The sequence below is a fragment of the Biomphalaria glabrata genome, chromosome 8 (assembly GCF_947242115.1).
Source record: "Biomphalaria glabrata chromosome 8, xgBioGlab47.1, whole genome shotgun sequence".
NCBI lineage: Eukaryota > Metazoa > Mollusca > Gastropoda > Planorbidae > Biomphalaria > Biomphalaria glabrata.
Window position 1 is genome coordinate 42,839,970 of NC_074718.1, and position 64,729 is coordinate 42,904,698.

A 64,729-nucleotide genomic window follows, 5' to 3' on the forward strand; every position below is an offset into this window, starting at 1 on the left:
ATGAACACTAAATAGGATTCAGTGAACTTTTCTGTCCGATGTTGTTCTCTATCGAGGCAGAAAATACATCCATTATATCGTGATCATTAGACCGTATTTAAACATGAATATAAGTTTTCATGAAGAATTAGTAAATATTTAATAAAACAACAACTTCAAATAAAGTACATATATTCATTTATTTAAATGTAGCAAATTCCTATAAAATTAGTCATTCTGACCTTGACCTTGGTAGCATAAAAAAAAGGTCAAATTTTGAAGACCACATGCTCGCCCTCTCTCGTCTGACAGAAAGATAATGTCACGCTTCATTTATTATCTGGGAGGAATGAAAGTGGGACATTCACCTTAACAACGAATCTTATTCTCTGCGTCTTCTCTAGTTTCTATTTAATCTTATACATAAGAGACGTTACTTCTAAAAGGTGACAATGTTCTTAGCATTTCATGTGTCAATCTAGACGTGCACGTCACGTCTGCTAAGTCATTGGTTTCCCTAGCTGATTCAGGCAACCCATTCCATTCTCTAATCGCTTTAGGGAAGAAGAAGCACTTGCACGAGTTTGTCCCAGCATATGGAATAAGAATTGCGCCTTTATAATATGCTTGGAAACACCCCCTACCCCCCCCCCACACACACACACATACGCACACACACACACACACAAATGTGAACTTAATTAAAACAGAAAGTAATAGTATAATAATAAGATCATATGTGGTATTTGTCCTTCAAAATTTTTGGTTGAGATGTTGAACCTAATGTAAATACACTTTAATGCCCCAGTTCGAGTCTCGTCTAAAGTATCGTACAACCTGATGCTGGACGGTGTGTGTTCAGCTGTTGTCACGTAAATTTACGTCGCGTGATGTCTTTGAATAAAGCACTGGGCAAGATGTCAGACTAACACGTAAAAAAACGCCTGCTGTGACAGTCGAACTGGGTCACTTCTGCTGGGGTGCAGTTTGTAGCAAGTGACTGGATGTCATGTGTTTGTGTTCTTAACTTCTGGTTGGGGGAAAGTGGTTGCCACAGGCGCTCAGGTCATAAAGCTAACCTTTCACCATTTTCTATCAGATCGGTATACTATAAAAAAAAAAGTGCATTGTTGTCTTTTGGTTGTTGGACTGAATGATAGAGAGAGAGGAGAGAGAGGTAGAAGAGTTTAATTCAAAGACAGAAAGACAAAGACAAAAAGACAAAGAGACAAAGACAGAAACACAAAAGATAGAAAGACAAAGACAGAGACAGAGAGACAAAGACAAAAAGACAAAGACAGAAACACAAAAGATAGAAAGACAAAGACAGAGAGACAAAGACAGAAAGACAAAGACAGAGAGACAGAACGATAGAGATTTAAAGATCTAATAGAGATAAAGGAAGAAACAGTGGTAGAAATAGCTCTTTGCTACGTCTAAGATCTGACGTCAGGACCTGTCACGTGGCAACACGCTATTGGTCTAGACTGCCCACAAGTGCCGACGTTGCAGGTCAGTGTTGAGGTCTTCTCTACCGATTGGTCTCAGTTGGCGCAGTGGGGAGGAGAGCAGTGCTGGGAGAGGTACATAGATCTAAACGAAAATTGTGTAAAGAATACATAGGCCTATTAATTTGCTGAACCAACTGCACATTTAATCGATACTTTTCAGACCGCCCTCATATGTAGCACACGCTCTGACAGTGATTACCAAACGTGCTTCTTAGGGAACACTTCGCATATTCTACGGAACACTTTGCTTATTTTGTTTCAAGATTTATTCACGTGCTGGCCTACTAGTTAATTATTCCAGTAGTTCGTCGACCACATGTTCAGGAACACAGTCTGGGAAACACTATAAATATAAACACTTATATAATAGTTTATGCCTTATGCTACAAAAAAAAAAATATTTGTAAATAACAGAATTTTTTTATTTCGTACATTTAAATTATCTCTAAATCCTGTCTTCATTAGTAATTGACTCCTAAGACTATGTCATACAGATAAAATGGCTTAAACAATTCATGTCTATACATAGAACACACAAAGGGATGTGATATAAACTCCCTTTTTGTATTGAAAGCTTAAATTACTTTGAATCTTTGCTTAATGATGGATCCAAGTTTTTCAATGTCTACTACTAAATCTCGCGTTTCTCATCGTCAAAAATTAATAATCATTGTTTCATTTATTTTGAAAACAAATTATCATTTTATCTTTATAAATTCACGCCGCGGGGCCCAATATTTTATCGAAATTTCAGAAAGATCACTTCAGCAAAATTATTTATTTTTTTTTAACTATTAAAGACCTTGGTTCCATCTGTGGGACTCAGGGGAACTATTACATTGTTTTTTGAAATACTTTTTTAAATGTTACTGAGCATCACTAGTATCACTAGTGGGAAGCGTGGTCGAGAGGCCAATTGCGCTTGAACTACCTAGAAGGGGGCTCGAGGTTCGACACCCGACTCGGGCAGAGTTGCGTTTACTGAGCGCCTAAAGGCAGCACGGAAAACCAACTCCTAGATACCCCCCTCCCCCCCCCCCCACCCCAACCGGTTCACAAATGAGATTGGACCAAAAGCGCTCTGAGCATGCTATAAGCATGAAAGTAGCGCTATATAAAAGCTATAATAATAATATTCCATTAACATATAGCCGCACCCTTATGCAAGGGTAAGACAGAGTCTTTCTTTAAGTTTTTAAATGTGTATCACTTGCTAATGCGGTTATGCCCAATCATGGGAAAGGCTTAGGGAGTCAACCCTGAGGAAAACTTTGAATCCTGTGATCTTAGGGAAGTTGAAGCACCCAGAGCCTACGACGCCGCTGACCCCGAACTGTCTATGGGCTTTGAGGAAAAAGGGGTTAAGGAACTGTTGTGTGTGCGACATTGTTCCGAGTGTAGCTAATGTCCAGGCATTCACCTAATTTATATAGGAGAATACATAGTTACTCTTTGACAGAAGGGGGCCAACTTTTTACTTAGACTTAGGTCCTCCCGCGCGTTCGGCGCATTGGGCAGCAAGCTGTCTCCATAAAGATCTGTCGTTGGCAATGTCTGAAGCCTCCTCCCACCTAGTGTCCACAGTTCTGAGGTCCTCCATGAAGGTGTGGCACCAAGTAATACGAGGACGTCCCTGTTTGCGCTTTCCTCGTATTGGCCTCCATGTCATCGCAACTCTTGGTACGCGAAGTTCATTTTGTCGCAGAACATGTCCCGCAAACCTCATGCGACGCTCTGTCACAACTAGACTCACAGCCTCACTTGTTTGAGACCCGATCTGTGTAACTGACTCCTAAAATCTTTTAATACTGCTTTTGTTGAGCCACATTTAGGCCAACTTATGTATCCATATCATGTAACTAATAAGCATGTATAGTATTTAATTTTTTTTTTTCTATTTACACCTTAAAATCATTAGGTCATGGTAGACGCTTTAGTGAGAGGAAGACTTAGATCTAAGGGCAGTGGCTGTCAATATTTTGTTTAATTATTTGAACGTAAAGTAGAAATTAATTTGTTTTTAAAATGTATATCACTTGCTGCTTGATTTTGTGATAGTCTATTTTTAGATGTCCTTGTGACGAGAGAAAATAATTATGAAGTTATGCCTAGAGGCGAATTGGCCTTTTGGGAAGCGAGAACCAAAGAGAGAGAGAGAGAGAGAGAGAGAGAGAGAGAGAGAGGAGAGAGAAAGAGATGGACGAATGTTCTTAAAACTTGTACGATAATGAGAATAACGAGACCATCGTCTGTAAACGGTTTTGAAAACGGTTTGAAATTTTAAGGTCAAATGTAAATGGGGTTAGCTTCCGTCCCCATGTGTCACACGAATTGGTGTTTTTTTTTTTTTGTTTTTGTTTTTTTTTTTTTTTTGCTCTCTGCATCTACAACACATAGTTATGTAATTTAAAAAAAAAATCTTTTAATACCTTGATAATTTAGGAAAGCGTGAGTCTATCTGACGTCATCTCTGACAAGATCACACCGTAGAATGTGAATTTGAAATAAATTGTTATAGTTGTTATCCATTTTGGGCTAGAAAAATGCATACCTGTCTTATTTGTTTATATTAATATTTAATGTCTAGCAATGTGTTTTTTTTTAAATTCATTAGTTCAAATGGTTTTATATTGTGTAAGACAAAACAAAAAAAAATTCACGGTTCTCAACCTTTTAAGCTCGGCGACCCCTTTTTACAATCCCCAACTCTACCGCGGCCCCCCCCCACACACACACACACAGCAATGGAAGAGTACACAAAATACAATCCATATTTTCGATGGTCTTGGGCGACCCCTGACAAATCGTCAATCGACCCCTCAAGGGGTCGCGACCCACAGGTTGAGAATCACGACTGATATCTGATTTTTTTTTTTTTTTTTAGATTAAATTTTTTTATTTTTTTTACATAGTTCATTTTAATATTACCCGCCATGAAACACTATTTTCCAAAAGATACATTGCAAATAAATAAAACAAGATTACAAAGAGAAATTGTGTTAAAGAATTAAAATATGATTAATCCATCCTTAATTCGTAATTGAAATAGTGAATCTACATCAATAGTAGAAAGTTCAAGATCAAAGAAAACAAACAGCCTGAAAATTTAACCTCAGAATTTGCGCTATTCAATTTTAGCTTTGTCATCTTATCTTCTTATCTTATATAATACAGACGTTACTTCAAAAAAGAATATGATTACGTCCTACGCGTCATGCATTTAGTCATGCATATTAACCAATGACTTAAATTCTGCCAAGTCACTGGTTTTCCTGGCGAGCTCAGGCAACCCATTCCATGCTCTAATAGCACTAGGGAAGAAGGAGTATTTGCACAAATGTGTCCTAGCATATGGGACGAGGAATGTGAATATCATAGGAATCCTTGGACCTCCAGCCTCTTTGTGGGATTTTTTTATTTTATCTCTTATTTTTTTTTTTTTTTTTAAAGGAAACCTCAGAATTTGCGCTATTCAGTTTTAGCTTTATCATCATAGAAATCCTTGGGCCTTAGGCCTCTTTTCTTTGCCTTTTTTGGGGGCTTTATGTGCCTCTTATATGGGCCATCTAGCTTCTTTTGTGGGCTTTTCTTTTTTTTTTTTTTAAATCATTAACTATTCCCTTTCTAATAATCAAGCGTTAAAGAATAGGTAAATAAATATATTTTTAAATGAACTCTAAACAGGCTTTAAATATTTGCATAATGTAGTATTACTTGTGCGTAACTTGTTATTCACATGTATAACTCATACACAAATATTGGTTGCAACAACGTGGATTCCGAAGATTTCTGATGCGTGCACTGTTTCACACGACTACGTAAAACCCAGCTGTGACCTGAATATTTTGCTTATCTGATGCAGACAAAACTGTTGTCATTTCCGTTTCCTTTCAGTCTTCTACCTTTACAGAAGAAAAATGAATTTTAAAAATCAAAGTTAGATTTCCTTGAGAATGTGAATTTCTGATACTGTGCAGATGCTTATATTTGTGAGAGGTTTAATTTTGTTGTTGTTGTTGTTGTTTGATATCAAGATGGCCGCCGGAAGATTTGGTTGTTTATATCTCAGTTTCTACTTTCGTTCTACTTAAAGATTGAAGCCAACTAAGAACAGGACACACACCACTATTAAATTACCACCTGAACAAAATAAACTCCACACAACTTCCCTTTTGCAGACATTCAGTTTCTGTTGAAACCGTAAACCATATCCTCTTTGAATGCCCCTCCTTAATCCACCTTAGGCAGACCCTACTTCCTCTCCAGCCCAACATAACCAACACTCTGTACGGCACTGCTGAACAACTGAAGAAAACAGCACACTATTTTTCCTTGGCACAGTCTGCAAAAGAGCTCACAGCTCAGCAGCAATAAAGCTGGCTAGCAGAACTAGAAGAAAAAGAATGAAGCGCCCACTTCATGGCACGTTATTGCAGTTTTAATTGCCAATATCGACCAATCAGAAGATCTACCTAGTAGTTATTACTTTAAACAATGTCTTTCACTAAACGCTATCCACATATATCGGCGCCAAAATATTTGCCATTTATCTTCAGCGTCTCGTTTAGAGTCTCGGCCTTGATCTAGCTATAATGGGCTCTAATTTGATGATGCATCCAACCTAAACCAGCAATTCGGCCAATGGGCACACTGGGATCTATAGCTTTGGTCGGAAACTCGATATAAAACCTGCGGCTATCTGTTGTTCATAGCTGTCTCAGACTTCTGTGCTACTGTGGACTGCATTTAGTTGAAAGAGTTGTATTGGTCTGCGCGAGCCAATTATCACTTTAAAAATACTTTGCGCAGGCTAGAGGCAATGCAGTAATTTATATAACAAACACACACAAAAAATAAAAAAATTTGATACATGCAAAGTATAAGGATTTGTCAATGTGTGATATGCCCTTATACTACAACATATTGTATTGTGAAGGTTGATTGAACAGTAAGGGACATAAGTTTGGGTTAGGGTTAGGGCTAAGGTAAAGGTAAAAAAGAATTAGTGCGGGTCCTATGAAAGTGTGGGGCCCACTGCGGTAGCATAGTAAGCAGTGACCTGAGGCTGGTCCCGCAAAATAGCGGCGTATGCTACGCCGCCGGTCGACTAGCTTATAATAAATCTCTATGCTTCTGGATATAAGTCTATAAGCTACTGTATACTAGTTTAGTCAGTTCTATTAGTAATTGAAAAAGTAGGTTAAAAATTAATTTACCTCAACTTTTAACCAGACTCTTCACCAGCCGCCATTTTACGGCTTAAAGCGTCTAGACAGCGAGTTGTCACTGACTGTCATGTCACAACCTTCCATTAAGCTTGTGGGTGCCAGCAGACGCGAAGCAGATCAATACGAATAAGATCGAATAAGATAATCTGCCAGCTTATAAATATATTCACGTTTGCACGCGCCCTTCTGCCTCACCAGAAAACAATATCTAAAAATAGCTATTTCAAAAATAAAGTTAGTATGAACGCTCTCTCTCTCTCTCTCTCTCTCTCTCTCTCTCTCTCTCTCTCTGAGTCAAATATTGACACTTGAGGTTTACAAGATTATGAAGAATATATTAATAGCTCGTGTTGTTTCGAAATGTGACATTGTCATTGCTACGTAGTCGGTTTAACTCTATGTTGACGTTGTTCTTTTTGTTTATATGAGTTCAGTATAGAACAGCTTTTTTTTTTCGGTCTTCCGAGAGGAGCGTGAACAGCACAGGGAAGTGGTTAACCCCGTTGAGGGGTTGGCTGTTCTCGATGAGCTGTTGGGCTAAACAGATCACATTGGTAGATTTTTGAAACATGACTTCTGTTTTTACCGAGGTTGATAGTTAAACCGAAACTAAGCTTCATATTAAGCCAAATTTGTTTACGCGAAATATTGTGCTCCGACTTTATCTTAAGACTCCGTGACATAATTTTTTAAAAATATTTATAGTAGGCGGCGTGAATGAGACATTTTTATTCTGTTTATATATTTGAATTTTTGCAGCGTAATGTGTGCGCGCGACTGACCCAAAAGGACAAAACCTGGTTTGTGATTAACATAATTTTCCTTTTTTTATTTCTTCAAACTTTGGATTGTATAATCATGTTCGACATTGCTGTATTCTGTTCTTGAGTTCTTTGGATTATTTCGTGTGAATACAAGTATTGTGTTTTCCATTCAATGGATTATTTAGACACTATAATGGACAAATGGAGTTTTACTTTACTGATTTTTTTCGATATCTTGTAGAAAATATTGAGACAATTGGATTACATGAAGCATAAATTTAAGCTATGTCGATACAATTTAGGATACATTGTTCCAGACGCTTTTTGATAGTCTCATGCATAGGGCACTGAAGTATTAGACATAGTGCTCCGATAAATGTTTTGAGTATCTTCTGAAAAGCTTTTCTGACAGCGAAAATTGCGTCAGTCAGCATGTCCATGGTCACAAGGGCTGGAACGGCCCTGGGCCGAAAGACTCGGCGGAAGTCTGGAGGGAATGCTTACCGCTTCGGCACCCGCTACCACCACCACCAGTACAACAACAGGGACCCTAGGAGCCGGCGGGCCTCGGCGCCGATCCTCACCCCACATTACCCACGCTTCGTCAGGGTGCCCAGCCCGATCAGCCGCAGCGCGGAGACGGTGGCGCTGCCCATTCCAAGCCCGTCCTCGCAGGCCAGCCCCAGCAAGAGCGTCAGCTTCAGCACGGAGGTGGAGGAGGTGCTGGTGCCCCGGCCGGACAGCCTGTCCGTGCACATGTCGGTAGGGTGAGCACCTTCCAATCTTGCTGTTGTTACTCACACACACACACCTCCCCCATCTTGTATATTTTCCCACTCACTCTGTTTCCCCCATGTTGTGTTTGTCTTGTTTTTTTTTTCAGCTCGTTAGTTTAGCCTTGAGAGTCTCACTGGAGTGTCTCCAAGAGACATGAGAGTCTCAGTGGAGAGTCTCCAAGAGACCCGAGAGTCTCAGTTGAGAGTCTCCGAGAGACATGATAGTCTCAGTGGACAGTCTCCAAGAGACAGTCTCCGTGGAGAGTCTCCAAGAGACATGACAGTCTCACTGGAGAGTCTCCAAGAGACAGAGTCTCCGTGGAGAGTCTCCAAGAGACATGAGAGTCTCACTGGAGAGTCTCCAAGAGACAGAGTCTCCGTGGAGAGTCTCCAAGAGACATGAGAGTCTCACTGGAGAGTCTCCAAGAGACAGAGTCTCCGTGGAGAGTCTCCAAGAGACCCCAGAGTCTCAGTTGAGAGTCTCCGAGAGACATGATAGTCTCAGTGGAGAGTCTCCAAGAGACCCGAGAGTCTCACTGGAGAGTCTCCGAGAGACATGATAGTCTCTGTGGAGAGTTTCCAAGAGACCTGAGAGACACAGTGGGGAGTTTCCAGGAGACCCGAGGTTATCAGTGGAGTGTCTTCTCTAAAAATGTCCTCTAAGTAATATTAAAAATGTGTTGTTTTCTTTTAAATTATTTGCAGAACTGATTGGGGTAGCACCAGGATTCTCTTTAAAATCTCAGCAAAAGTGGCCTAACAGAAACTTATGTCTGAATCTTCTAGATGTTATCTCGTCTGTTTTGTTCTCCACACAGTCGTTCAGCGTTCTTTGTGCTTTCATCATTTACTCTTACAGCTTGTCTTATTTTCATTCTTACATCGACATTTACATTCATTTTCACTTCCTCATTCCCTATAACAGTGATGCTCAAAATACGGCCCGCGGGCCAGATCCGGCCCGCGACGTGGTTTCATCCGGCCCGCCGAAACGTCGGCACAAAATATAGAAAATCTTCTTTCCCCCCCCCCCCCCAAAAAAAAAAATGTTCAAAACGTTACGTATCTTTACCTTAGTTAGGGTCCTTACTTTGGTCAAAAGGATTATTACCAACGCTTTTAACGTTTGTGCGTTCATGAAATATGACTACAGAATCTACTAGGAAAAGTGAACGGATCTTTACTTTTTGTAGAACATGATACCATTGCTAGCCAAGCCAACATGTTTGTTTTTATAAAGAAAGTCTGAGGCTGTTTTTAAAAACAACAACAAGAACAACACAATATAAACAAAACTTACGCCATTTTTTTGAAGTGTAAAGAGAAAATTCAAATAACCCAATAATTCAATGTAATTACTAGATCCTCGGGTTTAAAATAAAATAATTTCAGGTCAATTTCAATAAGTTCTTATACCTTTTCCATCATGTGGCCCGCGACACCAGTGTTGGAAATTAAAATGGCCCGCAGATTGAATTAGGTTGGGCAACACTGCCCTATAACATTCACTTTTACACTCATTTTACATTCACTTTTACATTCACTTTTAAATTCACTTTTACATCCACTTTTACTTCCACTCCTACTGTATATAAGTAAACTATATTGTTACTATATCCTTTTCCTTTCATTCAATCTCGCCTTATCCTCTATCAGATGGCTACGTGATGGCAATAAAGATACCAGTAGAGTCTTAAGATTTACGCTGTTGATAACTTGAAAAAAATGTTGACACACAGTAACGTTTTACTTTGGGGTTAAAGATTCTCAAGAAACTTACGTCAACACCAACACACAACAACACACACACAAAAACACACACGCACCAACACACACGCACCAACACACACGCACCAACACACACGCACCAACACACACGCACCAACACACACGCACCAACACACACGCACCAACACACACGCACCAACACACACGCACCAACACACATCTATAAGCAGATCAATACACAACAACAAACACACACCAGCACACAAGATCGAAGGCACACCAACACACGTATAAAAGCACACATCAATACATATCAACACAGACATCATCACATTTCCACACTGCCCCCTGCCTGACGTACCGGGAACTTGACGCCCTCCTATGCTGGACTTCTTGTAACCTTCACTGAAGCAACACGTGTAAGCCCGCTGTCAGAAGTAGTTGGGCCCCAGTCTGCTGGGTACGTGGGGGCCCTTCTGCCTTTCCCCAACTCAAAATGACAATGGACCTCATTCACCAACCGTAAACAAACAACATTTAGCCACGTGGTGCTCTATCTCTTCTATATAATTTACGATCTCATGTTTAATTCATGATGGTTGTCACGTGACAGTTTTTTCCCATTGTTTTATCAATAAGATCACGTGACTAAATGTTGTTTGTTTACGATTGGTGAATGAGGTCCATAGCCTTTAAAGACGGTTACAAGAGGCGCACCGCCCTTTTTCCATTCTCTTGATGCCCCTGACTAGTATCCTAGTTGTGCCCCCCCCCACCCACTGATACATGTACTAGAGGTTAAACATAGTAATTAGAAGCCTGTCTTTTACCATAACATAATATACCATATTGTGTTGACCTTGACCTACAAGCTCTTAATGTATTCGGCTTCTATTGTTGTAACTGGAATATTTTTCCATTTTCGATGAAGCGAGATGTCCAGTAGAAGGTCAATGAATTGAACACAGGATCAGTGTTCTTGAAATACAATGAAACAATTATTGAGTTGTTTCTTTTTTTAATTAATGCCAAAATTAATGTGATTGATGAATTACTATGAGTGCGATTAATGCTTTTTTTTATTCACTTTCCAAAAGATTACATTGCAAAGAGCAACAACAAATGTAACAGCTTTGTTCAGAAATTGTTCATAGTTCTTGCGTTCATTTGCTTGTCCTATTTTCCCGCTGTAGACACCTGAAAGTCCGCATACATCTCACATGGGCTTACATCTCACACGAAATGCATGATCTTCGGAGTCTAGAAGGGCAGTGTCTTTATTTACTAGTAAATTTCAAACTTTCAGGGATGGTGTGTTGTCAGTACTCAGTCATTCTCAAACTGTGGGGGAGGCTTGTGTATACAGGCTCTGTCATCTTGTAAATAGTAGCATTGCGAGTGGTCCAAACAAGATCAGTTTTCCAAGTTCATTACAAATTCGAAGATCCAATATTATTCACAGTTTTTTTGTTGCTTTTTTTTTATTTAGGAAACCTCAGAATTCACTATTTTCAATTTTAGCTTTGTCATCATAGAAATCCTTGGGCCCTAGGCCTCTTTTCTTTGCCTCTTTTTGGGGCTTTATATGCTTCTTTTTTGGGCCCTCCAGCCTCCTTTGTGGGCTTTTGATTTATTTATTATATATTTTTAAATTTTATTTTTATTAGTAAGTTCTTTCTCACATTTCACAAATATTAAATCATAAAAGAATTAAAGAGAAAATTTGAAACATGATTAACCTATACTTAATTACTTTACAAAAATATAATAATAGTAATGAAAATATTATTTAATAGCAAAGACATACTGCATAACTATTGAGACTATCAGAGACAGAAAAATGATACAAGGATTAGCATATCAACAACCAAATGATAACAAACCAAAATTAAAAGTAAATACACACCAACACATGCATGACCGCACCCAAATGCTGTTAGGTACTGAAACCATCAGATGTGATGAATTAGATTTGAAGCTTCAGTCATTTTTAAAGAAGCTCTTGGAATATTAAAAAGTGATAATTCGAATTCTAAATTTGATTAATTATAGAATCAAAATAACGTTTAAAAATATGAATTACATTTAACAAGTTATGTAAATTTTACATTATCATTAATTGTAGCATGTTAAATTGTATTGTTACTCTGCGTACACTAGAATTGTAATACCACTTTTCTTTTTAATTCTTAGTAATTCGTTTTACATTTAGTGGACATAACAATTATCTATGAATTGCATCCCTTGCCTCATTAATACGTTTTGTTACATTGCCATATTTTAATATTTACATTTTTAGTTGACTTGAGTTTATTTCTATACACGCCTTGTTGCCTTTACTGGTTTGTTTGAGTTTCAGAGTTAGCTCAAACTTAAGTTTTATCGATTGAAGACCACAACTGTCTTCTCAGCCGCAACGTCACAGAAACGTTCTTAGCCGTAATTATAGTATTTAGTTTACTAAAATTAGCAACTTCACAATTAGATGTCTCGTGTTGCTGTAGGACTAGTGCTAGTCTCAGCGAGGATGTTGAGGACACATTGTGTTAGTGACGATACAGATGTTATAGATTGTTATGTCATTAGTGACAGTGGCAATAAAGATGTCATAGATTGTTATATGGAGTAATGACAGTGTCTATAAAAAATATCACTAGTATCAGTGTTGGTAACGATGGCTAAGACTTGTTATATAGCTAGAGTATGTGTCGGGAAGTCACATGACAACACACATCACATGCATAGTCTCAGGACAACACACATCACATGCATAGTCTCAGGACATCAAACATCACATGCATAGTCCCAGGACAACACACATCACATGCATAGTCCCAGGACAACACACATCACATGCATAGTCCCAAGACAACACACATCACATGCATAGTCCCAGGACAACACACATCACATGCATAGTCCCAGGACAACACACATCACATGCATAGTCCCAGGACAACACACATCACATGCATAGTCCCAGGACAACACACATCACATGCATAGTCCCAGGAAACACACATCACATGCATAGTCCCAGGACAACACACATCACATGCATAGTCCCAGGATAACACACATCACATGCATAGTCCCAGGACAACACACATCACATTCATAGTCTCAGGACATCAAACATCACATGCATAGTCCCAGGACAACACACATCACATGCATAGTCCCAGGACAACACACATCACATGCATAGTCCCAGGACAACACACATCACATGCATAGTCTCAGGACGACACGCATCACATGTCTAGACACATGACAACACACATAACATGTCTAGTCACATCATAGTCACATGACAACACACATCACATTCATAGTCTCAGGACATCAAACATCACATGCATAGTCCCAGGACAACACACATCACATGCATAGTCCCAGGACAACACACATCACATGCATAGTCCCAGGACAACACACATCACATGCATAGTCTCAGGACGACACGCATCACATGTCTAGACACATGACAACACACATCACATGTCTAGTCACATCATAGTCACATGACAACACACATCACATGTCTAAATTAGAGATGGGAATGGAACCCAACTTTTAAAGTTCTGGTTCGGTTCGATCAGATTTAAGTTCGGGCATAGTTCGGGTTCGGTTCGGTCGGGTCTAAAGTTCGGGTTCGGGTTTGGTTCGATGTTAAGAAATTAGGTAATAGCAAAAGCATAATAATGTTTAATTCAATTATGAATGAGATAAAACAGGGATGTGAAACCTTATTCGGCCGGTGGGCCATTTTAATTATCAACACTCGTGTCGCGGGCCACATAACAGAAAAGATACAAAAATTTTAAAAATACAAAATAAAGCACTTTTATTAGAAACCCGTGAATAACATTTTTAAAAATTTCCCTTTCAGACCTTACGATCTATAGGGCAGATGATGTATAAGTCATCTATTTCTGTGGTCCACGTTTAACGAGGGTGTCATGTAACCATCCCAACGACCAATCGCCTTAATTCCCCAACGAACGTCAGGTACCCATTAGAGCTTGGTAGACTTAGAGATGACCTTAATATCCCGAAAATAAAAATCTCAGTCTTCACCAGGAATCAAACCTGGGACCCGTCGAATCTCAAGTCAAGCGCTTTACCAATCAGCCACCACGTGACTATAATATTTACACTTATTCATGGGATGTAGGAAGTTTATCCAAAACCAACTTCTGAAGCTCCCACTGCATTGATGAGACACCAAGCTCAAGCTCTGAATCTAGATGCTCGTCTGTGGGGTGATTAGTCCACATTTGTTTCATCCTTTTCCGCCTCCTAAATGAACTTTTAATAAAGAGTTGCTATTTCCTTTAGAAGGCGCGTATGTCAGCCTGATTCAGCTTCTTGCCACAAAGGTTCCATTCCATCAGCTCGGTCATAGTAAGGACAATTCGTTCGGTTTGTACCTATCAGTTTTAAAGTTCGGGCTCGGTTCGTTTCCCATCTCTAGTCTAAATTCATGTCATTATTTTCTCGACATGTCCATTCTTGTCAACGAATTAAACTTTTTACTTATATCTAGACACAGAGTCATCGTCTGGCTAAATATGTCTGTCTGATTAAAAACAACAACAAAGAACTAACCTTATCTAATGGGAAGAACTCCACATTTACAACCATACATATATATAAGATTTATTTCCCTTTTTTATATAAAAAAAAATAATTAATTCCCAATATTTAATGAAAGAAATGGTTAATTTTTTGTATTCATTCGTTTCTCGTTAGGAAGAACAAATAAATTGAGTTTCTGATCCAAGAATGGGAAGTGAGGAAAATAACGTGTTTAGAATTTGTAGCAGACAGACAGACAGACAAAGTTGACATAAGCTTTGTACAAAGCGACATCTAATGACCACTAGAGCAGCTGAATTTAAAGATATCTTCAGACTAAAAATTTTTGTGTTCCTGATTCTGCTCTCTGGTGTTGCATTGTCCACGGAGAACTGGGAAGAAAGGCTTATTGATTTCCAAGTCTCTTTGTCCGTCACGCGAACCAAAATAACAACAAAAGAATTATTTTTTTTAAAACTTATATTGTTGTTTTTTTCAAAAGGTGACATATTTCTAAGGCTGCTTTCTTTTCTTTACTACACAAATAGTTATAAAAGTTCATTACATAAAAGTGAAGGAGGCCCCGGTGGCTGAGTTGTAAAGCGCCTGGCTTCCGAACCGGAGATCCTGGGTTCGAATCCTGCTGAAGACAAGGATTTCTACTTTTAGGGTCTTTAGGGCGCCTTCGAATTTTTCAAAGTAAAATAAATAAATAAAGAGTACAAGATTATAAGTCTTCTGGTATTTCCGTATTTATTGAAGAGTTGAAAAAAATTCATGTTCAGGAAATATTTGCGCATCCTCGCTCTAGGCCAGCGGTTCTCAACCTTTTAAGCTCGGCGACCCCTTTTTACGATTCCTCACTTTGCAGCGACCCCTCCGGGGCCCCTCCCCCCTTACACACACACAGCAATAGAAGAGTAGACAATAACAATCCATATTTTCGATGGTCTTAGGCGACCCCAGGCAAATCGTCAATCGACCCCCAAAGGGGTCGCGACCCACAGGTTGAGAACCCCTGCTCTAGGCCTAGATCTAAAGGAATATTGGAATATTTTAAAGTGTTATAGATCTATACATTCCTTGAACCAGGATTCTTTCTTTAGGGGAACTAAGTGGAGGGGGTCGGGAGATATGGCATTGTAAAAAAAAATGTTCCATTTTTTTAAATCTAAGATAAAATTAAATCAAAATACAAGTCTTTTTTTATATGCATATATTTTATGTTTTTCTCTTCTCTTATATAATACAGACGTTACTTCAAAAAAAGATGATTACTTCCTACGCGTCATGCATTTAGTCATTCATGTTAACCAATGACCTAAATCCTGCCAAGTCACTTGTTTTCCTGGCTAGCTCAGGCAACCCATTCCATGATCTAATAGCGCTAGGGAAGAAGGAGCATTTGTACAAATTTGTCCTAGCATATGGAACGAGAAATGTGCCTTTATCTTTGTATCTTTCTGAGTATTTTATTCGATTTTGTTTTTGAAGATTATGTTCAGTGTTTTATTCGTTTCAACTTGATCTAGCAAGAGCCTCAAATCAATACTGTTCAAAATGCAACCCATTATCAATCTATCGATCTATCGATTCAATTATTATCTTATTGAATACATCAAAAAAAATAAAACTCAAAACTTGTACTGTGCGGCTGTCGTGTTTTAAAGCAGATATATTCTTATTACATATGCATTGCACAATAATAATAATAAGGCTTGTCTTCGAGTCCGAAGATTTGTGAGGAGTGCAGTATTCCCCGTGGCTGCGCAGCCCCACCTGTGACCTACATATTTTGCCACATCCAGGGCAAGCATAACCATTGTCCGCAAGTGGTCGATTCAGATTTTTCTTTTCGCCTTCTGCGTTTGTCCTCGGCAGCGGATTTTCTTTTGCAAAATAGCTATTATTTATTTATTCGTTACATATTTATTATTGTCCTAAATTCCGAAGAGTAATGGAAAATGAATATTGGGCCCTATTATGACCTGTTGTAAAAAAAAACAACAACAACACCAAACTTAGCTGTATGTCCATATCACGAAGCCCAAGACCTTTCTGCGGGGAACAGTACCAGGGACATGGCAAAAAAACAGAGCGGAGTTAAGAAAGACGGTCGACCGATCGTATGTGGTGCCCCAACGGTCCGAGAGACTAAATTATTTATGGTGAAGATGTTAGTGAAGGTGAAAGCAGTATTTCACATGACTACAGTGTCACATGACTACAGTGTCACATGACAACACTGTCACATGACTACACTGACCTACTTGCGATTGACATTTGCATATGTATAGGTCACAGCTGGGGCTTAGCTATGGGAAATACTGCATCCTTTATTTATCTTCGGACTCAAATACCGAACCCTCCTTGTCGTCAGACGTTATCACGCTGGGTCCAGGCAGTCGCTTCACCTGTTCCTCTGTACCCCAATATATTCTTACTTTAAGTGAGAGATGTGATAGGGCTAAATAGTAGATAGTTTTGCGACCAGTCCTTCTACCCAACTTGGAGACATCGATTTTTGTATTATCTCTAGTCAACATGTACAGGGGGAGGACAGGAGGCTAAAAATAGCCTGCTTTAAGGAGGCGTTGACGAACTTAATTGCGGTTGTTGTCACCGGTCAGGCCCAGGGTGGTGTGTGCGCGTGCGTGTGTGCGTGTGTATTGAAGGTGGTCAGCTTACATAACAATGTAGACGGATGTGCCGATCGACACCGACAGATATGGCTTTGCAGTCGCCACAGGCTACTTGCGCATGGATGTCGGTGCGATATCTGACATTTAATGACGTCACCATGTCAACCTGTCCATCTTGATCGAAGCCGATAACTGTACCCAGATATATGGTTGTAAATGTGGAGTTCTTCCCATTAGATAAGGTTAGTTCTTGTGGAAAGGCTGAACACTGACCTGCAGCGTCACAGACCTGTGGCGTGGCAACAAGCGATTGGCCTAAACTGCCCACAGGTTGTGACGTTGCAGGTCAGTGTCCAGGCCTACTACGACGATTGGTCTCGACTGTACTCACAACACTTAACACGAATCAGTTCTAGGAAGCATCGTAACTCTTTAAAACATGCGCAGACGAAGAGAAAACCAAATAGACCCCCCCCCCCAGCGGACAACGGCTGTGTCTGCATCTGCAGGTGGCGACTGGGTTTGCGTTGTCACGTGACACACTGCACACATCTTAAATTTCGGATTCGGCGAATTTGCCATTACAATGTAATTACCAGGCGCTGTTGCATTTTAACCCTTCTTTCTATTACTGTTATGTATGACATCTGTAATCTGGGACCCTTCCTTTATGCTCGCTCTCCATGTGAATCTATCCAGTGCCACTTTTCCCAGCTGCTAGTGTCGATATTGAAGAGCTTCATGTCGCGTTTGCATACATCCGTATACCGTAAAACTGGGCGACCAGCGGCTCTCCTGCCTTCTGTTAGATCAACATACAGAATATCTTGTGGAAGATTCTTAGCTTTTTTTCAAGTCATGAGCAGTTTGACCATGTTTCACTTTGTATAGCAAAGTGCTCATCACACAGGTCTGGTAGAATAAGGCTTTGGTATTGTTAGTTTTGTCCGACACTCTTTTCTGCAACAGTGACATTTGGCTATCCTATTGTTAATGTCTTTATCCAGTACAGCATCTTATCTTCTTATATAATACAGACGTTACTTCAAAAAAGAAGATGATTACGTCCTACGCGTCATGCATTTAGTCATGCATATTAACCAATGACTTAAATTCTGCCAAGTCACTGGTTTTCCTGGCTAGCTCAGGCAACCCATTCCATGCTCTAATAGCACTAGGGAAGAAAAATTTGTACAAATTTGTCTTAGCATTTGGGATGAGAAATGTGCCTTTATATTTGTGTCTTTCTGAGCATTTTATTAATTTTTTTTATGTATTTGAAGATTATGGTTCAGTGTTTTATGTATAATTGCTACTTTACTTTTGAGTCTTCTGTCCTGAAGGCTTTCTAAATTTAGTGATTTTACTAAAGGCGTCACTCCAGTCAAATGTGAATATTCGTTTGTTATGAATCGCACTGCTCTATTTTGTGTCTGTTCCAGTTTCTTAATGTTTTCTTGAGTTGAGGGGTCCCAAACAGAGGATGCATATTCTATTATTGGCCTAACCAAGGTTAAATAACATTTTAGTTTTATGTTCTTATTTGTTTTATAGAAATTTCTTTTAATAAATCCTAATGCTTTGTTTGATTTTTTGATAGTTTCATCAATATGGGGATTCCATGACAGTTTTTCATTTATTGTAACACCTAGGTATTTTGCGTTTTTAGTCTGTGTTACTGGGTTACCATGAATAAGATAAGTGGAATTAATTTGTTTTAGTTTTTTTGTTACTCTTAATAACTGAAATTTTTCTGGGTGGAAAGACATTCTCCAATTTGATTCCCATTTCTGTAATTCATCTAATTCTCTTTGTAAAATGTCTGTATCTTGTGTTGTTTATCCTGTTGTTAATGTCTTTATCCAGTACAGCATCGCTGGATATCATGGAACCAAGATAGCCATTACTGGTCAGTTTCCAATGGTTGGCCATTAATGTTTACTTGAGGGGCAGTATTTGTGTTCTAAACTAGTATTTTAATATCGCTTTGACTTCTTCTTCTTCTTCCTCGTTTTCATTTGTATGTTGGAGCGTTCAGATGACTAGACCAATACATGAGATGAACTGCGCAGTGGTTTCCAAATCAGGGAGCTCTCCGTATAGTTTTCTTTCTATTTGGGGTGTTTTGGGGCCAGTTCTTTTACGGGCCTCATTGTAAAGAGAATAGTTTTGAAGGACATGGTCAGCATTCTCTGGTGATACTCCACATGGGCAGATTTCACTGGTTCCAATTTTGAGCTTCCGGTACATATGCTGTCTCATTCTGTTGTGTCCTGTCCTGAGTCGAAAGATGAGACGTTGATCTTGTCGGGATAGATTATAATAGGCATCATCTTTCTTGTGATTTGGATGAGAGCTTGTCCATTTCAGATTGATTTTATTCACTATTAGTTTCTTCATTTCTTCTGGATATAGTGCAATGTTTAATTGTGAGTTTGTTCTCCCACTCTTGCTTTGACTAATATTGAAGCCGAACTTCTGGCAAGCAGCAGATAGTTTGTCAACCAGGGTCTGAAGCTGAGTTTTTACTAAAATTTAAACTTAAAACTGTGTTTGCGTAGTCACTTGAAATACTACACGCATCCTTAATCTTTGGCCACGAAGACAATGCTTTATACTTAATCTCCGGACTCGAAGACAATGATTTATAAATTAATCTTTGGACTTGAAGAAAACTCCTTTTACAGATTTCATCCCCGTATTTTTGATTGACGAGGTACATTGCAACCATAAGCGCTACTCAAAGGGTGTCTGGGAAGATCCACGTGATAGTGCGCAAGTGTCGATTTTCTTAACATTTACATGATGATTGAGTTTCACATCTTGAAGTAAATGCAGCGTCTACGAGAAGAGTTGAACAGACGCACAGTTTTTGAAACAAGCGAAAAGTAGGAAGCCCTCCAGGAGGTTACCATCGAAGATCACTTGAAGTTAATGATGACAGTAGAATACATGGAGTTTGTCTGTCTCAAGTTCGCGCGGTAATTTTCGGAAGAAATTTCAAACCATCTAGAAAGTCTTAAAATCTTCACTTGACTTGATCATGTCCAAAATAAGAGGTACAGTCTAGATCTAGATCTATATCCAAGTCAGTTCTAGCACTATCTAAATTAGGATCTAGATCTAAATATAGATAGAAGTTCTGAAGATCTACTCTAGCCTAAATTCTAGAATCTAGATCTAACTAGATAACTAGATATAGATCTAAAATCTAAGTCAGTCCAGCTAATTACTAGAACAGTAGATGTATACCTAGAAGCTAGATTATTCGACAATTTAAAGCATTTAAACATTTAGATATTGTATCTTGGAGGCGCGGTGGCTGAGCGGTAAAGCATTGGCTACCGAACCGGGGTGCGGGGTTCGAATCCTGGTGAAGACTGGTATTTTTAACTTCAGGATCTTCGGGCGCCTCTGAGTCCACCCAGCTCTAATGGGTACCTAACGTTAGTTGGGGAAAAGTAAAGGCGGTTGGTCGTTGTGCTGGCCACATGACACCCTCGTTAACCGTAGGCCACAGAGACAGATGACCTTTACATCTTCTGCCCTATAGACCACAAGGTATATTGTATCTTAAATAAAACTTTAGTTCTTAGACTTACAATTTGAATAAGATCATTCTATCTACTATTCTAATAAACTTTAATTCTAAATCTTTTATTAACACGCTATCTAGAATCTTGACCAAGATCTAGGCCTTGATTAGGGCAGGCATATCAGACATGCAGGGCGGAGCTACGTGTGGTATGCTGGATACCTAGGCAGCGCTAAACTATAACAACACATTCAAAACTATATTATTAAATGTTTGAATACTGTGTTTGAATGTTTGTTGCACAGAGAGGTTATCTAAACCAAAATCTAGAAAAAGTTTGAGAGAATTGATTAAATAAACGTTGGCTTTAATCAAACATTGACAATACATTTTAACAAGCAAAATACAAAAAAAAAATATTATTTTAGACAAAGCTTATATTAGGTGTATCAGTTAGTTTGAATCAGTCATGTAATTAAATTTGTTATAGATTTAGACTAGCAATAATAAATCTGTGCGATTAGAAATATTTTTGTTTTTGTTTAGCGCAATTTCATGCTTTTAGCTTTCTCAACACGCTATGATCCTATCACTTGTCTGGACCTGATAGCAAGTGGTGCGGGAGAAAGAACGGGGTATCTGGGTGATCGCTTTTTTTAATGTAATAAGAAAAAAAAATCAACGTCCTGAATTCGAACTCGTGGGCTAAAGCCTTCTCAGGCTTCTTAAGCCAACACGGTAACCACTCTGCTAGCGAAGAGCGTATGAACATGGATTATTGTATAGGTATCTATTGTTTCTATTTCATGTTGGTGTTCACTAAGCCTTAGATGACTACATATAAAGGGGACTACTTCAGCTTATACCACCACTTCCGTCAAGTACAATTTCTTTCCCTTGTCCGAGATAGCAAACAATATAAATTATTACCAATAGTTAATTAACTCATTTTGTTTAATTCTTTTAAAATTTATTCATGTGTTTTCAAGTAAAAGAAATAATTTTGCCAAATTTCAGCTCGATTGGGTGTGGGAGAAATAACGTGTACAAACTTTTTACCAGACAGACAGACAGACGGAGTGAGTTAATATAAGCCTTGTAAAAATGTAACCTTCACTTTAATGAGGTATGATGAAAATAACTACATGTTATATGTACAATATGTTCCCCTTTTCAGACCTTGCCATCTATTGGGCATATGAATTAAAGCTTATTGATTTGTTTTTTTGACCGATTGTTAACGAGGGTGTCCTTTGACTAGCACGACCAATGGCCTTTTTTCCCCCCATTTATTGCCCGGTACCTATTAGAGTTTGGTGGACTCCGGGCCTGCAAGTATAACTTATACTTTTTCTAACCGCTCTAACCTTTACGTGGAACCTGCCTATTAACTGTATAACGAAAACCAGGAAAATGAGATCAAATTTACTAGAACTCTATTTCTTCTGTCACAAATATGATATTCTTCTAGACTTATGAATATTATAATACTTATGAAAGGCGTTCCTATTGAAGCTTGATGAGGGTTGAGGCCTCCACTAACTAAAAGCCGGCACTGAGTCTAGACATCTTTACGCTTATCCATCGATGAGTATCTTTTAAGGATTTAGACGGAATCGAGTTACGTCCCCTGTTTAAAGAGTTGTCTTTTCTTTTGGCTTGCGTCTAGTTCTGACCCAAAGCCCAAGAATCCCGCAGATACAGGACATTGACGTTGATGAAGAAGAGGATGAACCAGACGAGATCAAGTTCCAGGAGTACGACGTTAAGGAGCCCCATGACTACAGCTCCCACCTCCACGCTGACGACGAGTCGTACTTGCACGTGCCGCACGACGGCCACACGGACCACGTGGACTTTGACTTGGGGACTGACCAGAGCGACTTGATAGGAGAGTTGGCCCATTTGTTTGCCCTGTGTGGTATGTTCGTAGTTAGTTAAGGGTTAAATCCACGCCCTCCCATGTTAGGTAAAGAAGATCTACCTCACCTCTTAGCCTTTGTGTATTATTCTTTTGGAGTTAGGATGTAGGCCCTAGCCTAGTTTGTAGGCAATAGCCTTAGTCCTAGCTTATACTCAACATCCTGGTTAGTAGGCAAAATCTTAGCTTTTAGAAAATATCCTAGCTTGTAGACTATAGCTTAGTATGTATACAATAGCCTAGTTTGTATCCAATAGCTTAGATTTAAGAAAATAACCTAACTTATAAGCTATATACTAGCTTTATAATAACAACATATCTTGTAAGCAATATCCTTGATACTAGGCAATATTCTAGCTTGTAATCAATATCACAGCTAGTAGGTAATATCCAAGCTAGTAGCATAGTATGCAATATCCTAGCGTATAGGTAATATCCAAGCTAGTAGCATAGTATGCAATATCCTAGCGTATAGGTAATATCCAAGCTAGTAGCATAGTATGCAATATCCTAGCGTATAGGTAATATCCAAGCTAGTAGCATAGTATGCAATATCCTAGCGTATAGGTAATATCCTAGCGTATAGGTAATATCCAAGCTAGTAGCATAGTATGCAATATCCTAGCGTATAGGTAATATCCAAGCTAGTAGCATAGTATGCAATATCCTAGCGTATAGGTAATATCCTAGCGTATAGGTAATATCCAAGCTAGTAGCATAGTATGCAATATCCTAGCGTATAGGTAATATCCAAGCTAGTAGCATAGTATGTAATATCCTAGCGTATAGGTAATATCCAAGCTAGTAGCATAGTATGCAATATCCTAGCGTATAGGTAATATCCAAGCTAGTAGCATAGTATGCAATATCCTAGCGTATAGGTAATATCCAAGCTAGTAGCATTGTATGCAATATCCTAGCGTATAGGTAATATCCAAGCTAGTAGCATAGTATGCAATATCCTAGCTTGTTAGCAATATCCTAGCGTATAGGTAATATCCAAGCTAGTAGCATAGTATGCAATATCCTAGCTTGTTAGCAATATCCTAGCGTATAGGTAATATCCAAGCTAGTAGCATAGTATGCAATATCCTAGCTTGTTAGCAATATCCTAGCGTATAGGTAATATCCTAGCGTGTACGCAATATCCTAGCTTGCATGCAGTTTCCTAGCTTGTTAGCAATATCCTAGCTTGTAGACAATATCCTAGCTTGTAAAGCAATATTCTAGCTAGAATGCAAGACCCTAGCTTGTGGGCAATATCCTAGCTTGTGAGCAATGTCCTAGTTTGTAGGCAGTATCCTATCTTGTAGGTAATATCGTATCTTGTAGACAATATCCTAGCTTTTAAGCAATATCACAGCTATCGGGCAAAATCCTAGCTTGTATGCAATATCCTACAGGATTTCGCAAGGTTGTAATTGCCGTGGTAATGGATGTAAGCACTCCACTACCTATAAAATGCTTCCTAATGGCATGCGCCTTCACGTGTGTCTCAGATATTGAGTCCGGCAGAAATGTTCTCACTAACAGTAGAAGGGGCAAAGACGAGTAACTGGCGCCTTAACCAGTAAGCTTCGGGCAGGAGGGGCTCGTTAGCCATGGCTGGCTACCCACCTAGGAGAAAAAAAAACCTCTGAATTCAAACCTCTGTTGCCTTGCAGCTATACCCAATCATGGGAAAGGCTTCAGGAGTCAACCCAGAGGAAAAATCAAGAGCTGGCGACCCTAAGGCAGTTTGCAGCACACATTGCTATCGGCACTGCCGTTCCTTTGGATACATCAGCTGCGTGGAGTGGGGGGAACTGATGTGTGGGCGACATCGTTCCGACCACAGCTAATGCCCAGGCATTCATCTCATTTCCATGAGATGATCCATAGTCTCTTCGCGACATATACAGGATTTGGTGACGTCATCTCCCTCCTCCCTCCTTAACTGGTGTATGAGCTGAGGACAATGAGTTTCTTCATGCTGGAGGGAAGGAAGGGGGGGGGGGGTGACCATTTACAAGTCTTTACCGTTACCCCATCATTCCTCCCACCTCACAATGCCTTTGCTTAATCACGTGACGTATCTCTTTCAGCTCTTCTGATGTATGGCTACACGCTGATTGGCTGCTACATCTTCAGCCCGGGCTTCATCCGCCAACTTGCGTACATCCTGCAGACGATCCGCCTCTCCCTAACTCTGGCGACGCTTCTGCCTTGCGTTACCCACTGGTCAGTCTTACAGCTCGGGGTTTGCTTGTTTAATTAGAACCGCGTTTTTCAGAGTCTTGACAGTGATTCGAAGAAAGGCGAAATAATTATGGTTAGGATAGGAGGGTATTTCTAGAATGGATGCATTCCTGTGGAAAATTACATTACAATTAGATCTGTTGTGCTTTAGTCACTATAAAGCTTGTTTTTCTGTCACACACAAAAATCCTATCCCCCCACCCCCTTTTTTTAAAATAACATTTTAAAAATGTATAAATGGCTGCCTCGTAGTTATACGATTGTCCCTGGTTCGAGCCTTGCCCGCCCCGCAATTCCCCACAGTCGTGTGTGAGGTTTGGGCTAGGATGTAATAGCTCTTCCATTCTAAAGGAACATTAAGCCTTCCCACAATTAAAAATCTGATCTTGTCTTATCGTAGCATATGGATAGCTTTTTAAAAATTGCCATTGTTAGCGACAGAACCATGAGATTAGTGCTAACCGTTCTTAGCTAGCACAATTTTTCGATTGTTTGTTTAAATATCCTAATACCTTAAGCACATTTTTTTTTGTATAGTGCCATGCTTACATCAACTCACTCTGTTTGTCTGTCTGTCTGTCTGTCTGGTACAAATCTTGTTCACGTTACGTATTCCACTCCCTTTTCTTGGTCGAAGTTGAAGCTTTGCACAATTATTCATTGTTGATGAAAAAACATGAATCAATGAAAAACTAAACAATTAGTTAATTAATTAGAAGTAATTAATTAATTATGTAAATGAAGATTAGATAGATAGATAGGTAGATAAATACTTAGATAGATAGATAGATAGATAGATAGATAGATAGATAGATAGATAGATAGATAGATAGATAGATAAATAGATAAATAGATAGATAGATAGATAGATAGATAGATAGATTGTAGATAGATAGATAGATAGATAGATAGATAGATAGATAGATAGATAGATAGATAGATAGATAGATAGATAGATAGATTAGACAGATTAGATACATAGATAGATAGATAGATAGATAGATAGATAGATAGATAGATAGATTAGACAGATTAGACTTGATTAGACAGATTAGACTTGATTAGACAGATTAGGCAGATTAGATAGATAGATAGATAGATAGATAGATAGATAGATAGATAGATAGATAGATAGATAGATAGATAGATAGTAGATAGATAGATTAGAGAAAGCCAGAACCTGCAGCTTGTAGAGTGTGTGAGCTAGAATTAGGAGAGGTTGTAGAGCGAATAGTAGAAAGCTTGTGGAAGTTGGAGTTTTACAGGAAATAGAGTTGAAATTGTATAGTAAAAATATCTGTATACTAAATTTATTGAAACTGCTACAACCTACACTTGTATTATTAAAAAAAAAAAAGAAATCATCAACAGTTAAAAGAACTCGCATCCCATCAGGCTCCCCAGGCGTCTCCTCATATTGTTTCGAAGAGAAATTGAACTAATAAACTACCTTATGTTAAGTACAAGGGTCCCCATATCTCAAATAGCTTAGGGCTTTATCAAGTCTAAATCCAGCCCTGTGGGTTACGTCCCCTTGGGCATCACTGCATATTTACAATATATATATATATATATACGTTACTATTACTTCCCCTTACTTCCAGGCAGGCTTATCAAATCGTCCCGAACATGCAGGATCGGGTTTTCCCGTTCGCTGTCATCGGCCTGTTGGTTGGCAACGTACTTCTCGCCGTGGGTTTTCAGAAGCTGGCCAGATGGTTGATAGACCGCTACAACAATTTCAACTCCAGCTGTAGCTGTAGCGTCAAGCGGCAGACGTGTAAAGCACCCAGATATCATTCCTGCTTTCTGTCAAAATGGTTGAATCTAGGGGCCGAAGACTCTAGGAAGAAATGGCCTTAAACTTGCATTACATACGATAAGGCCCATTATTATTTTTTTTAGGAAATTGAAGAGACAATTTTTTTATCAATTAATATGTATATGTGCTATATATATGTGACTAAACCAAATGTCTTTTTTATGTTATGTTACTTAAGAAAACGGATTACTTTTCTATTACTTTATATCAACTTTTACTCAATCAAGAAATACATTTTTTTTGTTCATTTATATGCAGTCATATTCGGTTAATAGGATCACCGCATAATTGGATCTGTCGCTTAATTGGACCGAATCTTAACGTGCCGAAAATCATGTAACATAAAAAGTTTGTTTAATGAGAACAGCCGGTTATTAGGACCAAAATGATCGTGTCCAGAAGAGATCCGATTAACCGGGAATCTATTGTATTATACGGAATCCAAACCTTTTTTATGAATAAAGTTAAATGTATGAAGTGAAAATAAACAACGAAACAATAATTATGCTTCCGGTTTTGTTTTTATCCAAGTGTCAAGTAATGTAGCTTGTTACGTTGCATATTGAATCCTTCCATATGTTTTAAAGCAGCGGTTCTCAACCTTTTAGGCTCGGCTACCCCTTTTTACACCCCCCCCCAATCTGCCACGACCCCCCCCCCCCTCTGCATACACACACACAGCAATAGAAGAATGGACAAAAACAATTCATTTTTTCGATGGTCTTAGGCGACCCCTGGCAAATCGTCAATCGACCCCCAAAAGGGTCGCGACCCACAGGCTGAGAACCCTTGTTTTAAAGGTATCTCTTAGTGCCAGTTCCGGTTAGGGTTTTCGAAATTATTATTATATTATTTGTGATGAATGCCTATCTGCCTTGGAGTTAGTGGATACCTGTCTGACTTCGACAGAATCACTCTGAAGATGTCTGGGTTTTCTTGTGCGGGTGTAATTACTGTAACTAACCACCAAGACGCAGACACACACACACACACAAGGTAACAAGTGAAGAAGCTAAGTCCAAACCTTTGAACAATTCATGAACAAGATTTAATCCAGCCAAAGGGCCACAGTCGATGTCTATGTCGATAAGATATGAAATCCTATCACCAACTGATTGTCTGTCTCCAAGAAGCCTCTAACCCAACTAAGTCCTATCGTCACTAGTCGCGTTCAAAATCCGTCAATTATTGTGCGTCTCTACATAAACTAAAAATACTAACTAACTGTCTAACAGATTATAGCTTTTATATAGCACTACTTTCATGCTTATAGCATAGAGCGCTATGGTCCAAATATCATTTGTGAATCAGTGTGTGTGTGGGGGGGGGGAGTGTCTGAGAGAAGGTTTTGCGTGCTGCCTTTAGGCGCTCAGTAAACACAACTCTGCTCGAGTCGGGTGTCGAACCTCGAGCCCCCTTCGTAGGTAGCCAAGCCAAGCCAAGTTCAAGCGTACTTAGCCTCTCGACCACGCTGTCAGAAAAATCGAAATTGAAAATATCTGTCTAGGTGGCATGACACAAGTGACTAGTCATGTCTCAACTAATGTCACTTTAAACCGTTTAGGGCAAAGTTGTTGTTTTTTTTGTTTATGCAATGAAACTCAGTATTAAAAATAACCTAGCGTTACTAATTTAAGAATAGATCTAACGTTTAAATGTCCGGTATATAAAAATGTACATCTTTACAATATTATGGCAGTGTATGACACCAGCAAACGCTAGTGTATAAATACCATCTGAATGGAACCATCAAATGTTTGTGTATTATGTGTATAAATACCATCTGACTGGAACTATCATATGCTAGTGTATAAATACCATCTGACTGACACCATCAAATGCTAGTGTATAAATATCATCTGACTGACACCATCACATGCTAGTGTATAAATACCATCAGACTGGCACCATCACATGCTAGTGTATAAATACCATCAGACTGGCACCATCACATGCTAGTGTATAAATACCATCAGACTGGCACCATCACATGCTAGTGTATAAATACCATCAGACTGGCACCATCAAATGCTAGTGTTTAAATACCATCAGACTGGCACCATCGAATTCCAGTGTATAAATACCATCAGACTGGAACCATCATATGCTAGTGTATAAATACAATCTGACTTACAACATCATATGCTAGTGTATAAATACCATCAGTCTGGCACCATCATATGCTAGTGTATAAATACAATCAGACTGGAACCATCAAATGCTAGTGTATAAATACCATCAGACTGGAACCATCAAATCCTAATGTATAAATACAATCTGACTGATATGCTAGTGTATAAATACCATCTGACTGGCACCATCGATTTCTAGTGTATAAATACCATCAGACTGGAACCATCACATGCTTGTGTATAAGTACCATCAGACTGGCACCATCAAAAGCTAGTGTATATGCCATCTAGAAGTAAATAATATTAATGTATTTAGTAGATTGTATAGTGGTGTCTTAGTCATTATATCTTAAAAACCTTTTGACTTAAAGGAATTTAAAAGTTCGGTAACTTCAATCTTATCTTATAAATTATCTTATAAATTAAAGACGTTCCTTCAAAAGAGAAGATAATTACGTCCGACACGCATCCATCTAATAATCTAGTCATGCATGTTAGGTATAGACTTAAACTCTACTGAGTCATTTGTTTTCCTGTCTGATTCAGGCAACTCATTCCATGCTATAATGGCACTAGGGAAAAAAAAAGCATAGGAATTTGTCCTAGCATATGAGATAAAGAAAGTGCCTTACATTTCTGTCTTGTCTGAGAGGTTTGTAATGTTTTTTTTATCTTAAATAGAAGATCTGGACATATTAATTTTCTGTTAGACATTTTGTTTTAGAATTACACAAGAAAATTAAAAAAAAACACAAAAAAAAACCTAGATTTAATTTCAGAACAAGTGATCAATGTATGAGAATAGAGTCAGGACTACTTTCTCTCTATTTACACCCACATTATTGCTTCAGGAAATTGACGGGCCAGGGATCGAGTTTCATAATTGGAAGTAAACATAAAATAAAAATTCGATTTTTTTTTGTAGTGAATCAGATGTAAAGGAAGAAGAAATATTCATAAGCAATGTATTGAAATAAAAATATTTAATAGTTTGTTGTTGGTTGTTTTTTTTTTTCTTTTTGCATTGTTAGCACAACTAAGTCAAATGTCTATTCCATTGTAGCAAAAAAAAAAAAAATTAAAAGGATAGGGTATTATTTTACTGGCTACCGTTATATTTCGATATATTATATTATATATTACAGAAGTTACTTTAAAAAAAAAAAAGATTATTACGTTCTACGCATTTCATGTGTCTATCTAGTCATGGATGTTATTCAATGACTTAAACTCTGCTAAGTCTTTGGTGGCTGATTCAGTGCTCCAACGTCACTAGGAAAGAAGGAGCACTTGTGCACTCTTATTGTATCGTATGTAGTGGGTACTGCCCTTGTCTTATCTTTTTGAGTATTTTTTCCTTTTAGCTTCTATTTTTCTATTTGTAAATATGGTTTAGTGCTTTATGAATTACTGCTACTTTACTTTTTATTCTTCTTTCCTTTAACATACATTCTAAAGGAACTTTTGAAATTAAAAAAAAAAATTTCTCACTGCTAGTTTTGGAATATACAGTATGCATTCGTAAAGATCAGATCCATGTTATTACACACCCCTATTAGATCATTTTCAGAACTATCCTACTTTGATTGTGTCAGAACCAGTGCTAAATGTTTCTATAGATAAAAAAAAATAGTGCGACACTTCAGAAGAAATGGGATGGTTAAGTTATAAGTATACATTGCATTGAACTGATTGAAATGGAAAGCGTTTAACATCAATTAACCAGCTCTTTCGATCTTTAACATCGACTCTTTCTTCGGTGCATAGCCTAGATATAGGCAGGTAAACGTTAACTTTGATTTACTAATTTATCTATTGAAAAGTTGAATCTAGATTCTAGATCTAAATTGTGTAGATTCTTGATTCTAGTCATTCTAGATCATCAACTAGATATCTAGATCTAGAGTCTAGATTAGATCTGGATTCTAGATCTAGATAGAGCCGTGAGATCTAGATAGCATTTCAAATGAATATTCACATTAGACTTGAGCAACAGAGATAGATTAGTAAAATCACTACATTTTGAGACATTCCATGACAGAAGACTAAAGCGTAAAGTAACAATACTATATAACACACTGAACAATAATTGACAAATACAAAAATCACAACCTGATAAAATAATAAAAAGAAAACTTGGTAGAAACTCACAGCTATCTGACATGGAGAAATAGTGGATCTCGGCCTGGTCGTGCCATCGTCTGGATGGTTTCACGTTTGGGCCCCCCATCGTCCCGGAAGTATGGGGCTAGGAATCTAGGATGTAATAATCTTCTATTCGGAAAGAACGCCAGAATCATGGAAAACAATGCATAGCGATGTTGTCTCTTATAGACAACTGGTTTAATGTAGAATACGTGTAATGTGTTTACTGTGTTTACTGATAACTTGTGACACTAGCAATGAAAAACTTTGAACAACGCAAAATAGTCTTTTAACCATTATTTCGTTTAAGTGAACCACTGTTATAAGATCTCATCCTGTCTAATAATAGTATCTGAGTTACCCAACCGTAACTCTAACGACTTGACGAAAGCGTCATTCTTATATTACGAGCCAGGAAATGTTGGTTAATTCTCAACAACTAGCTAGCATTTAAAGAAACCTTATCTGACTAGCGTAGACTAGCAAAGGATCCCTAACAAATTTAGCTAATGACCCCTTTCAAGTCCCTTAGCAATCCTTATTGGGCTCTATTTCTATTACCCTTTCAGACCATGTTAAGGTCATCTGTTTCTTTGCCCAACGGTTTAAGAGCAGGGTGTTATGTGGCCAGCACAGCGAACTGTGGCAACAGTGGCGCACATCTTGCAAGAGTGTCCGCAGCTCGAGAACTGCGGGGGGGGGGGGGGGGGGGTCCGCAGAGTCACTTGACCTGTATGGGACCTGTATGGGAACTATGAGGCACTACGCCGATCAGCAGAGTTTCTAGCTCAGGTTATACGAGAGGACTTGCCCTTCCAGAGTTGGATGCGCTCAGGGTTGCTCTAAAAATCCCGAAGTTCAAAATGTCAGTCTTCGCCGAGATTCGAACCCAGGACCCCGGGTTCGAAAGCCAAGCGCTTAACCACTCAGCCACAGCCCCCCCCCCTCCCCTATTTAGCTAAGACTTTAAAATCATGTTTTTTTTTTTTTTGTTTTTTTTTTTTCGTTAGTTGTCTTATTTTACTTTAGGGAACCTGGCTTCGATTTTTTTTTCTACTCCAAACATCTTCCGACTCCACCCACTCTACGGCGCTAGAAGGCGACTGCGCAGAGTGAGGTCAGTCAGCCTAACACAACGGCTGGACATGGAGTATTCCGAATATGGACACCAGGACCACGGTCCGAAGCTTCAAGACTCGAAAGGCAACATCATCATGGAGCACTCCTACATTCCTCACGGCCCTCCGCCCCCAAAAGTAGAGAATGTGACGGAAACGGCGGACATCCCAGGAGAGATGGCTCACATGTTGACCCTCGTTGGTAGGTGTTTGTCCGGTCGTCTAAGACATTTTGACTAAACTGACCATCCGTATGTCCACTAGGGTGTTAAGTACTTTTTAAGAGTTTATTTTATTTTGAAACTCTTGTTTCGTGGTCGAAGATTATCTCTATTTCATTTCCTATTAACTTGATAATGAGTTCAGTACTTGCATTGAAAAGCCAGCCCCATACAGGGTACGGGCTGTTTAGGTCTGATGCAGAACTGCCTGTTTCTTTTCTCAGCTTGTGATCTGTGTTTTTTTATTTTTTTATTGTTTTGGTTTTGTTTTTTTTGTTTTTTTTTTTTTGTGATCTTTGGTGTTTTTTGGGGTGTTTTTTTTTGCGATCTATGTTTTATTTGTGATCTGTGTTTGTTTTTTTTGTTTTTTTTGTGATCTGTGTTTTTTTATCTGTGTTTTTTTTTTTTTTGCTTCTGGCTGATCTTCTTCCTTCACGTTTTAGTATTACTGATTCCCATGACTAATAAAGATTAAAAGTATTTTGTCTTATCGATCCAGAAGATAGACACTAGACTGGATGACACGATTAAGTCCTGTACATTCATTTTCACTTCCGATCACCCTTGGGGGATAGAGACATGTTTGTTGGGGCTTTCTTCCATCCTCGCCAGTGCAATGGACTCGGTTCTCAGCACCCCAATCGAGGGCACCTTTTCGCTTCTTCATTGGCCTAATCGTCTCCTGTTAGGACCGTTTCCCGAGCGCCACGTTGAGACAATGGGGGGTGGCAGCGGGGAAGGTATGAATCCGGAACCATCTAGACCAGTGATGCCCCCCAGCCTAATTCGACCTGCGGGCCATTTTAATTTCTCACACCCATGTCGCGGGCCACATGACCGAAAATGTAAAAAAAAAACGAAATGAAACTTACCTGAAACAATTTATTAGAAGCACGTAGATATAGTGCTTACATTAATTAATGAGACATTGGAAGATTATCTTTTTTTTTGTACCCGTTTATAACTGGCTTCCATTCTGTACTTTAGATGTGAGCAACATTGTAGATAGCTTTACCACCGACTCAATTTCTTATCACTTTTTGTTAAATATTTCCATTGATCCTCCAATCTCTAGACGTTGTTTAACAATCGCGGCTCCAACCAAGAATGTCGTGATTGCCGTCATATTTGTTTTATGATGCTGTTTATATGTTGTTGTTGTTTTAAACAGCCACTCTTTACAAAACAAATACGTTGGCTTGTTATCATGTTCCACAAAAAAGGTAAAGATCTGTTCAATTTAATTGGTAGGCTCTAAATTCAGAATTCACTTGCAGTTTCTTCGGCTTTCCCATTTCAAAAACATACACTTGTTAGTCATTCAGAGAAAAAGTGAGGGCCCTAACTTAGATAAAGCAACATTTTTCAACCTTTTTTTTTTCTGTTTGGGAGGGAAGGTTTTTTTTTTACACTTTGTAACGACGTTTCGGCAGGCCGGATGAAACCACGTCTCCGGCCGGATCTGGCCCGCAGGCCGTATTTTGGGCATCACTGCTCTAGAGAAAGTACATCTTACAAGAACTATAACTACAACTTTATGTATGATAGTTCACTATACAAGAACTAACTATGACCACAAAGTTATATATAATAGTTCACTTTACTAGAACTAACTTATTTTTACTTTGTCTGTCTGTCTGTCTGTCTAGCCAAAAGTTTTTACACGTTTTTCTCGGATGAAAGCTAATTTTTTGCGCAATTAAATCTTTTCCCTGACAACACAAGAGTCAATAAAAAATAATTATCCAATTAGTTAATTAACTCTTGGTAATAAATTACTTTGTTTGGTATCTCAAACAAGGGAAAGAAATAGTACTGGATTGAAGTAGTGGTCTAAGCTGAATTAGTCCCCTTAATAAATTGTCGTCTGAGGCTTATTACGAATTTAATTACATGACAGATCCAAATGGATACTTAATGTAAGCTTTTTTTTTTTTTTAATTTTCTTTTTTTTTTCCTTGTTAATTCTCAGTTGTTATTTCAGCTTTGTTTATCTATGGCTACACACTGATCGGCTGCTACATATTCGAACCGTGCTTCTTCCGTACGCTGGCCTACGTGCTACAAGTCATTCGGCTCTTCCTACTGTTCGCCTCATTGCTACCGTGTGTCCTGCACTGGTCAGTGGCTTAACCGATTGACTTAGAATTAGTGCTGTCACAATCAGGGTTAGCGTAAGAAATTCTGACACAAGAATGTAACAGAGGTTTTGGTAACCAAAAACTTTTTTTGCAAATAAGGGGAAAAAAATGAACTGATTGTAATGCGAGACAAACTTTTTACAAAGCTTACAACAACTCACTCTGTCTGTCTGTCTGTCTGTCTGTCTGTCTGTCTGGTCAAAAGTTAAACTCGTTATTTCTACCACACCCATTCTCGGATCAAGTTGAAATTTTGCACAATTATTCATTGGCCATGATAATACATAAATCAAAAAAAAAATAACCAAGTAGTCAATTAATTAGTAGTAATTCATAATTGGTTGATACTATTAAGGGAAATGAACCCTTGAGTTTTCACTGTTATGACTAAGTATGTAGGGTTTTGTTTCCTTAGATAATTGTACACGTTATTTCTCCCACACTCACTGTCGGGTCAAGTTGGACCATTGAACAATTATTTATCGTACCTAGGAAAACATGACTAAAATAATTAACAAACTAGTCAATTAATGATTGTTAATTTTTTTTTATGTCGAAAAATGGAGCTAGCTTCTATATCATTTGGGAAATCTAGCTGTAAATGTGGAGTTCTTCCACTTAGATAAGCTTTATTTAAGAAAATAAAGAAATTTTTTTTTGCCGAAATACGGAACAACATAAATAATCATTTTTAATTCCATGTGTCTAAGTTCGCCACTTTAAACAACAAAAAACTATTTTTATCTGAAATGTAAAAGTGAAATTGAAGATTAAAATCTACATAGTTTACTGTTATTGAAAGATTAGAATGTCACTCACATAGAGATCTAGATCTAGTATTTACCTGTTTAATTGCTATAAAAAATACGCACATATCTCTTACATACGAAAATTTGAGATTTCAACATTATTCAAGAAAAAATTTTTTTTTGACAATTTACACATATAAATGTCTATAAAATTCCAAGGGAAGTAATAAATAGAAAAAAAGATTTTTCTTTAGATTTGTTGGTTTGTGTCCCTTAGCAAAAAAAAAAGATATTTATTAAACGGAAAAATAACAGTAAAGAAAATTGTAGCTAACTTGATTTTATAATATAGAATTAATTAGAGAAAGGTTAACAAGCTAAATTTGATAAAAGTATACTTGTATATTCAAATTATTTCTCCTAAGAAATCAACTCACATGTGTATTACAAAGCGCATTAATGTGTGAGAAAATGACACCGCCGCTATAATCCACTACTCCACTAGTATTCCTACGCGACACTTTTTCACTCCACCGCTATAATCCACAACTCCACTACTATTCCACTAGATCAATCCATTACTCCACTCTAATACTACACTACGCTATACTACATACACCTCTCCAATTCACCTCTATTGTACTCCGGTACACCAAGGGCCGGATATACGTATACGGAGGGTTTCTGTGGAGGCCCTGGGGCAGGGTTTCTGTGGAGGCCCTGGGGCAGGGTTTCTGTGGAGGCCCTGGGGCAGGGTTTCTGTGGAGGCCCTGGGGCAGGGTTTCTGTGGAGGCCCTGGGGCAGGGTTTCTGTGGATGCCCTGAGGCAGGGTTTCTGTGGAGGCCCTTACAATTTTACACAATCTTTAATAAAGATCCACTATCTTGTATCTAACACCATGATATATTTTAGAAGAAAGAAATTCAAATTACTTTAAATTTAATGTCACTTTCCTTTTTAGAAAATATTTAATATGCACATTTTAGTTTCAAAAGTGTATATTTTTCAGTTTGAGATGATCCCTCTGCAATAAATTCGGATCTGTATTTACATATTGCGAAACAAACTACAAGCGTAAACTTCTTAATCAAGACATTTTTTTTGTCAGCCGTAAATATGCGTAACAAAAAAAACATAAAAGTTTTGATCCATCAAAATTCGGATGTATTTGATCTCTTTTGTGGAGGCCCCCTTGCTCCCCCCAACCCTAAAATCTGGCCCTGACAAGTTTACTCCACTTCACCCGCACACTACAACACCACTACGTGATTGTTTTTTTTCCCGAACCTAATTTATATCTTTCTTTACATTTGTAAGTAGATAGTATTTTTTAAAAGAAATGACCCTCAGGGGCGTAGCTAGAAATTTGTCATTAAAAGTGGGCCGGGGGGGCTTGACCTCTTTGGACGCCTCTACGTTTTGCGTAATGTTCAATATTTATGTAAAAAAAACACTAATTTGGGGGCCTCCCTCAAGTGGGGGCCCCGGGCGGGGGGATTTTCAAATTCTCCACACTCTTCCCCCACCCTAGCTACGCCACTGGTGACCCACTCACCATGAGTGTTACGAAAACAAACTGATGTCAATCAACATTGACTCAAAAGAATATGTGTGTTTTTATGTAGTAGGTGTCTACGACCCAGGACTAACTGCAACACTTTCTGTAACACCGTGAGAAAAAAAAAAATTCGATGTCGCCTCTGATGCACTTGCCCTAAACCAATAACCTGTTTGTATGAAGTACCCTGACCCGGTCAATCAATCGCTTGATTGATCCAATGACCATTGTCGTGATGCAGTCTTCTGAACACTAGAAACAGCTGAACGCTGTGTTTATGAAAGTTTAATCGACTCTTTGAATAAAAATGTAGACAACTTTCATTGTTGGCCTCTGGGATAACTGGACCTTAACAACATTTGGGTACCCGACTGATTTTTATCGTTTACTCAGGGGCGGCCCTTTAATGTTCTAGGGGCATTCGAATTTTGATATTGTCATGAATAATGACAGCCATTCAATGATACGTGACGTTAACATACATTCTTGTAGGAACGGGGGGGGGGGGCGGCCATATGTGTGTTTTCATTCTTTCCAAATATTGTTTTGTTTTTTCCTTGCATGCATTTTTTATATTATTCTTTTCCAGGCAAGCTTTCCAGTTGTTTCCAAATATAACCTCCAAGGAATTCCCGTTTGTCGTCATAGTGCTATTTTTAGGCAATATCCTGATGGCGAAAGGCGTTCAGAAGCTTCTGGGAATGTTTCTAGAAAAATTCAACAGCAATGAGAAGGATTACGACTGCTGCAGCAGCCCTTGCTCGAGCCAAGTCTTCAGAGGCTGGTTCCCATGCAAGAGATTGACCTGGAAGCTATGCCCGAAAACGGCGTCGCCAAGGTGTCGAAGGCGAAGACGGAGGAGGCCCGCGTGTTCTTGAAAATGTGTTTGTGTGTGTGTGTGTGTGCACGTGTGCGTGCTTTTAAGTAACTAATGTTATACCTACGGCGTCGATCTAACTGAAAGAGGCATGGGGGTGAATATAGCTTTAAACGAAAACAACAAAAAAAAAAGGTCAAAATAAAGCTGTCAATGTGGAAACAATTGGTATAGTAGTATTATCTAATACAAAACAAACCTAATATTGAACTAATAAATGTGTAACATCAAACCAGTGTTTACCTCTTCGACTTCCTTCCGGTGTGTAATGTAGACAGCATATGTTTTTAAATACGCTTATACGTATTTGATTTATGTTTTTTTTTTGGTCATAAAGTGAACCTATAATACTTTTTGTGATTCTGCACTGCTAAGAACTAGACTCAAAGTGTTAATTAGGCCTATACATTTTAAAATACACAACAGCCTATCAAGACTTCGTGTATCCCTACACCAGATACGACAATTGAGTATCTATAATTATCCAGCTATTGATGAAAATCTCCCACTCCCAGAAGGCAGCGTGCAGACGACAACTTTACAGCCTCGTTCTGATAGGACATGAAGTGCAAGGGAATAGCATCTAATTTTAGCCACCCGCACGTCCTCGAATGTCTAAAACAGGCCTGGCAAATTATAGAGCTGGCAGATCAAAGTAAGAAACCGATGGTAGTGAGGACGCCCTCTTCGGCAGACTCTTTAGTTCCCATTTCCTCAGAGCCTCGCATTTCAAATCGAAATTAGCATCAGAATTGAAGGTTAAGATAGGTTTATAAGCATCCAAGGGGCGGGAAGGTGAAGGTGTTCGTTATACATTATCTTAGGAACCCTAGACCTAGATTGACCTAGATTCTCTGGAATGTCCTAAAACGCCATTCAGTTAATTGTTCATAAAGTGTTAGCAATTCTATATTAACCTCCCGAAGACGTAGAAATATGTAGGTCTGTGGCTCTAGGATTCTCACCCTCTCGAGTTATCCCTCCTTCCTTCACAGGGGAGTTAATGGATTCGTGTTTTGTCTTGTGCTTTGCTTTGTTGTGTAGATGATTATTGGTTCAGCTAAAAGTGTCCAGTGTTATTTTATTGATGCGTATCTTTTTATAACTGTTTCAACCCCATCATGACAAGATTAAAAGTAACATTAAGCTAGAAATGTGAATGCTTTGTGCTTTTCCGGAATGTGTTATAGGAATGGTAAAGGTCGGATGACCGCCTGGTCGTGTGGTAAGCTCTCTGGACTGTTGTCTCTGTGGTCGAATGTTCGAACCTTACTCGCCGCCACCCCCCCCCCTGTCCTGCGGGAGGTTCGATCTAGGACAGCGGTTCTCAACCTTTTAAGCTCGGCGACCCCTTTTTACAATCCCTCACTTTGCCTCGACCCCCACCCCCCAAACACCCTCACACACACACAAGAATAGAAGAATAGATAAAACAATCCATATTTTCGATGGTCTTAGGCGACCCCTGGCAAATCGTCAATCGACCCCCAAAGGGGTCGCGATCCACAGGTTGAGAACTCCTGATCTAGGACATCTTGAGTTCTGAAGTAACTCCTGAAACTTGTACAACAAACTAAAGGTTGACATCATAGTGTAGTTACACTCAAACACTGAACACGAGATCTCTGGCAAAAATGTCAGAGAGAAAATGCCCAACAAGTTCTAGTGAGAAGGGGTGGCAGGAGGTATGTAAGGAGTGACATAGATAGAAACAGGGGGTTAGAAATCCGTTCACCTTCAGATCCCACGTGATAGAAATCAACACTGAAATACCAATGAGTTTTCTGTCGTTTTGTCATGCAAGAATAATGTTATAGTGATGGCATAATAAAAAGAAAAATGTGAAGGGGGCGTTCTCCAAGTTTGACAATCTAAATTCAATCACGTAGATCAGTCCTACCCAAACTAAGGCCCGCGGGCCGCGGGTCATATCCAGTTCAGTCGACATATTTATATCAAAATATAAAGTACTGTATAAACGGGTTTACCCGATTGGTTAAAAAGTTTCGTTTTTTTAGAGATACCATTAGGTACTTTTTGTCAATTTTTAGGGCCCTCTGGTAGTGCTGGGGGACATTAAACATACACTACGGTCTCCGCCATGATTTCAGGAACACTTATGTCAAGATTTATCAAGATTGGTCAAACGGTTCTGATTTCTATGCGGGACATACATTCATACATACTTACAAACATACATTTATACATACATACATACATATATAAGCCTTAGTTTCTGCTTTTTATATATATATATATATATATATATATATATATATATATATATATATATATATATATATATATATATATATCTGTATATATATATATATATATATATATATATATATATATATATATATATACAGAGAGAGAGAGAGAGAGATGACATATATGACACATGACACCCTCGTTAACAGCCGGCCAAAGAACCAGATAACTGAATAGGATATTTTCATTTATTAATAAATTTTTTCCACTATCACAGGCTAAAAACTTATGGAGGGTGAACTTGATCAGACGGACAGATATTTTAAGGTTGTGAGCTCAATGGATCGGTTTTGTTATTAAAACTGCAGGAATCGATACCAGCCATGTATCGACCTTCTCGTCCGTTTCTCTCCTTGTCTCTCCATTGAATATCGAAACTAAATAGTCATCTGCGTCCTGGACATTGTGCCGTAGCGTCAAAGCAAACATCGGTGGTCGTGAGACAATGGCCAGCGGGCTACAATAGACCATTGTCTCTCTCGACGGCTTGTGTGACTGCCAATGAGCGACTTCACAGCTGAAGGGCTACTGTGGCGCCACGCGGGGAGTTATCACAGGGGGGGGGGGGTGGGGGGGCGCCTCTAGAAGTGTTAGGTAGATAAAAAGTTGACTGTGGCTGGAGTGTAATTGATTATATAAAGAATTGTTTGATTTGTTCTATTTCTGTTCGATTGAGAAAATCAATCTAATCAACAGCTAAGTAAAGCAATGTATCTGAGCATTGAAATCAACTTTTGTAGTCAGTGAAGTATATTCTGTTCTGATACAAGTTTCAAAATATGCTTTTAAAGTTATGGAATAGGTTATAGAAATGGTTGTGATATCTAGGAATGAGTACTTATGACCAGTATTCATCGAAGGGTTTGAGACAGAACGACTAAAAGCGACAAGAAAGAGTTAAAGGGAGGTGTCATAGCACTTGTTAATTTCTTGGTCGCCATTGGGCTTGTTAATTATTATGATGATACTAATGAGGATGATGATGATGATAGTGATGGTGATGATCATTGTGATGGTGCTGATCATGGTAATGATGATGACGATGATGATAATGATGACGATTATGATGGTGGTGGTGGGGATGTTAATGATAATAGTGGTGGTGATGATGATGGTGATGATGATGATGATGGTGATTAGGGTGATGATGATGGTGGTGATGGTGATTATGGTGATGATCAGAGTGGTGATGGTGATGATGATGATAATAATAATTATGGTGGTGATGATGATGATGATAGTGGTGGTGATGATGATGATGATGATAATGACGATGGTGATAGTGGTGGTGATGGTAATGGTAATCATCATGGTGGTGATGATGATTATGGTGATGATAATAGTGGTTATGGTGATTACGGTGATGATGATGGTGGTTATCATTATGGTGATGATCATGGTGGTGTTGATGATGATAATGATAATGGTGATGATGATGATGATGGTGATGATAATAGTGGTGGTGATGATGATGGGGATGGTACTGATTATGGTGGTGACGATGGTGATGGTGATTATGGTGATGATGATGGTGTTTATGGTGATGATCACAGTGGTGATGGTGATAATGATGATCATGGTGATGATGATGATGATGTCGATGATAATGATGATGATGACGATGATGACGATGATGACGATGACGATGATGATAGTGGTGGTGATAGTGATCATCATGGTAATGGTGATTATGGCGATAATCATAGTGGTTATGGTGATTATTGTGATTATGATGGTGGTGATGGTAATTAAGGTGATGATCATGGTGGTGGTGATGACGAATATTGTTACGATGATGGTTATGGTGATGGTTATGATGATGGTGATGATGATGATGAAGATGATGCTTCTCTGGTACCATACTATTTAATAAGACTGCGACATCACAGGATGTATAACACGCCTATCGACATCAATATAATATTTCAAATCTATCAACATCTCTATATCATGCTTTATCAACAGATGTGTCACAAGCTCATTAACAAACAAAATGCCCCGCCTATCAACAGACCTACGTCACTTCCGTCAACAGCCGTATGTCTAGACTTTCACTTGTTGAATGTCACATTTAACAGATATATTGCATCTATTATCTGTTCCATATCACACATGCAGGATCGGATTTGGGATGTGTTGTGGAATTCATATGAGGGGGCGGGGGGGGGGGGGCTTATAACAGAGATTAAGGCAATATGAAAGTGGTCACATATTGTTAGTCTTTTTACCGACAATACTTTCACTCGTACGGTTGGCAACACTGTTGTTTTAGAAGATCAGTAGATGAATGTCACAACTATCAGATGTTCCACGATACGACAATGAGCATCTTTCCGCCTGTGTCTTGTATTAAATTTAGACGTATTCCTGGATTCTGTTCCGTCTGTAATGTGCTGTCATAGAAATATTTGAAACTTATGCATAAGTTATTCAAATCATTCAACTCAAAACAAGTGAATGCTCATTTCAATCAACAGCTTTCAAAAATAATACGAAATCGTTTATTTATAAAATAAAACAAAAGAATAAAATAGCATGAAAGATTGCGCGCGTGTTTCACATCTATTCAAAAGCACTTTAAAAATCTTTTTTTTTCCCCAAGTGTTCTCACCACAAGGGGGAATAATATTCCTCAAAGTGCACGGGTATTTCTTGGGGCAGTTATAATGTCCCTTTGATACGGACTTGTTTATTCTCAATCCGTTTCTCCACCTCACCCCTCTCCATTTGATAAGATAGACCAGTAGTTAAAGTACGTTGTAATGTTATATTGACCCGGGGAGGGGGTGGTGGTCAGGCTTTGTATTGATTCTGGCGAAACTCATTAATAAAGAAGGATTGTCTATTCACACCAGTCATTACACTCTGTCTGTTTGTTTTACATGTTTCGGATGTTTAACATGTTTTGGGTCTTTAATATGTTTCGGATGTTTTACATGTTTTGGGTGTTTAATATGTTTCGGATGTTTTACATGTTTCGGGTGTTTAATATGTTTTGGGTGCTTAATATGTTTCGGATGTTTTACATGTTTTGGGTGTTTAATATGTTTCGGATGTTTTACATGTTTTGGGTGTTTAATATGTTTCGGGTGTTTTACATGTTTTGGGTGTTTAATATGTTTCGGGTGTTTTACATGTTTTGGGTGTTTAATATGTTTCGGATGTTTTACATGTTTTGGGTGTTTAATATGTTTCGGATGTTTTACATGTTTTGGGTGTTTAATATGTTTCGGATGTTTTACATGTTTCGGATGTTTTACATGTTTTGGGTGTTTAATATGTTTCAGATGTTTTACATGTTTTGGGTGTTTAATATGTTTCAGATGTTTTACATGTTTTGGGTGTTTAATATGTTTCAGATGTTTTACATGTTTTGGGTGTTTAATATGTTTCAGATGTTTTACATGTTTTGGGTGTTTAATATGTTTCAGATGTTTTACATGTTTTGGGTGTTTAATATGTTTCAGATGTTTTACATGTTTTGGGTGTTTAATATGTTTCGGATGTTTTACATGTTTTGGGTGTTTAATATGTTTCGGGTGTTTTACATGTTTTGGGTGTTTAATATGTTTCGGGTGTTTTACATGTTTTGGGTGTTTAATATGTTTCGGGTGTTTTACATGTTTTGGGTGTTTAATATGTTTCGGATGTTTTACATGTTTTGGGTGTTTAATATGTTTCGGATATTTAACATGTTTCAGGTGTTTAATATGTTTCGGATGTTTGACATGTTTCGGGTGTTTAATATGTTTCGGATGTTTTACAAGTTTCGGGTGTTTAATATGTTTCGGATGTTTTACGTGTTTCGGGTGTTTAATATGTTTCGGATGTTTTACGTGTTTCGGGTGCTCCTTCGGGATGGAAGATTATCATATTCCAGCCCATACTTCCCGTAGCATAGCAGTGAATGGTAGACGGCATGGTTCGAAGCCGGTACCGTCAAGAAAACAGTTCAGACCGCATAGCACATCAATTTTCCAAAATCTGTGGCCTGGTTCAAATCCAGGACTGGCCTCTCTAAAATATGCTTGTATTCTTATAAGTCGTACGAGCAGGTCTGGAGAGTATGTCTATTTGTTTTATGTCGTGCAATGTCAAGTCACATGATAAGAATACTTTTAAAAAATAATTAAATTACAATGCTAAAGAACATACCAATGCTTTCTTAAAGGGCACTCTCAAGGAGATCATGTTTTGTAAGATGTTTTAAAGCTTGGGGCATTTCGTTTAATTTCGTTTTAAAATAGTGCATTTCACGTTTGTACACACAGATGACTCGCGTATCATCCCACCTCGATTTTCTGTCTCACTGTCAAACACATCCGTTTTTTTTTGTTTTTTTTTTTTTGTTTTTTTTTTTTGTTGTTTTTTTTTGTTTTGTTTTTTTTTTTTTTTTTTTTTTTGTTTTTTTTTTTTGTTTTTTTTTTGTTTTGTTTTTTTTTTTGTTGTTTTTTTTTGTTGTTTTTTTTTTTTTTTTTTTTTTTTTGTTGTTTTTTTAAACTCTCGTCTAACGGTATATATTTCTATGCAAGACATATATATATTTTTTTTTTACCTTTACCTAACCCTTAGTCTGTTGGGGCACCAAGCAAGATTCGTCGACAGTCTTACTCCATTCCTCACTGTCTTTTGCCTTGTTTAGAACCTCTTTCAATGACAGGCCCGTCCATTCTTTTATGTTGTCCTCCCATTGCTTTCTCTGTTTGCCTCTTCTTCTTTTTCCTGGTACTGTTCCCTGAAGGAAGGTCTTTGTGAGCCCGGAAGATCTTGTAATATGGCCTTAGATTTTAAGCTTGCGTTTTTTTTTCATGATAGTTAGCAGGTCATCATGGGGGTCATCGCTGCAGTAACCCTGTCTCTATTCTCTTGGCTTGTGATGCGGTCTTTGAATGTGATACCTAGGATCCTTCTGTAGCATCTCAATTCCATTGATATTATTCCCCTTTCTAGCTCTGCAGTCAGCGTCAAAGACTCGCAAGCATATAAAAAAATGTAGCCATGACCAGGGAGCGTATCAGTCTGATTTTGGTGCCGAGGGTTAAGCCTTTGTCTTTCCATATTATTTAAATACATGCATACATACGCCTTACTTACTATTTTGATATATGAATTATATATATATATATATATATATATATATATATATATATATATATATATAATTTAAGTAGTCTCCCTTCCAAGTGTTGTTCCTAAAATCTTATTTCTCATTCAAACTTGTTATCGTCTGCTCCCACGGCGCCATGTTCATTAGACCGCATTCTTTGAGTTGGAACTTTTTCACCCTCGCTTTTCATTCGTTGTTTTTTTGTTTTTTGTTGTTTTTTTTTTTTTTGCCTTCGAACTTTAGTTCTCGTCTGTTTTCTTGGCTGTGATCTGAATTTTTAATCTTACTTGCGGTGCCTCTGAAACTAGATATAACGCATTGGTTTCTTTAAGTTTCTTATCATCTCTGTCAGTCTGGTACAATTTAATTAATTTCTCCCACACCCATTTTAGGATCAAGTTGAAACTTTACATTACTATTTTTCAACAAACCATGAATTAACATGTAAACAAAAAGAAAATTAATTATTGATAATTAATTATTTTGTGAAAAAAGGGTAATAAATTCTATTTATTATTGAGATATTTGGCTGTTTATACGGATTTATCCCCTATTCATTTACAATCGTATGCTTTTCTCCTATTTCTCATTATCGAATGAAGTTGTAATTTTGCATAATTATTCATGGTGACGACATACATGAATAAATAAATAAAAAAAGAATTAGTTAATAGAATAGTCGTAATTAATTAATTCTGTTTTATATAGAAAATGAACAAAGCCCTGGTGTAGAGAATTTAGCCGTTTGTTTGTTAATGAGTGGGATCTCCGTCATGTTCCTATAATCTACCAGGCTAGCCCTGCGGGACACGCCATTTATGTAACGGCCCCGGCATGGACGTTGACAGTTGGTTGCGGGAGCTCTTTTATATCCCCGCACTGCGCAATGGGAATACTCTCGTACCCTCTTAGGCACGCCCGCGGGAGCCTCGTTTCGCTATCCCATTTTGGCCTAGTCATCCCCTCTCACGACCGTTTCCACCCTGGCGCCACGCAGCAAGCCCGGGGACCGTCTGCGCAAGTCAACGATGTAGCTTCTGTACGATGTTTGTGAATTTTTTCTAAGAATCCCCAGCGGGTAATACAGAACAGCGGATTCCCTGGAAGAGTGTAAGGATTTGGTTACTAAGGATTTGGTTACGTGAAACGTCAATTGTACCCGGTGGACAAAAAGTCAAGAGATGGCTGCCTGGTCGTGCGGTTTGCGCGCTGGACTGTCGTTCAGATTTATCGACGGTCGAGGGTTCAAACCCTGCCCGCTCCCATCCTCCGTCGTCCTGCGGGAGGTTTGGACTAGGAAGTAAACTATCTTCAGCTCTGAAGGAACATCCGAAACATGTAAAGCATTTTACAAACAAACAAAACAAACAAGAGACAATTGTTGGTAATGATGATAATGAATTCAGTTCGCTTTAGCTCCAGTTAATGAAAATAGTGTTATTAAGCAATTTCATTATCAGAAGTGTTATAAAGTGTAAGCCCTACTGCTTCTTTTATTAGGTCCAAGACTGGATGCCGGAGTACAAACCAGTCAAATACAATCCCACATTAAGTCAACCCTGATGATCGACAGTGTCAACGTAACCTCCAATAATAGTTTTAGTTCTAGTGCCAGCATCAATCAATGAAAAGAATTGTTACAGGCAACGATATAGAATTTAGACTGACAGTAAAGTACACACATGCAAGACATATGCTAACTACAGACACACACACACTTGTTTCCTGATAAGCGTATTGTTATACGTGGTACAGAAATATAGCTTTTTTTTTTTTCTAAAAGCTTTTTTTTTTTTTTTTTTAGGATACCTCAGAATTTGCGCTATTCAGTTTTAGCTTTATCATCATAGGAATCCTTGGGCCTTAGGCCTCTTTTCTTTGCCTCTTTTTTGGGCTTTATGTGCCTCTTTTATGGGCCATCTTGCCTCTTTTGTGGGCTTTTTTTTTTTTTTTTTTTATAATATGTTTTTATTTGTAAGTTATCATAATTCACAAGTATTAAATCATAAACAATTGAAAAGTGACCAACCTAAATATACAACAATAGTAACAGAAATATTATTTAATATCAAAGACGTACTACCTAACCAATGAACCCCCTAAAGACAGAAAAATGATACAAGTATACTCTACTCCAGAACAATCAACACAATATCAGATATCCCTGACCCCTAACACCCTATTTCTGAAAAACTACATGAGCATTGTACAGGTATATGAAAATCAAACTAGATAATTCTCTATCCTAAATCCCATTATTTTTTTTTTTACTTTCTAGCTGTTTGTAGATAAAAAGAGGAATCATACACTTCTCTTATATGCCAACAAATATATTTTACACTTAGTTTTGCAAATATGAATATTTATTATAATCTAAGTTAACAAATGAGTTCTTTCGTGTACATTTATTGTTTCGTAAGTTTATTTCGTCTGCTGTTTCGTATTTTTAACATTCTTTTTAACCGCACAATTACTGCCAAATTTCTCAATAATGCAAGATTTGTCTCCTCTTTTCTATATAAAAGAACTCAATTAATTAATTACCACTACCTTATTAACTAACTGGTTAATTTTTTTGATTCTTGTGTTTTTTTAAAGTTTCCACCAGATCCTAGAATGGGACGTGGGAGAAATAATGTACTAGCATTGTATCAGACAGACAGACAGACAGACAGAGGGAGTGAGTTTATGTAAGCTTAGTGAAAACTCCATTTAAATTATCCCAGAAAATACAGCATCAGCAGTTAAATGCAGTCTAAAAATGCGATCCAGGAGCTGATCTCATTTCTTGACACACAAGAGCTGCCCCCAATGTGTGTGACGTGTAACCCGCACTTTGTCGAATTGAAAGATTAGCCAAGATTAGCGTCAAACATTTATTTCTAAAACTTTGTTTAATTAGTTAATTGAGATCAGGTTGTGTGTGAGTGTACATTGATATCTAATGACATTGAAGCATTCAAGGACTTTTTTTTTTTTTTGAAGCATTGAAAGGGATACAAGAAGCAGACGTATCCAATGGTTGATGGAAGATTAGACACGTGACTTCATTATATTTTTCAGGATTTGATACCTAAAGAACATTGAAAACAAAAATCTGTTGATCACGCATATACAATATTGACATTTTGTTGTTTATAACTATAACTTTCTGTTTTTCAATGATGTAAAGTCCCCCTTTTGGACCTTGCGTCTATAAGGCAGATGATGTAAAGGTCATTAGTTTCTGTGGCCCACGGTTAACGAGGTTATCATGTGGCCAGCACAACGACCAACCATCTTTACTTTTCCCCAACTTTTCAGGTACCCATTAGAGCTGGGAGGACTCAGAGGCGCCTTGAAGATCCCGAAATTAAAAATCCCAGTCTTGACTAGCGCTTTACCGCTCAGCCACCCCGTCTCATAAGTGATGTTTATATTTCATAAGTTCTGGAGGTCGATTTGGTTTAGGGCACTTTTGTTCTTATCGGAAGACTACTGAATTCCGAAGTGAATCAAGCGCAGGAACAAACCCAAGAACAGTGTTTCCAATAGAGCCTAGTTTATGAATACAAGATTAATCATATTAGTTTGGATCACAATGTTGAAATAACATAAAATAATTTTATTTAGCCAAATCAGATTTATGAATTAAGAATGTAAACCATATCAATGAACAATTGGACCAATGAGTATCTAATATATTGATTTAGATGTGTAGGATATTGATATAGATTGATAAGATCGATAGATAGATAGATAGATAGATAGATAGATAGATAGATAGATAGATAGAAAGATAGATAGATGATAGATTAGATAGATAGATGATAGATAGATAGATAGATAGGTTGATAGATAGGTAGATAGATAGAAAGATAGATAGATAGATAGATAGATAGATAGATAGATAGATAGATAGATAGATAGATAGATAGATAGATAGATAGATAGATAGATAGATAGATAGATAGATAGTTAGGTAGATAAATAGATAGGTTGATAGATAGATAGATAGATAGATAGATAGATAGATAGATAGATAGATAGATAGATAGATAGATAGATAGATAGATAGATAGATTACATAGATAGATAGATTACATAGATAGATATACATAAGCTCTAATAGCGAAAGAATGAATTAGATTGCTGAGATTTAGAGTTCAGGGCTATTGACTGTTTGGTACAATGTTCCAATGCCGGGACAAGATTTCTAGGTACCAAACACTTTGTAGTGACTAATCTTACTAGACATCATTCTCTCTCTCTCTCTCTCTCTCTCTCTCTCTCTCTATCGGATACTATTCTGGTCACTTGGAGGACACAGAAATTGCATTAATCCTTGCAGTCTACTTCCCACCCACCCCCCCTTTTCCTACTGTTCATCGACTGTATCCTGGAATAAAAGAAATTAGGGATGGACAGGAGGACTGAGTTGGATTGAAAAAAAAGGAAAGACTGGACAGACAATGGAAGAGATTGTGAGAAAGTGTGAGTCGGCCACGTTTAACCCTGTAGTTCATATTTTGTCCGACTGTTATTGGAAGTCGCCTCGCTGATACTGTCGCGTCATTAGTACCTGTCAATTAATGTTTCACTTCTTGTTGTCTTAACCTCGTTGTATCAACTCCGTCTGTCCGTCTGTCTGTCTGTCTGGTAAACAACGTGTACACGTGAATTCTCCCACACCCATTCTCGGATCAAGCTGAAACTTGGCACAATTATTCATTGACACAGACAAGACATGAGTCAATAAAAAAAAAAGTAACACATTGTGCAATTAATTACTGATAATTAATTATTTTGTTTAATTTGTCTCGAGATTCTCGTCTTCATCGATGTATCTCAAACCATTAAAGAGTTACATTTACAGTCCATATATTAGAGAAACTCATTAAAGACTTCATATTGCAAAATCAGAAGTATAGTCCATATTACAGACGCCCAAATATGCACTCCGACGTTGAATCCATAATAACCATAAATAGTTTTAACCATTGTAGTGCATCATTTATTTACACAACTGATTCGTTGATCCTGCGTGCATTTCAAATCGCGATGGTGTGTATGTCTGTCACAGTATGGCGAATCTGACTCGCACATTGCGACACATATACACACACGCAGACGCTTTCCGGTGATGCTTGGCGCACATTGATCGCGTGATGTTTTTAATTTATGCAACTCTGAAGTCCTTGACCTAATTATTTTCAGACGTATCAGATTGCTGTAAGATTAAAATTGTAATGTTATCAAGCTCTGAATCTTCACAATTTGATTTTATAGCACCATTGATGATATCAGTCCTCTGCGTATCGTCAAATTAAATCTTCAGCCACGGCATAATCGTTGGTATCAAGTCAGAACAATCTTTCAACCTCATGACGTCACATCTGATACGTTGCCACGTCTGTCATTGAAATACGTCTGCTATGTTGTCGCGTCTGTAATAATGCAACGTCTGCCAATAAGCCACGTCTTCCATGTTGCCACGTCTGCCATTTAGTCACGTCTGCCAATAAGCCACGTCTTCCATGTTGCCACGTCTGCCATTTAGTCACGTGTGCCAATAATCCACGTCTTCCATGTTGCCACGTCTGCCATTTAGTCACGTCTGCCAATAAGCCACGTCTTCCATGTTGCCACGTCTGCCATTTAGGCACGTCTGCCATTTAGTCACGTCTGCCAATAGGCCACGTCTGCCATAAGCAACGTCTTCCAATAAGCGAAGTCTGCTATGCTGCCACTTCAGTCATATATCAACGTCTGCCATGTTACCACATCTGCTACGTTGCCACGTCTGCCATTTAGTCACGTTTGTCATTCAGTCACGTCTGCCAATAAGTCACGTCTGTCATTCAGTCACGTCTGCCAATAAGTCACGTCTGTCATTCAGTCACGTCTGCCAATAAGTCACGTCTGTCATTCAGTCACGTCTGCCAATAAGTCACGTCTGTCATTCAGTCACGTCTGCCAATAAGTCACGTCTGTCATTCAGTCACGTCTGCCAATAAGTCACGTCTGCCAATAAGTCACGTCTGCCAATAAGTCACGTCTGTCATTCAGTCACGTCTGTCATTCAGTCACGTCTGTCATTCAGTCACGTCTGCCAATAAGTCACGTCTGCCAATAAGTCACGTCTGCCAATAAGTCACGTCTGTCATTCAGTCACGTCTGCCAATAAGTCACGTCTGCCAATAAGTCACGTCTGCCAATAAGTCACGTCTGTCATTCAGTCACGTCTGCCAATAAGTCACGTCTGCCAATAAGTCACGTCTGTCATTCAGTCACGTCTGTCATTCAGTCACGTCTGTCATTCAGTCACGTCTGCCAATAAGTCACGTCTGCCAATAAGTCACGTCTGTCATTCAGTCACGTCTGCCAATAAGTCACGTCTGCCAATAAGTCACGTCTGCCAATAAGCCACGTCTGCTATGCTGCCACTTCATTCATATATCAACGTCTGCCATGCTGCCACGTCTGCTACGTTGCCACATCTTCCACGTCATCCTAAAATCTAGGTGAGAGTCTACAACAACAAAAAAAGTACATGGACTATGCAATGATTTCTGTCAGGCAGTAATTATAGAGTTGTGTCATCGTGTTCTTACAAATGTCTCCTCTGTACTTACAAAAACCTATAGTTTGTAGTCGCCCAGATTTACACGACGCAGTGTTGAACACATTAAAGATATCTCTGTTACGTCACCAGTATTCACTTAAAAGTACTCAATAATAGACGAGTTAGTTTGTTTTAAGTACCCACACAAGGCTCCGTCGAAACGATAGATAACTCTTGCAGCCAAGTGATCTACGAGGAGTTACCAGTCCTGATTAGACGAACACAAAACAAAGTCATAACAGCCTTGACACTTTACATCAGTGGTTCCCAAACTTTTTTGTCTCGTGGACCCCTTGCCATGTTTTCTGGTTTTCGGTAGACCCCCTGCTTAACTTGCAAATTTTTAAAAATTCATTACAATTTTTTTTTAAACTAATTTCTAACTGTAATGAGTTAAAGAGTAAAAATGTTATAGAGCTCATCTTTTTAGTGATACAATTCAAATTTTTTTATTGATAAAATTCAAATTTAAACCAATTAAAAATAACAATGTGTATTGCTGGAATCACCAAATATACTAGGAATGTTTTGTTGTCTTTTTTTCGGATTTATCATCTGTTTTTACGGATATTTTGTTTCATATATGAATTAGTTGTTCAGTGAAGTAGTTATTCAAACATTAAATATTAATCAATTAATTAATTGTAAAATTTTCGCAAAGTGCAGTTAGGCTCAAATATTGTGTCAGCGGAACTGTTTTCACTAATAGAATTGGCGAAGGCGAGTAACTGTGACCTAAACCATTAAGCTTCGAGCAGGTAGGTCTCATTACCCCTGGCTTGTTACCTACCTAACAGACGGAAAACTGAATTCAAAACTCTGTTGCCGAGCAGCATAAACCCAAGCCTGAGTGAAAATAAGGAGCCGGCGACTCTTTGGCAGTTTTTATCACATAGCGCTACACCCTTTTAGAGTCTGCGACGCCTCTGATTCCAAACTCGTTCGCAAAGAATTACATATGAAGCTTTTAATTTTATAACTCACACAACCGATGTGCCTTTGAACTGTAGTGTTGCTTAAAGAAATTCTTTTATTAATATCAGTTGTAGGCTTGTGTAAAATAGTTTTTAAAACAACAACGGCTGGTACAATCAATGTTTTTCCGTATTTTGTTATAAATAAAAGAGATACTGTAAGACGCTCATGAACCATAATCTTCTCTATATGATGTCGAAGAAAGATTTTGTGGGTCTATTCTGAACTTTGAGTGTTCAAAAGTTTTTCAAATCTGTATCTATTATGTCAGGGTGGCTTTGGTTTCACTTTGTCATAAGAAAGGCACTTGGCGATCGCTTGTTTGACAAGGAAGGAAGGAATCCCAATTTTAAATAATCAACGCTGTATGATCTACATTTCTTTTTGTTAAATATTAATTACATGTAGACAAGATTAAGCTGTTTCAATCAGTATTGAAATTATATACACACGTTTTTTGTTTGAATAGCAGAATAACTATTTAAAGGATTAACAAAAGTACAAAATACAAATCATATATCAGTGTATGAAATAATGACATTAATGGGATGTAAAAATTAAAGTCAAGACCTGGTTAAATAAAATATTTTATCGTAGACCCCCATGGACATCTCATAGACCCCCATTTTCTTTTTTCACTTTCGTAGACCCCTTGGAAGTCTTCGTAGACCCCTGGGGGTCTATATAGACCACTTTGGGAATCACTGCTTTACATTAACCAAACTACGCAACACTAACAGCTCCGGTCAGTAGAGACAACGGCGTAGACAAATTTGGTCAATCTAAACAAGAGTGGTCAATGTAAAAAAAAAAAAGTCCATTAATGTAGACAAACAATGTCTAACCCTTTTACCCTGACCATAACATACACAAGGTCGTTGGGGCGCAAAAAAAATGCCCTCACGACAAAGTGGTGTACGAGTTGATTGTGATGGAAATACAATGTCCCTGCACTTCCACACTGGTAATTACGTAGTTAATGGATAGACGGAAAGCCTTGGAGAGCCACTGTGCTCAACAAAATGGGATAACATGACGTTTAGAATAGTTAGTGAAGAAAGACTGATTAGAGTTAACGCTATAATTTATGTTGGACTAGTGGTTGTCTTGGATTCGAGTAGTGGCTACATTTGGATTGGACTAGTTACTAGATTTGGTCTTGACTAGTGGCTACATTAGAATTAGACCAAAAGCTACATTTGGATAGAACTAGTTACTAGATTTGGTCTTGACTAGTGGCTACATTAGAATTAGACCAAAAGCTACATTTGGATTGAACTAGTTACTAGATTTGGTCTTGACTAGTGGCTACATTAGAATTAGACCAAAAGCTACATTTGGATTGGACTAGTTACTAGATTTGGTCTTGACTAGTGGCTACATTAGAATTAGACCAAAAGCTACATTTGGATTGAACTAGTTACTAGATTTGGTCTTGACTAGTGGCTACATTAGAATTAGACCAAAAGCTACATTTGGATTGAACTAGTTACTAGATTTGGTCTTGACTAGTGGCTATATTAGAATTAGACCAAAAGCTACATTTGGATTGAACTAGTTACTAGATTTGGTTTTGACTAGTGGCTACATTAGAATTAGACTATAAGCTACATTTGGATTTCACAAATCACTACAATTTCATTTGATTATTGGCAACATTTTGATTGATCTATAAGCTACATTAGGGTTCGACTAGTGGCTACATTTGGATTGAACTAGTTGTTGAATTAGATTGGCCCTAGTAGCTTATTGGCTTTGATTAGTGGCTACATTTAGACTGGGCAAGTGACTACCTTTGGATTAAACTAGTGACTACTTTTAGACTTGACTATGGCTACATTTGGATTTTCCTAGATACTGATTTTGATTGAAGTAGTAGCTACTTTTACATTTTACCAGTGGCTATATTTGTATTTGACTTGTGACTGTCCTGGGTTAGTTGTCCTAGAAAGAGGTAGTTTCTAAAACTAAATTTTTGTTAGCTAATTTGAGTTGAGTTGACATTTGTCGACACATCAGCTAGGTCATGATGACGTAATGTTGAGTCATTTTCGTCCGCCTGGACATGCGTGCCAATTTGTTTTAGTATAATTGTCCAATCAGCAAAGTGCATGGCTGCATTATATCTGCCCCACTTATTACGTTCATGTATAATGACTGTCCAGTTAGAGCCTGTTAGCGTAGTGTGTTCGTCTGCAGCTTCGGACAAGTAGAATGTCTCATGACAGTTTTGACAGGTACAATGTTTCATGACAGTTTTGACAAGTTGAATGTCTCATGACAGTTTTGACAAGTAGAATGTCTCAATAACAATTTTGACAAGTTGAATGTCTCATGACAGTTTTGACAAGTAGAATGTCTCATGACAGTTTTGACAAGTGGAATGTCTCATGACAGTTTTGACAAGTAGAATGTCTCATGACAGTTTTGACAAGTTGAATGTCTCATGACAGTTTTGACAAGTAGAATGTCTCATGACAGTTTTGACAAGTAGAATGTCTCAATAACAATTTTGACAAGTAGAATGTCTCATGACAGTTTTGACAAGTAGAATGTCTCATGACAGTTTTGACAAGTTGAATGTCTCATGACAGTTTTGACAAGTAGAATGTCTCATGACAGTTTTGATAAGTAGAATGTCTCATGACAGTTTTGACAAGTTGAATGTCTCATGACAGTTTTGACAAGTTGAATGTCTCATGACAGTTTTGACAAGTAGAATGTCTTATGACAGTTTTGACAAGTAGAAATGTCTCATGAGAGTTATGATAAGTAGAATGTCTCATGACAGTTTTGACAAGTAGAATGTCTCATGACAGTTTTGACAAGTTGAATGTCTCATGACAGTTTTGACAAGTTGAATGTCTCATGACAGTTTTGGTGTCAGAACGACTGTTATGGCCAAAGACATGGCTATAAATGTTTATCTTTATTGATTGACATGTAGTTCTTTCGACATCAGGACTCGGTAAAATAATATCCATTTCGGACCATACAGTTCAGATGATCTGAAGGTCATCTGTTTCTGCGGCCTACGGTGAATGAGGGTGTTATGTGGCCAAAATAACAACTAACCGCCTATACTTTCCCCCAACTAATTTTTAAGCATCCATTACAGCTGGGTGGACTCATGAGGCGCCCTAAAGATCCTGAAATTAAAAATCCCACTCTTCACCAGGATTTGAACTGGGACCCTTCGTTTGAAAGCCAGGCGCTTTATCTCATCATGACTCTGGGAGAGGGTTCATTTCACTACTTTACCTCTTCGGTATTAAAAAATATTTGAGACTTTACAACTCGTGGCTCAGATAGATCTCTATAAGTAGTCTAAGAGAAATAAACAACAGAAGCATTTCTATGTAGACAAGTGAAACAGGTATTACAACGTACGGACAATGTTTCTATCTCAACCTAGATGCACACACAGGAAGAAACATCATTTCATAGGAGAAGTTAGGCCAGGGGTTCTCAACCTGTGGGTCGCGACTCCCTTGGGGGTCGATTGACGATTTGCCAGGGGTCGCCTAAGACCATGGATAATTGGATTGTTTTTTGACAATTCTTCTATTGCTGTGCAAATGTGGGTGGGTGGGGGTCGCGGAAGAGTGGGGGGGGGGGGTTGTAAAAATGGGTCGCCGAGGTTGAGAACCGCTGAGTTAGGCGATAACAAAGAGAACATTGGGAGATGATTGGGAAATAAACTGACATGACAAAACTCTGCCATGGACGCCATATTGAAAGAACACCGTTGACCAACTAATTACAAGCGAAATAGGGAAAGAAACTTGCCCTATTTCCAAGCTTATAACCCGCGGGCTATACGAGTGGTTAAACAACCGCATAGCGTATGTGCGGGGTATACAAGGTGCGGGGTTTACAGAATTTATTATCATAAACATGGCATATAGACATACCGGTGGGTCTTTTTACTTCCTCTAGTTCGCTGTGTGGTTGTAAAATGTACATAGGAAGGCTTTATGAACATGTCATTATAAACCTCAAAAACAAAACAAAAATTACCGATGGACTTTGCTTATAGTACCGGTAGTTTACGGCAAGTCATGATTTTTTATTTTTTTTTTATTTTTTAACTTATTGTGTAATTTCTGGTGTTATACGTGGGTGCGGGTTACACGAGTATAGGGTAATTCTACAATACTGGAAAGTGCACATGAAATTATTGAACTGTTCAATAAAGTACTTCTCTTATCACTAGCTCTGCATTCTGGCAACGGATACACCTGTTGCTATTTATGTACTCTTCTCCGATTATGAAAATCTAGCTTCAATTTTGGCGCAATTCAAAAGAGCTTTGTCTTCCTGGTTTGGAGTAGCTGCCCTTTGTATCACGTCCAATCGTCAACCTGCGACTTTCCTGCATGTCTTACAGTAGAGCTTCTCGATTCTATCTATAAAAAAAAAACGGAAATAGCTCAATTTGCATCATTTTCTTTTTTTGGTATTTTTTTATTCCTTCAAATTGTCTCGTGACAGACTGATGACGTCTCTACTCCCTAAATTGTTTTCTGCCGTGTTGGTGTTTTTAATTTTCTTTTTTCTGATTTTTGGGGAAATGAGCGTGAGGGCGGGGTGGGTGATGAGGAGCCGGGGGTGGGGGGGGGGGGGGGTAGGCCTACGTCACGTTTAAAAACAATACATTCTGGAGATGGCGGCTTACATCAAATATTTCTTTAACAATGTCCAGTGTATTTAATTTTATTGTTTGAAAGAAGATACGTTAACATTGACCGCTCAAATCTGAGTCCTAATTATAGTGAAGTAATAATAAATAACTATCCCAAAAAAAAATTAATTCTCTATTCAAGATCATGATTTAAGCCAGGGAACATTTTTAGGTTTATAGTTTGGTTTTCAATTTTTTTTTTGCCAGAATGTGAACAAGTTAAAAACCCAACGTTTCTGACAGAATATGATAGTATGACTTTTTAGGTCAAGTCTTGAGGTTGTTGTCATAATTCTTGGAAATGTTTTCAACTTCTTTTGCAATGAAATATGATCACGTGTCGACTGTTTTGTGTACACAAACTTGGTCGAAGACTACTAAAAATGTGCTGTTTGTCTTTGTTGTTGTTTGTTTTTGTTGTTGTTTGTTTTGTTGTTGTTTGTCTTTGTTTGTTGTTTGTCTTTGTTTTCGTTTGTCGCCTGGGTATTGTGTGTGTGTGTGTGTGATGTGAGTATGATAAAAAGATAGCTTTGACTGAACACATGAATGTTATTGAAGAGAAGCTGTTTGTTCAGCACTTCTTTGGGGGCTACAGTAAAGCAATGTGAGACTCGTAGTTGAATAGGTCTATGCTTATAAGAGAAACAAGTTCTCATATTTAATAAAAACAGATTTTTACTTTCAGAAGAATAAAGAAGAAGCCGTTACGTCTATCATCCGTAGGACGCAGGGCCGGTCTTAGGCCACTGCAACCTATGCGGTCGCAGTGGGCCCCGCGCTTCCATAGGCCCGCGCTAATTCTAGGTTAATTATTATATTGTAGAATACAATACGAAAAAGTCATGGAAATCTCCTGCATTTATTGAAATCTCCTGAAAACTCATAAAAATCTCCTGAAAAATAGTCAAAATTGTCATTTGTGGGTGTTATTTATTGCGGAAAACGCCACTCTTGCGCGCGATAAAAGAAAAAAGGCATTGTCAACTTTCATGTAATAAAATGTAATAATCGGGAGAGTTTTCACCTTAATCGGAAGATACAATTGTTTATTTACTTTTATAGTCACTGGCATATAAATATGCCATAGATTGGAAGGTTTGTAAAGTAAAGTTAATTTGATCGCAATTTGGTACTTAGTAAAGAATTAATAAAATTCAAAGTCGATTTTTTTTTCAAATACAAAATCTTAATTTTCACTTATTACCCTTATTCCCATCCAGACTAGGCCCCCCGCAATCAGTTTCGCATAGGGCCCCGCAATTGTTAGGACCGGCCCTGGTAGGACGTAATCATCTTCTAAATACGTCTGTATTATATAAGATAAGACGATGAGCATAAACCAGGCCGTGGTAAAATTTCTTAACACATACTCAGGAGCGACACTGTGGGAACCTAAACACTTAGAATGGACCCAGATAAAGTGAACTGCTTTACTCTGTGCTCATGTATATGTTTATATCAGTATCTCAATGTTCATGAACAAGCCTCTCCTGTCCCCCCCTCCCTTCCCATCACCAACCACCAATACTAATTCTACTACAGTCACATGACACCTCCCCCCCGCCCCACATGCCGTGTCTTTGTTTCATTAAGAAGTTTGGTTACAGGGAGACAATAACTAATTTGCTCTGTTACTATCTTTAGTTCAGTCCCCGATGGATATTTTCGGGGGAAAAAAAAGATAAAACTTTAAAAAGTGTTTGGGAAAAAGAAATGTAAGGAAAGAAACTAATTATCTGGAAACTGTAGAGATTTAATAAGAGTCTAACACGAATTTGACACTTTTTGGCAGGACTCTGACCTAATGTTGACACTTCCGAGTTGATGCTGTCATGATTGTGGCACATCTTGACACTATTTTGACTTGAAGTTGATACTTTTGTATTGTTTCTGTCATGATTGTGGCACAACTTTATTATATTCTAACTTGAATTTGGCACTTCTAAGTTGATTATGTCATGATTGTGGAACATTTTGACACTATTCGGAGTTGAAGTTGACACATATGTGTTGATTCTGTCATGATTGTGGCACATCTTTACTCTATTCTAACTCGATTCTTTCAAATCAATTCTAACGTAATTTTTGCACAGTTTGATACGACACTTCTGACACATTCTGAATGTTCTGGCAAAGTTGTGACTCATTCTGACACAATTGCGACACATTATGACACGATTCTTACAGACTCGATTCTGGCGTTAATCTGAGGCGATTGTATTACGTGACAGCGAAAAATCGATAGTCAATAGGTTGTTAAACGGGCCTCTCACTTTCCGAGATGTTTTATATTTCAATTTCATAATAAGTTGTCCATTTATTTCCCTGGTTGTTCATGACCGACATAGCGTGACAAGATGCAACTGGAGAATTAGATCTATAGCTGTTTTTAATGCGGGCATTATTTTTATCTTTAACAACATGATGCTCTATATTTAATGTCTCTTGATTACTTAGATGTAGATTAATATTTTTAGTGGCATTTCCTGTTGGTCTATATATAGGAGCGTGATGTCGTTAAATGTGTTGGCAGCGTAGCAGTGAACTTTGGGTGCAGCACCTCCGGAGACCGTAGTCTTTAATTATTTCCCACTGTCTTTACCTTCACCTCCACCTATCCCTTAGTCTGTTTGACTGTTAGGGCACCACACAGGATTTGTAAACCGTCTTTCTCCATTTTTCAATTCCTCTTTTCTAGCTCTGCAGTCGACGTCGAAGACTTGCAGGCATATAAGAATGTGCCCATGACCATGGAGCGCATCAGTCTGACTTTGGTGTCTTTACATATTGTTTTGCATGAACCATATAGTTAGTTCCATGTGCAATTCCGGCAAGTTGCTTCATAATATTAATTCATGTGTTGTTGTTTTTTTAAATAGTCATTATTTATGTAATTTTTTTTTATTACAATTTTACAAAAACAAAAACGAACATAATTTATCTAATAGAATATATTCACATTATTTACAAATAGTTTATATTATTACTATTATTATTGTTATTAAAATTATTATTTGTTAGAAATTAAGTAAACGCTATACTGACATTATAAGTTACGGTTCTTTAATAGAGTTTCCATAATAAGATTTGCTTCAATTTGTGAATTTCCTGTATATCACCACATTGAATAATATAAAAGTTTGAAATATGTAAATTCTTACAATCGACACATTTTGCTTACTTTACAGGAGTCCGTTTGGTCCCTTGCTAGTGGTGGGTCACAATAAACCCCTTTGCGCCATGGTTACTACGCAGCCGGACAATACATTCCTTTCAATTTTCTTGATTTTTTTTGTATGAATCATTCTTCCGTCAAAGCAATTAGTGAATCATATAGAACGAAGAAGTCAGGGAGTGCTTAATGTTTACAGGTTACTGCATTTTTTATACGTAAACGCAGACACTTAGTTAAGCAATGTTATTATCACCATCTTTCCTTTGCGTTCCTAATGGAACTTATGGCCTCAGTTAAAAAATCGCCACTCTCCACGGTCTCTTGCTAGGCAGTCCTTAGAGTGGAACCCCCAGGGCACAAGACGTAGAGGAAGACCAAAAAGAACCTGGCGACGCAGTGTACTAGATGAAGCCGAGAGGACATGAACGAACTGGGAAACTAAGCGATGGATTTAAGGTCAATTCTGCATTAGTGCTCAGTACTTCGTTGTTAGTGGTAGAGTGTACTCAGTACTTCGTTGTTAGTGGTAGAGTGTACTCAGTACTTCGTTGTTAGTGGTAGCGTGTACTCACTACTTCGTTGTTAGTGGTAAAGTGTACTCAGTACTTCGTTGTTAGTGGTAGAGTGTACTCACTACTTCGTTGTTAGTGGTAGAGTGTACTCAGTACTTTGTTGTTAGTGGTAGAGTGTACTCACTACTTCGTTGTTAGTCGTAAAGTGTACTCACTACTTTGTTGTTAGTGGTAGAGTGTACTCAGTACTTCGTTGTTAGTGGTATAGTGTACTCACTACTTCGTTGTTAGAGGTAGAGTGTAATTAGTACTTCGTTGTTAGTGGTAGAGTGTACTCAGTACTTCGTTGTTAGTGGTAGAGTGTTCTCAGTACTTCGTTGTTAGTGGTAGAGTGTACTCAGTACTTCGTTGTTAGTGGTAGAGTGTACTCAGTACTTTGTTGTTAGTGGTAGAGTGTACTCACTACTTCGTTGTTAGTCGTAAAGTGTACTCAGTACTTTGTTGTTAGTGGTAGAGTGTACTCAGTACTTCGTTGTTAGTCGTAAAGTGTACTCAGTACTTTGTTGTTAGTGGTAGAGTGTACTCAGTACTTTGTTGTTAGTGGTAGAGTGTACTCAGTACTTCGTTGTTAGTGGTAGAGTGTTCTCAGTACTTCGTTGTTAGTGGTAGACTGTACTCAGTACTTTGTTGTTAGTGGTAGAGTGTACTCAGTACTTCGTTGTTAGTGGTAGAGTGTACTCAGTACTTCGTTGTTAGTGGTAGAGTGTACTCAGTACTTCGTTGTTAGTGGTATAGTGTACTCACTACTTCGTTGTTAGAGGTAGAGTGTACTCAGTACTTCGTTGTTAGTGGTATAGTGTACTCACTACTTCGTTGTTAGAGGTAGAGTGTACTCAGTACTTCGTTGTTAGTGGTAGAGTGTACTCAGTACTTTGTTGTTAGTGGTAGAGTGTACTCACTACTTCGTTGTTAGTGGTAGAGTGTACTCACTACTTCGTTGTTAGTGGTAGAGTGTACTCAGTACTTTGTTGTTAGTGGTAGAGTGTACTCACTACTTCGTTGTTAGTGGTAGAGTGTACTCAGTACTTCGTTGTTAGTGGTAGAGTGTACTCAGTACTTCATTGTTAGTGGTAGAGTGTACTCAGTACTTTATTGTTAGTGGTAGAGTGTACTCAGTACTTTATTGTTAGTGGTAGAGTGTACTCAGTACTTTATTGTTAGTGGTAGACTGTACTCAGTACTTTGTTGTTAGTGGTAGAGTGTACTCAGTACTTTGTTGTTAGTGGTAGAGTGTACTCAGTACTTTGTTGTTAGTGGTAGAGTGTACTCAGTACTTTATTGTTAGTGGTAGAGTGTACTCAGTACTTCGTTGTTAGTGGTAGAGTGTACTCAGTACTTCGTTGTTAGTGGTAGAGTGTACTCAGTACTTCGTTGTTAGTGGTAAGTGTACTCAGTACTTCGTTGTTAGTGGTAGAGTGCAATCACTACTTCGTTGTTAGTGGTAGAGTGTACTCAGTACTTTGTTGTTAGTGGTAGAGTACACTCACTACTTCGTTGTTAGTGGTAGAGTGTACTCAGTACTTTGTTGTTAGTGGTAGAGTGTACTCAGTACTTCGTTGTTAGTCGTAAAGTGTTTTTTTTTACTACAGTAGAAGTTAAACTCTAGCCCCTCTCTGCAAACACTTGAAAGGTCGACTCGATTGTTGTAGTGAAGAAATCGATAATTCAGTTAATAAAAGTAAGTTACAGTTTCAGCTCACCTTTATACAAAAGGAATTATTTCCAGGTTCACAGACGTATGACGTAACGAGCGAGCGTAGAGTTAATGATCAATAGTCTGACTTTTGTTCTTTGTTGAATTTTTGGGCTATTTAGCGAGAACTACAAGCCACGATACCGCCCCTGCAGAAGATCTTGTCCGACTTTTTCAAAAACTTTAATACATTTTACGTAATAATGATAATACCTATAACTAAAAGCAGGCAATATTTTAGAACGTAGCAATAGAGCACTTGTAAATTTAATATCATTTTCCTTCTTTTTGTAATATTAATATAGATCTACATATTTAAATTTGTAACATTTATATTGTTTATTTTGTGGAGGGTACGGCCCCTGGATTGACGTACTGACGTAAATCTGGAGCTGCGTTGTTTAGTTTCAATACTACGAGCAGGCTACAAGCGTACACTTGTTAGCTACAAATGTATTGCTAACCGTAAGATTTAAAGTATTGTCGGTAAATATGCAAAACAGATAGAAAATAACATTAAATATAAAACATAAAAGCTGCTGACCCGTTGTAACTTTGATACTTAGTATTGTAAATCTCTATCATTGGTGCTCCTCACTTGTAGAGTCCTCGGGACTGCAACAAGCGGGACGCCTGCCCTCCCCAAAATTCGTCCCTGTTCATGTGCGTGGTTACGCTTTTCCTTATAGGGGAGCAAGCGAACCCGAGGAGTCACTCCTATTCCTTTCTCGTACTATATGGGGTTAAGTCTCAGATCATTCGCTCGTCGCCAAACCAAAAGGGGCTTCGGATGGGGAAACATTCTCGCCTACAGCAAAAAGTGGCACCTGTTTTGGTCTTAGAGGAACGAACCGATTTGCTTTCGGATGATTTTAAACAATACGTGAACTCAAGTGACATAACGTATTATGGTTGGGCAGTTAAAGCGTGGGAAGCGTGGTCGAGAGGCCAAGTGCGCTTGAACTTGGCTTGGCTACCTACCTACCGACTCGGGCAGAGCTGTGTTTACTGAGCGCCCAAAAGCAGCACGGAAAACCAGCTTCTAGATACCCCCTCCCCCCCCCCCCCAACTGGTCCACAAACAAAAGCGCTCTGAGCTCTATAAGCATGAAAGTAGCGCTAAATAAAAGCTATAATAATAATTATAATAATAATAATAAGCCAGTTTAGTTACAAGTGTCTGTGGGGTGGGGTATGGTGCTTCTAGTACAAGCGTGAAGATATGTATTAGAAGTACAGGTTTAAACTATCCCATCATGCGCCCTTGTAAACACAACTAAAACAGGAAGTTCCAATATCGGCTACTTCCTGGTTGAAATCGAGGCAATGATGCAGATAAGAATCCCCGTCTCGGAGTAAACTAAAAAAAAAAATATAGGAACTTCCGATTAAGGTGAAAATTCGCTTGATTATTACATTTTATTACATGAAAGCTGACAATGCCTTTTTTTCTTTTATAGCGCCTAGGACGGCACCCACAAATGACAATTTTGTATATTTTTCATGAGATTTTTATGACTTTTCAGGAGATTTTTAAAATTTCATGAGATTTTCAGGAATTTATCTAATATATTTTGCAATTTAATAATTACAGCTAGAATTAGCGCGGGGCCTATGAAAGCGCGGGGCCCACTGCGACCGCATAGGTTGCAGTGGCCTAGGACCGGCCCTGATCAAAACACTTAACTAAGCAGAAGTAACTGAAGTCCATAAACTGCCCTTAGCACGGAAAAAGTCGTATTTGTCATAGTCTAAAATCCCTGGGGGGATATGATATCCTTAACTAGAACTTTGTTCTCAGAGAACATGATCCCATTGAGACAGCACTTTGTCAACCAACTTTTAAAAATGTTTTGTCCCGGCGAAGCGATACAATAAAAAAAAAACTGGGGGTGTGATACGGTTACGCCAGGATATTTATCTATTTTTCAGCGAAATTCTTGGATCACTACACCGCTTCCTTTTCCCTTGATGTAGCGGCC

At 38.2% G+C, this 64,729-nt stretch overlaps 2 protein-coding genes across 8 annotated transcripts; both read left to right on the forward strand.

Moving 5' to 3' along the window:
• The first annotated feature begins 20,060 nt into the window (after positions 1–20,060).
• LOC106072678 (uncharacterized) lies at positions 20,061–27,221 on the forward strand. Its single transcript, XM_013233098.2, has 4 exons — positions 20,061–20,268; positions 22,414–22,665; positions 24,750–24,885; positions 26,508–27,221. Exons 1-4 carry the CDS (start codon positions 20,253–20,255, stop codon positions 26,764–26,766), a joined length of 663 nt encoding a protein of 220 aa, XP_013088552.2. The 5' UTR covers positions 20,061–20,252; the 3' UTR covers positions 26,767–27,221.
• A 3,251-nt stretch (positions 27,222–30,472) lies between these two features.
• Positions 30,473–37,902, forward strand: LOC106072679 (uncharacterized). 7 transcript variants are annotated; one of them, XR_008779574.1, is made up of 4 exons: positions 30,473–30,639; positions 32,013–32,322; positions 34,326–34,553; positions 37,379–37,902. XR_008779574.1 is itself a non-coding variant. In XM_013233099.2 (4 exons), exons 2-4 carry the CDS (start codon positions 32,148–32,150, stop codon positions 37,665–37,667), a joined length of 600 nt encoding a protein of 199 aa, XP_013088553.2. In that variant the 5' UTR covers positions 30,477–30,639; positions 32,013–32,147; the 3' UTR covers positions 37,668–37,902. The 7 variants fall into 7 exon arrangements, 6 of the variants coding, with proteins under 6 accessions (XP_013088553.2, XP_013088555.2, XP_055895732.1 ...); XM_013233099.2 differs by having other exon boundaries at positions 30,477–30,639; positions 34,326–34,461; XM_013233101.2 differs by having other exon boundaries at positions 30,477–30,639; positions 32,032–32,322; positions 34,326–34,461.
• The last annotated feature ends 26,827 nt before the right edge of the window (positions 37,903–64,729 follow it).

Excerpts from the sequence above, each read along its gene's own strand:
- LOC106072678 (XM_013233098.2), top strand. Across the intron at positions 22,666-24,749 it reads CCATTTGTTTGCCCTGTGTG|CTCTTCTGATGTATGGCTAC; the intron begins GTATGTTCGTAG and ends TATCTCTTTCAG. Across the intron at positions 24,886-26,507 it reads CTGCCTTGCGTTACCCACTG|GCAGGCTTATCAAATCGTCC; the intron begins GTCAGTCTTACA and ends CCTTACTTCCAG.
- LOC106072679 (XM_013233099.2), top strand. The coding sequence starts at position 32,148 with ATGGAGTATTCCGAATATGGACACCAGGACCACGGTCCGAAGCTTCAA. Across the intron at positions 32,323-34,325 it reads TCACATGTTGACCCTCGTTG|CTTTGTTTATCTATGGCTAC; the intron begins GTAGGTGTTTGT and ends TTGTTATTTCAG. Across the intron at positions 34,462-37,378 it reads CTACCGTGTGTCCTGCACTG|GCAAGCTTTCCAGTTGTTTC; the intron begins GTCAGTGGCTTA and ends ATTCTTTTCCAG.